The following is a 72,089-nucleotide window of genomic DNA, read 5'->3' as shown; positions in this document are numbered from 1 at the left end:
AAGAAGGTTTTAATTACCTAAATTAGTCAACTAAACCAATCGAAATATTTTTTTTTATTTGTGGATTCTACATTTGATTTCTCTCATATAGATCAATTGCCCCATAAATACTTAAGTTAACCATTAAGTTAAACATCGTTTTTGAGGTATATCTTGTGATGCATCTAACAAACTATGAATTCGGAGCTACTTTTTCAAAACTTAAAGCTGTCCACACAAAAAAAAATAATAATAAAAATTTTAAAAAAGGAAAAGAAAGAAATGTGATAAAACATATTAAAAGAAAGGCATAACAGTTTGGCAGTTTTATTATAGAGTGACGAATGATAAAATATCTTTTTTTTTTAAAGTTTGTTCGCTTCTTTATTAATTTCAAAAACTTTTATTCAAGACTATGCAATACGATACAAATAAAAAAGAAATATTTCATTGAACGAGTCACTTTCGAGTATCTAGATAAGTATAGAAATGAGACTGACAAATAAAGAAAAGAAACACACCAAAAAAAAAAAAAAAAAAAAACCGAAAAGTTAAGAATATTTAAATCTGAAATATAAATATTGAAGTTAGCAAGCAAGAGTGTCTGTTTTAAAACAAGTTAAATCAGTCATAAAATCTCAAAAGAGTAACTATAAGAAAAAATGATATAAATGTATACAAAAAAAAAGGGGTTCAAGGAATTTTTATAATAAAATATCTTCAACATTATGTAGTAAAAAAGAATAAGTTATTTAAACTTTTTGCTTTTTGAATTTCAACAAGGAATAAAATAAAGCATGCTTGCTAAAAGTGAAGCATTGGTAAATGGCAGGATGAAAAAGAAAATGGAAAAACAAGCGGATGTAAACTACATGAAACCAATCAATAAGGCTGAAGCAGAGAGGAAATGAAATATTAGCATCTACTGATATTATGTATGAAGTAGAAAACAAGAAACGAATCAAATATCAAGATGCAGGTAGACGCAAAATGATGGTTAAAGAGGATACTAAGAAAAACAACAAATAAAGGGTTGTCTCTGAATCAGGAAGAAAAGATCATTAAATCCAATAGGGCCATTTGTCAGTACTGCGCTTGCGTAGTGCAGACATAAAGCTTACCCGTCTTCGAATTGGCCACACCCGGTTGACACACCGTTATTTGCTGTTTGAAGAACCTCCCCTCCTCAATGCAATAACCAATCGTTTAGCGTGTTTCGGGAGTTCTATTTTATGGATACAAATTTTGTTGGATCGTAACATTTTTGCGTATTCACGTTCTGTTGGTATTCTTAACTGTATATGAAGCTTTTAATACATTCACAATTATATTCCTTTTTGAAAACACGCAACCTATCACCTTCATACCATTCTAGTTAAGTGGTGTATTTTATATTGTATTCATACATTTTATCTGATTTCATTCATAACTTTTATCTGATTCTATTCACCTACTTATGCCATTTTATCAGTTATAATGGTACGATAATTAAAGTGTTGTGTGCCCTTTGCCTTTTAAAATGTTTTACTGTATTGTTTGGTGCACCATGTCCAGTTTTGGATTTTGTGCCATTGAACCCTACATTCAATCAATCACGAGGAAGAGATAAGTAGAAATATAAGGTCAAACTTTAAGTGCTCTAGTCTCTAAAAGTATTAAGAAAGGTTTTAGTCTTCTAGATGTATAACGAAAAAATACGGTAACTAAAATATGAGGGACTAAAAAAATAGATGAAGAAGAAAAGCGTTAAAAAAAAGGATGATGGATAGAAAAAGTAGTCGGTATATATGAAGAGAAATTTGCGAATTTGAAACACTTACTTGAAAAGACACAGAAAACATTCTATGTCGGGGGCATTAACACCAAAGAAGCATGATAGTTTGGACGCTTAATGCCGAATTGTTATATAGACGAGATGTAAAATGAAATCTCTCTCTCTATAGACGTGGTTGGAAAATTTTGTCGCCTGAACCGGGGAAAAAAAATTATAATCTCGATGATTAATGGAGATGGAAAATGTAGATTAAGAAAATGGAATGCTAGAAGTACAAAAAAAGTGTAGAGAAAATTCTGGATTTAGAAATAATGAACTCATATACAAGGCATGAAATTTGAAAATTAAAGTTCACAAACGTTAATAACAACAAAATTATTTACCAAAATTTCTAGTGAAGGACGAAATTAAAAGTAAAAAATTAGAATTACAATAAAATATTACAAAATAAATTTATTTTGCTAAGATGTTTAACTTATATGCTAATGAAGTACCAGATTACATAAGTAAGAAATTTTATTTCTATATAGTTCTATGATGGTATAAAAGTTGAGTTATTTATTTGTGTATAAATTTTAAAAAAGTATGATTATACATTATGTTATTTTGTATATAGTTATAATTTGTACATATATTAATTTCATGAGATTCGTGTGATGTTATTAATGTCCGCTGGCAATAACTCAAATTATAGCATGAGATTCTTAACTTTTAAATGGCGTAAACGAACTCTTCAATGGAGAAAGATTTGCCAGAAAAGATGCGTATCTTTTGCTTTTCGGTGGCTATTGGTATTCGTAGGCTATTACTAAATTTAAAGCAAAGAGTGGACAATGTCAGCAGGAAAGAAGGAAAGGAAAGTTAGCAGATCTAAAAAGCATACATATTTGATGGAAAATGGAGGATAAGTTTTAGAACCGAGAAAGATGGAACATGCGTAGAAATATCTTTATGATGGTGGTAGAGGACAAAAAACAAGAACGTTAGTTTTTTTTGAAAATATGTATTATATTAAATGCTGTGTTAAAATCTTTATAATGCTATTTTTTTGTTTTGCTTTAATAAATTTTGAAGTTTACATCAAGTTAAATTGATTTATCCGCGCCATCAAATTCAGGAACTAATTTTCCTTATCAGTTGCCGTGACAACTCCTAGTTAACACAAAAATGGCGTTAAAATTTAAATTAATTTTATCTAATACACTGCTAAAAATTTCTTTCCAAAATTACGGTAAAAGGAACGGCAGCAGTCTGTCCATCCGATTAACCGTAAAGTTTACGGTTGAGAAAAGTTATTTACCTTTTACGGATTTAATACTGTTTACAACAAACACGGTTAAAAAACAATGTTAACAAAACTGAACGGTTGTACTACTGTATACACCTAATACAGTTAATTAACCAGATCTAAAGAATTTAATTGCTTTATAACCGTATAGTTTAGTATTGTTTAATAACAGTAAATATAAAAGTCTATGGTTTAGAAACTATTTACAACATCTCGGGGCTAAAGAGATAACTATCATTTATAACAATAAAATAGAATAATTGTTTCATATGGAATGTCACTGAATTTCATTTATTTTCTCATATGGAATGTCATTGGAATGTCATTTATATGGAATGTCATTTATTTTCTAATTGGAACTAATACAGGTAAAAAAATTAACATTAAGCCGTTTATAAATTTATGAGACTAAAACATTGAATTACGATCAGAAGATGCAAACAGCTTATTAAAACTGTTTAGTAAATTGTTAACTCTATAATATTAGTGACCAAGATTTCAGAAAACAGATCAGGTGCTGAAATAGTTTAATTTTTTCTAAGAAATATGAAAATAGTTCGCAGCTGTAAAATTACACTGGCGGAGAAACTTAATAAATTTAATGGTAACCTAAGGCCTGTCGGGTGACCATTTTCTTAACATAGCTTGTCTACCTGAATAGGAACTATACAACAACAGGGTCCTTATTGCTTGTTTGGCATAAGGCCAGTAAGAATTAAATTTTCAACAGGTTAGATACTGAACTTCAAGATATATCATTTAATGTATACGAAAACAGAATATAAATGATAATTAGAACAATTTATACCACAATTTTTGAAAGTTAAGTTATTCTCAAAACTAAACTAGGTAATTCTAACATCAACTGTTTCAACTTTCTAAGTAAAATAAAGTTTTTTATTAAAACTTCATAAACATGTTGATAAATTGCAGATAATGAAAAGAAAACAATTACAAATAACAAAAATGACTTTATTAATTTCTACAGATCATTTCATATAAGCAAAATAAACACCTTTAAACACTTTTTTAAAATGTTACGCACCCTGTGAATGAAGGACAGAATAAAAAATTGATGAATTTATTAATGTCGACAATCTTTAACCCAAGTGTCATAGATAGAAAGCTTAAAATCTTGGGTGAATTTCTGATGAACAGTCTTTTCCCTTTCTACTTTGGAGCCAGACACTGGATTTATTCTAACAAAGCACCTGAAAAATATGTTACAATTAGTAAAAAATAATTTCATGTACATCAATTTTCTTGGTCTTCAGAAACAACTATAATTATGATAAAATTCAATATAATAGCAAACTGACTCTTTCTATTGAAAATTTTGCAAGACAAACATTATTGATATCAATATTCCAAATACTGATTTTTAAGAAACAAATTTAGCCAAAATAGAAAACCTTGCCACACCATATCTCAAATCTCATATTGTGGAAAATGACAAAAAAAAAAAAAAAAAAACTCCACGAAGTCAAAAATATTTTTAATACTATTTTAATACCAAGTTTTCATGGAGAATCCTTTTATTTAGAAACGCTCAACATACACATATGTGAGAAAATAAAAGCAAAAAGCTAAAAAAATGGCTATCAACAAAAGCAACTGAAAGGCAAATTAGAATAAACATTTATACAAATTGACAAGTTTATTATTAGTTATAGACTGTTAATTATTACAGAAACCAGTTAGTTGTTAATAAACTCAGCACAGAAAGGTTGATCAAGCCAAATGCAACTTGATGCAAAAGTTAATGAACTAATTTATTTTATTACCTCAGAACTAGATTAAAAAAATGCGTAAATATGTGTTATCTGAAGCAAAAAGAATCTATTCTCAATCAGTATGAACACTCAATGAATAAAATTGATGCATAGCATATATTCAGCAGCTTTTTAAGCTCTTAAAACATAATACAACACTACTGTTTTAGTGACAGCCTCATTTTGTTTAAAATATTTTACTAACATAGGAATTGTAACTTTCAGTTATTTCTAACATTTTAGATATGACATTTTCACATGAGAAAGTAAACAATTATAGAATATTGGAAAGTCACATACATTTGTTTAACAGACTTAATCTGCAAACATTTTTAAATTAATTTAATCTATTAAGAGTAGAGCATATTAAAAATAAAAAAAGGCGAAGGCACGTCCAAGCAGAATCTACTGTTAATTTGTATAACAAAATATTTAAAATTTCTCATAATTGGGTATAATATTAAAAAAACACAACTACTTCCACTTAGTAGGAATGACACTTACCATGACGCAATGCTAAATTCTATACCACTATCCACATAAATGCCACTATCCACATGAATCAATTATTAATCAAAAATCGAATATCAATTACTTTTCTTTATAATGCAATAAAATCTGGCGAGCAGCTATTTAAGCGATCAAACACTTCGTTTGCTTATTTGTGGCTTGAAGTTAGTCTCGCAGAAAATGCCGTGCATGGGTTAAATTTAGTAGGAATAACACAACCTGTGACGTAGGCTATAGTATACCCAATTAAACTTATTTGTCATAATATTTGTTTTATTAGTGATTTGATTTCAGTAAAAAAAAAAAAAAAAAATCGTGAGTTAAATCAGAGCTTCTAATCTTTAATCAGGGGTCTGTCCAGACATTTTGCGAGAGGTCCGTTTTTGTAAAATTGTGAAAAAATTACTCGTAATTTGTGAATATAAAATAAACGTTAAGTCACATTCTTTCAACCTGGGTCCGCTTTTGTGAATTTGTGCAAATAGGGTCCGTTATTGCAAAAAAACTTTTTCAAGGAGTTTTTAAATTGTAAAGACATACAAGATTATGCTTAACACTGTAAAATTATAATAAATTAAAAAAAATTAAATTTTCAAAAATAAACAGCAATTGCTGCAACTAAATGAGAGGGGCAACATACAAATATTTCGTATTTAGCTGCTGAAAGCAGAATATTTATTTCGGACGAATAAAGGAAGAAGCGTCTGCCGAAGACAAAATTTAGTTTGTTTACATCTGTCTTTCTCCCCCCCCCTGGGAAGGTTTTATTCGATTAGCAAAACAATAATGAAGATAAACAAATTTGTGAAGGGTCCGATTAAAAGATAAATTATTTTGTGAAGGGTCCGTTTTTAAGTTAAAATATTTTGTGAAGGGTCTGTTGTTATGAAAAGATATTTTGTGAAGGGTTCGTTAACGAACCCAAATTTCTTCTAAACAGACCCCAGTTAATTTAAGTTGTTTACATTATGATAAAAAGCACAAAATAACTAATGGATCATCCCTTAACTGAATTGAGATTCATTTGTAATTAGTTAGAACTATTTGAATTAATAATTAAATTTTAATCATAAATAGAAATTCTGATAAGATATTGTTCCAATCATAGGTTTATTTAAAATATAATTGGTTTTAATGAATAATATACTGAAACACACATCAGGTAAATTTTTGTGCAACAATTGGAAGAATGGTATAAAAAGTCATGTTTATAGGTCTTGTGGCATTCTAACTAAAACTTTTTTTTTTTTTGCTCAAGAACTTTAGAGCTTAGGGGAGGGAGGGGGGAGCAGAAGAAAAATACAAGAAAAATCAATAAAATTTTTAGTACCTCTAATATGTAATAAGACACAAACCAAGTTGCTACAGCTACTGCATCTTTAATTTTGGGTGTTTACGGCTATGCCATCCATAGTTCCTCACATCTCAACATTGATGTCCCTAAAATTAAAAAAAAAATAATAATAATAATGAGTGATATGAGAATAAAAAAATACATTATCTTATAAATTAATTTATAATTTTCACAAAATTTTAAATTTAAACATTTCTGAAAACATTCAAATGCTAAGACAACAAAAATTAGATATAGATTATTTCAAACGTGTGGAGATACATCTCCCAGCAGTGAGAAATTTTATAAAATTCTAATTAATTTTCTCAATTATTAATAAAAATATCTTACAGCATTTATTCTCATGAAATTCAATATGCAAGTTTAAATAGGGAGAGAAATATCCCAGATGAATTATTTTAATTCTTTTAATCATTTTTCTCTTTTTAAACAATAGCTAAAATTAAACTAAAAATATATTGACATTTTTAGTCACTGGCAAATTGAAACTCTATGTTTGTGGATCACACAATTACCTAAGACATGGATGCTTTGGTAACGATTGCAGATCGTTTGAAGACCTGAAAGAAAATTAACTATTTAGATGTACCTACACTAAGTACATACTTAATAAGTTTGAAATACATTTATATTTAAATAAACTTATTAATAGTAAAACAGCAAATCAATTTATTTGCAACTAAGGAGTTACACTTAAACTTAACACGGAACTCATGTCTATGAGTTGACATGTGGAGATAGTACACTCTAGATGAGTAACTTACATAATTACATATATTGCAATGATACATTATAAATTTTGCTTTTAAATTATTATTCATCACATTTTCAATTTAGCCTACATTTCACTTTTGCAAACTGTAAAAACATATAGCACCTTGCCTCATTACATTAAAATAACTTAAAGTGAGTTTAAGTAATAAAAATGAACACACTAGATATGTTGTAACAGCAATTAATGGGATAAAAGCTAGAAAATAAAGACTAAATCATGAATATGAGAATTTTAAAAAGGAATTAATTGTGTAAAATTACTAAATACACTACTACACTTTACAAAAACAAATAAAAACTAGAATTTTTTTTTTGATTTGACTCTTTTTTCAATACTTAGGTATGTTCAGGATTAGTAGTCGGCCTGAAAAAAAAGCACAATAAATAAATAAAGACATTTTTTGGACATAATGGATGTACCAGACTAACTATAACTGAAATAAAAGGCTGGGATAGCTTGGTCGATGGGGCCCAGGGCACATGTCCAAGAGTTCGTGGGTTCGATCCATGCCAGCCGAAGACTCCATGTGTAGTAAATGGTGACTGATGAACATTAAATCTGTCGAGTCTCTAAGTCCCTCATGATTTTGTAACAAATCAATACTTCTGGGAGTACTGATCCAGGAGTTTTCTTGTCTTCTGGATAGGTTCAAAATTACAAGGCTACGGAGTTGAACATTTGTTGACATAAACCCAAAAATTAGGTTGGCTGTTCAACAACGGATATAAAATAAAATATAACTGAAGTATAATTTGCTCCACTAAAGTGCAAGAAAAGCAATTTCAACATAAAAGAAAGAAAAAACTATTTTTAAATTCAAAACCTACTATTTTTAATTATTATTTTGTTTAGAAGAGAACACTTTTACAATTTCCAGTATAATCTTGTCAATCTTGTACAGTATTGTGCAAAATTAACAGTCACCACATACTTTAAGGCACTAAACATAACAAATGGCAATTCGCTAGCTAGTTGTCACACTGGTACTTTTTTCATAAAAAATATGCCTTTTACTACTATTTTAATAAATTGGAATCATTAAGAAGACTTTATAATATTCTGAACATTATTTTACGGTTAATTCGCAAACTGTCAACCAAGGTAGCATTAACCTCTTTTGCTGTTTCAATCAGATAAACATTTAATATTAATTATTACCAGTCAGTTTTTTTTCTCGATAAATTTATTAAAGCAATGAGTTTTTGAGTTGGTTCATACTATCAAAAGTAACCAGAATGTCATCAAGTTCATTTTAATATTTAGTATAGAACAGAACTAATCAAAACTTTTAATTTATCACAAGGTCAAATGTTAATTATATATATATTGAGGTAAAAAAGACTTCTTAAAATAATTTAGGGAATAAGTCCATACAAGGATCTGTGCTGCCACTATCACCAATGTGCCAAATGAATTTCAAACTACCAAATTTAGGAAAACAAAATAAGAATCAGAAAAAAATACGACTTACAAATATACTACAAAAATACAATAATGAATTCTTAAATAATTGCAGTCGATAAATATTATGTGACTTAAGGATTTTTAAGGCGACAAACCTGAAATGAAGTATCTGTTTACAGTCGATGGTAAAGCATTTGTGAGTTATTCAGCCAATATCTTTGAAAAACCGAATATATTAAATAAGAAACTTCAAGGAACCAATAAAACTCTTGTTGATGCAGAAACGAAGATATTTGGCTTCATTACCCTTATTGAGTTATGTCAGAAATATATTGACAACAAAAACTTTGAACAGTTTCATTGACTCCAAAAATGTGAAGTAAATGATATCGCTTTACTTGTCATTGTCTATCATCTGAAAATTCTATCGGCTGATTTAAGAGAAAGATATTCTGATTTAAAACAAATTTATTTTCCAACATGGATGTTGCAGTCCATGTTAGTGGATTTGTCTGATATATCAAGAACTTGCAGAAATGGAAAATGATTAGTCAGTTGAAACTTTATTTAATATGAAATGAGTGATGTCATGGCTTCGTGAGGAAACAAAAAACAAATACCTAAATTCAATCAAATGTGCAAGAAAACTATTGTTACCGATTCCATCTTCATATTTAGATGAATGTGGTTTTAGTGCTGTAAATGATTTCATTGGCAAAAAAAAGAAATCGTCTGGGAAAATCACAATGGGGAGACTTGAGACTGAAGCTAACCAAATTGGAACCTAAGATAAAATCTATGTGCAGCAAGCATCAAGGGCAAGAATCTCACTAAATTAAAATATTAAATTATTATAGAAAAATCTTTATTAAAATTATTTCGAATTTGAATTTTTCATTATATGTTCTGAAAATTTACTTATTTTGTTTCGCTAACAATTTCCTAAGTTTCTTAAATGAACAATTCGATTTTCTTATATTAAAATTATGTATATGTTACATAGGGGAGGCATAAGAATTTTGGAAAAGCTTAGGTGGGGCATGGTACAAAAAAGGTTGGGAAACACTGTATTAGACTTTCACGAATAATATTTCTTATGCAATGAATAAACTTTAATAGTAATAATATATTTAATTAAGAATTGTGTTTTGATTCGAAAATCAAAGTTCGTTGCTAGTAGAATATTGAAGTGCAATGGCGTTAAATTAAGCACATTATGAAAATATTACAGCATTATCGATTTACATTTTAAGTTTTTTAGTAATAATATAACGATAAAAACAAATAAGTTGCTGAATACAAAAAGTAACTATCATTTTTCTTCAGAAAAAAATTACTTATCACTTGACACTGCATAAGAACACATGTACTCAAAATTACATTTTTACGAAGGATTCAAACTTAAATACAATATATAATAACATGAAATAATTGATGATGAAATACTTACTTTTTGTATCTTATTAGTCTTGCTCGATGGAGATCCCATGCATCCCATCAAAGCTCACGCGATATGGAATAATATTTATATTTCCATTATCGCATGAGCTTCTCTATGGCGAAAGACCTAGAATGGCGCGAATAAATGTTTTAACGTATTTGGTTAAAATGATCAATCGACGGGGTTTTTCTCAATGTTAACTGTTTGAACATATTTTTTACGTTTATTCTACTGTTTTGGAAACTATTTTTCTCAGAAATTTCTAACAGTGTAGGTTGGCTTAGTTGGTACGATAAAATTTTGGTTGTTTGACCATATTATGTGAAAGCAGTCAATTAACGATTTTTTTCACAGTTAACAGTTTGATTACCATATTATTTATGGTGATTTGACTGTTTTGTTTGAATATGGTGAAATAACAATGAAATAAATTGTTATTTAACCATCTTTTCCGAGGAATTTCTAACAGTGTTGAGTTATAGTTTAATATCAGTTTCGGAGCTCTATAGGCTCCTTGCGCTTTTCTAAGAATATTATCAATATGGGAATTCCAGTTTAAAGTACTAGTAAGAGTGACGCCTAGGTATAGCTCTCAAATAGGTGGAAGGACAGCTTATATAGATTTTCATCCTATAGTCCTATGTCCTTTGTGTGTGAATGTGACCCGCCCTATAAACAGGTTGTGGTAGTGTGACGTGGGTGACGCTGCCCCACCGCCGTGGCTCTGCCACAGGTGCCCACTGGGTAACGAAAAGAGAGTTAGCAATTCGGGCACTTTCTGTGACCAATGGACAACTCCAATTTAAAAAAAGGAAAAGTTCCCTCTGGAATAGAACTACAATACTGTTACTCAAGGTAGCAGTGTTTTTTGTTTAATCAAATTTTGCATATGTAATTACATGAATAATATATTGAGTATATGTAATTTGCATGAATAATAAGGCAAAATATAAAGACATGATGTTTTCTTACATTAAATTGCATTACTATTTAATTTTTAAAAATGCCTATTTAGAATATTTGAGAGTTCCTCCGTAATTGTTATGTAAATATAAGTTTATGAGAAAATTACTCAACTAGGAGTTCTACTTTATTAATAACTAAGTTTTCGAAGGAGTGATTTGTTTTTCATCCAGTCACAATGACCCTGCCCAACTTAGAATATTTTTTTTTTGTATGGTTATTGCTCTTCCAGCTCTAATGTGCTGACCACAAAGGATGTTTATTAACACGGACTATTCTATTTTGACCATCGTTTGTAGAGCAAAATCCGGCCTTCTTATGCAACAGGAATCTACGAACTTAAAATATTGCAATTGTGCAGAAAATATTTGTATTGCAAATATTACACCAACATAAATGTTTTGATCTCTTACCATCTGTTAAAAAGATATTAAGCAATAGATGTTGGAGAGGACAAATATTCTTTTTCCTCAGTTCGTTTTAAAATGTTGTTCCAAAAGGTAGTGTTTGTATTGTTCTTGTTCGTCATTAAAATGCGTTGACCATAATTTTGGGATTTTAGTATTGAATTTTTAGTACCCATTTGTTGGTGTTAGTTAGCGGGATATTAGCTAGCACGGAAATTTTTGGTTGTCAGATTGATGCTTAAATGTTGAGTTCCAGAACGAGGTTGATACTATGTTCTTGATACTAATGCCGATAGTTCCAGAGCGAAGGTTGGTGCAACTTATTAAAATGTCAGAAATTGAAAAATTCAAGGATAGGCGTAAAGTTTGAAATAAGGTCACCAAATTAATTGCTAAAATTGAAACGCATCTCAAGGAGTGTAATGATTTGCCTGATATAAATAAAACTAATGCTTTGAAAGAGTTTCGAGAACAATTAATTCACAAAGAAAGCGAACTTATAAGTTTAAATAGCAAGGTTGAAGACATTAGTGAAATCGCAAATGATGTTTCGATTTCAGATGAATATAAAGAGAAAATTGTTCTAGGTAAACAAAATATTCTAAATGCAATTAATAATTTGAGGGCAAAAGAAAAAGGAAATATTTCAGTTGATTTAAGTATGAGAGAAAGTAGAGAAAATACCTTTGGCTAGTTCGAGTAGTTATGCGCAGGTAATAAAAACTATTAAACTTCCATAGTTATAAATAAATAAATATTATGGAAACCCCGTGCATTGGTTAGAATTTTTTAATTAATTCGAAAGTGCTATACATAACAGTTTAAGCAAAGTAGATAAATTTAACTATTTAAAGTCTTATTTAGGAAAAATATGCAGCAAGTTGTATTAACGGTTTTGCTTTAACGGATGAAAACTACGATATTGCTCTAAATCTTTTAAAGAATGGATTTGGTAATAAAACTCGTTAATCCAAGCACATCTCAATCAGTTGTACCTTTTATTAGTAATGTAAATGATTTATTTGACTTTATTTGATTGTGCTGAGTCACAAAAGAGAGAGTCGTAAGGAATAGGGACCGAATCACTTATGGTAATTTATTAAGTCCCATTCTAATGGAAAGAATTCCGAGGGAAATGGTTCTAGAATTCAATTGAAATTATCCTGAAAATAATTGTGTATTCAAAGATTTGTTTTCATTCATGGAGAAGGAAACAAGTTCTAGAGAGAGGACACTTTCGATTTATAAATCTGATTCACGTGAGCATAGCAATAGTTATAGTAACGAAAATAAGAATTTTCGTAAGAAATCTGATTTTATTAAAAAGAGTTATTTTAATAGAAATGCCCCAAGTGTATATCACGCAACGGTCGATAGAAAAAAGTGCATTCTTTGCGACAGTAGTGAACACGAAGTTTGCGAATATCAAAGCGTAATAGAAAGAAAAAATAAATTGAAAGAAGAAAATCATTGTTTCCGTTGTTTCTCAAAGAGTCATATTGCTAGACTCTGCAAATCGAAATTGGAGCCGTGCATAAAATGTAACAGGCGAACTCATCATTATTTATTATGCGAGAAAGAGGAGAATGAAATGTTAAATAACAATTCGTCTTAAAATGCGGTTGCTCGATGCCACTCCTCCATAAAGAGAAATAGCGTCTTATTGCAAACTTGCAGCGTAGTCGCATGTTTTGAAAAAAATAATAAATTAGTAAGAATTCTCTGTGACCTGGATGACGCGAAGTTTAGCAAATGAACTGCGAGTGAAAGTAATAAGAAAAGAAAATTATCTGCTCATTCTTTTGGGTCCGTAATAGCAAAACAAAAAAGCTACGGTGTAGCTCGTGTAAAATTAAAGAATAGAAATGATCCTAAAATGTTTTTTGAAATATAGGCATCAATTCAAGATGAACGAATTCAGAATGATTTAATAGCGAAAAGTTTCGTTTTAGCGGATGTATGTTTGAATTTCAATCAGGGTTTGGATGTTTTAATTGGGGCTAATTTCTTTTGGGAGATTGTTGATAATTCTAAAGCAGAGAAAATAAATAAATCTTTATATTGTATTCCCACCACATTCGATTATACGTTACAGGGAATTCAAGAGGAAAATAAAGAGATGTCGAACCGTATTACTTCTACAAATTTAAGTTCAATTACGGATGTTCAGGTACTATGGGATTTAGAATTGTTAGGCATTCGAAATGAAAATGAGATAGCTACTATTGAGGATAAGCATCTAATAAACAAATTCGAAAATAATCTTAAGTTTGTTAATGGCAGGTTCGAAACTTCATTATTATGGAAAAGGTTACCTTAAAATCTTGTAAATAATTTCTGGTTAGCAAAAAAGAGATTTGATAATTGAAAAACTAAATTTGAGAAGAATGACTGGGTTACGAGGGAATATTAACTAACTATACAAGAGCAACAAAACAAAGGAATAGTCGAGGAATGAGATAATGAGGAATATCACAGAGCAGTTGTGGGAAATGATAAAGATATTACTAAAATGCGAGTCGTTTTAAACTGTAGCTCAAAAACTAAGCAAAATTTATTTTTAAACGATTATTTAGACATTGGGCCAAATTTAAATCCCAATGTGTTAGATATTATTCTTAAATTCAGAAAATTTAAAGTAGCGTTCAGTGCAGATATTGAAAAGGCTTTCCTCATGATAGGCATCACTGAAAAGGAAGGGAAATATTTTAAGTTTTTATGGCTTTCAATTCAAGTAATAGCTTTAAAATTTTGTGAATGAATCGCCTTCTTTCCGGTTGTACATCATCTCCGTTTATTCTTCGTGCAACAATTAAAAAGCACATTTTACAGTATCTTGAAAATGCAGCTAAATGTGTTGGACACTTCACTTTATGTGGACGATTTTTATTTTGGTGCCGATGATGTTGAGGAGGCGTTTGATTTATCGACTGAAGCTGTTCATATTTTGGGAGAAGCTGAAATGAATTTAAGGAAGCTGAATTCGGAATAATTGAAGACTTTGTATATAGAAAAGAATTTTAGTGGTGTTAGTGAGAGTTCTAGTGGTAGTTTGAAAGTTTTAGGTTTGAATTGGAACCCTATAGGAGATAATCTGTGGTTGGAAATTTCCCCGTTATTGAAAAGTTTAAATAATTCGGCAAATATCAAAAGATTTGTGTTGCACGCTGCTGCAATGGTGTTCGATCCGGTTGGTATTGTTGATCCTGATTTGTTCTTAAGATCAAGTGTCTGTTGCAGGAGATATGGAAAAGAGGTTTTGATTGGGACGAAGAGTTGACGATGGATTTGAAAAAAAAATGGACTGAATGGTGTTCAGAAGTTAAGTATTTAAAGGACATAGTTCTGCCAAGGTATTGTTTTGTGTCATGTGGAAACCCAGGAAGTCGAAGAGTAGAGATCCATATATTCTGTGATGCGTCACTCGTTGCATATGGGACGGTTTCTTATGTTCGGTATGTCAGTGATGAGGGAAAAACCGTAGTGGCGTTCTTAATGTCTAAGAGTCGTGTTTCCCTCTTAAAGAAGTTAACTTCGCCTAGTTTAGAGTTGATGGCGGCAGTTATAGGAGTTCGAGTAGGAAATTATCTTAATGGTATTTTTAGAGATATGATTGCTGAATATGTATGTTGGATGAACTCTTCCATTGTATTGCATTGGATCAGGAGAAGCGATGAACGTTGGAAGCAATTTGTTTGTAATAGGGTCAGGGAAGTGCAGGAGAAATTGAATCCCCAGTCTTGGCATCATTGTAAAGGTAATGAGAATCCTGCAGATTTAATTAGTAGAGGATTTCAGTGCAAAATTTGATGAAAAATGGTCTTTGGTGGGAAGGTGCGAGTTGCTTGAGTTTAGACGGGCAGCGTTTGTCTAAACAAGAGAAATATGAGATTGCTGAGGAAAACTGCTTACGATTCAAACATAATGTGAGAACCTCAGTGAAAATGAAAGGTCCCTTGCGCTCAATGAAACGCATTATTTGATTTTGAGCCTTTCTCTTCCCCCTTGTCGTGGTTGCCACATTAACTGGTGAGGGCTTTTTGTCTGTGTTCGATTGCCACCCTGTTGTATCAGACCCAGATGGGAAAAGCGTGGAGACCAGTGTCCCTGGAAAAGGGGATCCTGGCAGTTGAGGGGCATCCTGGTACCCCAATACACTGCTTCGGCCCGTGCTTCAGGTAAACGGGAGGTGCATATTGGCCTGTATGCATCAACCGGCTAGTCACGACCGTCATCAGTTGGCTAGGGTCAAGTCCGGGGTCACTTAATGGGCATCTCGTTAAGGGTGGAGGCTGCTTCAGGGGTGACTCGCGGACGTATAGCTATTGGTTAGCATCGGTGTCAAGTGACGGATTATGTTACTTGCATCCCCTTAGTAGGACTCTGGTAGTAGGACTCCGCTGGTAGTAGAACTGTTTCTTATTTTCTATGGCTGGTGTATAGTATGGTGTTGAGTTCCGCACACCAATGCAAAAACAGCGGAACAACTCCTACACCGCATGTATACGCTCGTTATTTCATCATAACATTGACGAATCCTGTTATATCAAACACTTCATTTTCTAAGGTTTCACCATTCCTAATACACAAGGCTCTCCTCTCCGTACTGGGAGAAGTAGCCTCTGTGAGAAAACTGCGCTCCGGCGACCTTTTAGTGCAGACGACATCCGAAAAGCAAGACACTGCCCTATCTAAGTGCACAAACATATGCACCTTTAATGTAACTGTCACTCCTCACAAATCTCTGAATACTTGTCGTGGAGTAATATCTCAAACTGAATTCATAGACGACGAAGAGAGTATGATCTTAGAAAACCTGCAAGACCAGCATGTTGTCGAGGTCCGTAGGATTAAGATTCGAAGGAATGGACAATTCATTCCAACGAAACATCTTATCCTTACGTTTGCCTCTCCAACATTAATAGCTGCTGTTAAACTTGCATGGTATAATTGTCCAGTCAAGACCTTATGTCCCAAACCCTTTAAAGTGCTTTCAGTGCCAAAGGTTTGGACATTCAAAACCATCTTGCCGTGGTACATCTGTTTTCGTGGTACATCTGTTCTACTCCTGGCCATTCAGACACTTCCTGTGAGTTACAACCCCTTTGCGTTAACTGCAAGGGAGCTCATGAAGCTTACTCAAGGAGTTGTCCCAGATGGTCAGAAGAGAAAGAAATTCAATCAGTTAAAGTATTGCAAAACCTAACCTTTAATGAAGCCCTTCGAATCGTTACCGCCCGTACACCCCGTCCGGGCGTGTCGTATTCCACGGTTGCAAAGACTTCGCATTGTTCTGTTAGCACGCAAACTGATTTCACAGCACAAAAATCTACTGCCAACAAAGAGATTAAACCACCAACTGAAAAACCTAACTTTAAACTTTACCGCACCATCAACATCCAATCGGACAACCTCACCTCCACCTAGCAAAACATCTAAAATAGACAATTCTGAAAAGGCCCGACCTTTTCCAAAACAAATCCCTTTAAGAAAATTTCCCCCAAGTCTAAAGCCTGGCTATTCCAGGAAGAAAAAAGATGCAAAGTACGTTCAATATACCAATCAATCCACTTCTTCTGCGTCACAGAAGATGGATCTGGAAGTTGAATTGTCTTTGCATCCTTCTGACGACGAGTGCCTACTTGACTGACCTCTTAATAATGACGTTACCTTTAAATCATCCTTTTATACTTCATAAAGTCCATATGTTTCATATCATGGAACTGTCGCGGTTTGCGAAACAAACTTTCTGATGCTAAGGACATTGTTTCAAAATTTCAACCTGCATGCATTGCCTTGCAGGAAACACATTTAACGTCATCCAATGATTTTAAACTGCTCAATTATTCTTGCTATCGACAGGATTTTAATAATGGAAATCAACCGCATGGCGGTGTTTCAATTTTAACTTCTAATGCATTACCATCTACTCATCTTCCATTATCCACCTCATTACAGGCTTGCGCTGTTCAAATTCATATCAATATCCCACTTACAGTATGCACTGTCTACTTACCACCACATGCACCTGTTACTCAATCAGATTTAAACTCTCTGATAGTTCAGTTAACTTCACCTTTTATTTTACTCGGAGATTTTAATGGTCACAGTGAATTGTTGGATAGTTCCACCTCCAATGACCGGGGGCGTAAAATTGAACAACTCATTCATGACCATAATCTCTGTTTGCTTAATCAAGGCGAAGAAACTTACTTTCATACCCCGACAAGAACCTTTCATTCCATTGATTTAGCTTTATGTTCACCATTTCTTGTACCTTTTGTAAACTTTTCTGTAAGTGACGATCTTCACAACAGTGATCATTTTCCTGTCATTGTTTCATATTTTGCTTCTGTTCCCATGAGTTCACGACCATCAACTTTCATATTTCATCGCGCTAACTGGCCTCTATTCACCCAGCTTGCTCATATTACGTAGGTTATGATAACCCGCAATATTATAGGTGATGCAGTTAATAATGTAACATCTGTAATTCTCCAAGCGGCAGAAGAAAGTATTCCTAAGTCGTCAAGTTCGCTTCCTCGCCACCGCAAACCATGGTGAAATGAGGAATGCGCAGCTGCCTACAAAGAGCAGAGACGCTTGTGGAACATCTATCGCCGTTATCCTAATACTCTTAACCTTTTGGCCTTTAAACGGGCAAAAGCTATAGCACGAAAGATCAGACGCAAAAGTCAAAGAGAATCTTGGTCCCGTTATGTCTCCTCCATAACATCTTCAACATCTTCCAGACAAATCTGGTCGAAAGTTAGGAGAGCTAATGGCATATATCGCGAATTTCGACTTCCGATATTTAAGAAAAACGGTACCATTTGCTCTTCTCCTGCAGACATTTGCAATATGCTTGGTGATGCATTTGCTGCTGTCTCTTGTCCAGAGAGTTACAGCCCAGCATTTCAACACCATAAGCAGCAGGAATAATATAAACTTTGCGTCGCGTCGTATATAACAGTGATTTCAGTTTTGTCGAATTGCAGAAAGTACTATATAGAAGTAAAAACACAAGCCCTGGTCTTGATGGTACATATCACATGCTCCGCCACTTAGATCAGTCGTCTTTGTCAAATGTCCTTGTTCTGTTTAACAGAATATGGACGGAACAAACGTACCCGTCTAACTGGCGTGAAGCAATTGTGATACCTATTTTAAAACCAGGTAAAGACGCTAACGACCCCGTTAATTATCGCCCGATAGCTTTGACCAGCTGCCTTGGTAAAACATTTGAGCGAATGATTAACTCTCGACTTGGGTATTACATCGAAAAAAAGCATGTCATACCAGATTTTCAAAGTGGCTTCCGTAAAGGCCGGTCAACTGTAGACAATATTATTGAACTGGAATCCAGAATTCGTAATGCCTTTGTCAGGCGAAATCATCTTGTCTCTGTCTTCTTTGATATCGAGAAAGCATATGATCGGACTTGGCGTTATGGAATTCTCAAGACACTGTTTGACATTGGACTCCGGGGTCATTTACCGATTTTCATTAAAAATTTCTTGCTGAGGCGCTATTTTTGTGTTAAACTTGGATGTACATTTTCTGATCTTTACATTCAGACAGAAGGCGTCCAACAAGGTAGTGTTTTAAGCGTCACATTATTCATCATCCATATTTCACTAGTTTTAAACATATTGCCGTCTCTGGCTCTCTCTATGTCGATGATCTACACATCTCGTGTTCAGGATCCGACATGAGAGTCATCGAGCGACAAGTGCAATTAGCTGTGAACAAGAGTTTAGACTGGAGTGATCAGAATGGTCACACTCTTTCGCCATCTAAAAGTTGCTGCATACATTTCTGTCGTAAACGCGCGCTTCATAATGACCCTGACATCTCTATTCATAACATTCGTATATCAGTTGTACCACACACGAAGTTTTTAGGTGTCATTTTCGACAATAAGCTAACTTTCATACCTCATATAACGCAGTTACGAAAACAATGAGAACGGAAACTGAATATGTTGCGTGTACTGTCAAATACATTTTGGGGAGCGGATCGCTTAGCCCTGCTACGCATATATCAAGCGCTGATACTTTCGCGAGTTGACTATGCATGTGTAGTTTATGGCTCTGCTACCTCCTCCAATCTACGTATCTTAGATACAGTACAGCATTCTGCACTCCGCATTTGTTCCGGTGCTTTTCGTACATCCCCAGTTGAAAGTTTATATATTATATGCAATCAGCTACCATTAGATTTACTGCGCTTGAAGCTGTCACTCAGTTATTACTTTCGTATCATGTCCTCTAGATATCATCCATTAAAGCACTATGTAATTTCATCAAGCTTGGAGAGATTATATGCAGCTAGATCTTCTCACGTCCGTCCATTTCATACTCGCATGCGATTACTCATTCAAACTTTTAACATCTGCGAATCACCATCGCAATCAATAGATCATTTTCTCATACCTCCGTGGAACATCACACCACATAAATTTCATTCCCCTTTTATGATGTATAATAAATCTAATGTTGCACCCATTATCTACCAGCAACTATTCATTTCTCATCGTCACCAATATTCAGAGTATGTCCCTATGTTTACTGACGGATCAAAATCTGCGGGATATGTAGGCTGTGGTGTCATCATCGCTGATGATGCCTATAGCTACAAAATCCCTGATATTTGCTCCGTCTTCACTGCTGAAGCAGTTTCCATTCTCTTGGCATTGCGACTGATTTCTACGCGCCCTACAAGGAAATATTGCATATACTCAGATAGTATGAGCGTTTTGCGCCAGTTGGAAAATTTTAACAGTGAAAATCATCCAATTTTATGTTTTATTAATCACTTGTTGATAACCCTTCAAAATAGATTTCATATTTTATTCTGTTGGGTACCGAGTCACGTCGGTATTCCAGGGAACGACTTGGCTGATTCGGCTGCACGATCTGTTACCTCAGTTTTAACTTTATCTGTACCTTTCTTGGACACAAAAACTTATATTCAACAATTCATCACATCTGTTTGGCAACAACAATGGGATCTAAAAATTTATAACAAGTTGCACTCAATAGAAACAGATTTTAACCCTTATCCTGTATTGAGTCTGCGGCATGCAGATGTAAAGTTAAACCGTCTCAGAATCGGCCGCACTATGCTGACCCACCTACATTTGTTATTTGGGGAACCTCCTCCCCAATGCAACACCTGTAAAGATTTACTCACTATTCATCATTTTTTAATCATCTGCTCATGTTTTAATCGTCATCGTCTGACCTTTTTTGGTAGTTCTATTTTAACTCTGCAGGATTTGTTAGGTGAATCGCATCATCCTAACATTTTTGCGTTTCTACGCGCAATTGGTCTTTTATACTGTATATAACTGTTTTATCCTATTCACCATTTTATCTGATTTTATTCAGCTTTGAATGCAACTGTTTTATAATACTTTACTACATTTACATTTTATCTGATTTTACTTACCTTTGAATACCTCTGTCACGTTGTATCTAGTTTTATAAATTCCGTGTGACTTTTAATGAGGAAAATGTGTAATATACATTTACCTTTATTTTAAAACCGTTTGTTTGGCGCAGCATGTCCTTCTTTGGACCTTGTGCCATTAAACACTACATTCAATCAATCAACCGTCTACCACTGCGGATATTTCACGTCAGCACTGTGGTCGGTGCAAGCCTGATGCGGAATTCGTATCCAGCCATCACCGGGATCGAATCAAGTTAATAAGCTTCAGGGGAATACCGAATTCCTCCATTGATTCATGCAACTTATTTCTCTTGATACTGCCTTAAAGTCAATAAAAAGAGGGAAAGTCTCAATAATATACAAAATATATAAATATTTTTTTCTTGATATGTCGCCACAATAGAAAATATGAATATTTTAAAATATAAATATCTTTTACTTCATATTTCGCTTCCATTGTTATTCAATAGATGTCGCCACAAATGAAAACATTAATAAAACTAAATATTTTTTTCTTGATATTTCGCTTTATTAGATTAATAGATGTATTAATATTACTAAATAATAAATATTATATTTTTTCCTTGATATTTTGCTTCTTTTCTTATTCAATAGATGTCTCCACAATAGAAAATGTTATTATTACTAAATAATAAATATTATATTTTTTTCTTGATATTTTGCTTCATTAGTTTTTCAATAGTGTCGCCACAATAGAAAATATTAATATTACTTATTAATAAATATTATATTTTTTAAAGATATTTTGCTTCATTTGTTATTGCTATGTTGCTATAATAGAAAATATTAATGTTAATTATTAATAAATATTACATTTTCTCATGATATTTTACTTCATTTGTTATTCAATAGATGTCGCCACAATAGAAAATATTCATATTACTTATTAATAAATATTATATTTTTTTCTTGATATTTTGCTTTATTAGTTATTCAATAGATGTCGCCACAATAGAAAATATTAATATTACTAAATAATAAATAATATATTTTTCATTGATATTTTGCTTCATTTGTTATTCTGCAGATGTCGCCACAATAGAAAATGTTATTATTACTAAATAATAAACGTTATATTTTTTCATGATATTTTGCTTCATTAGTTATTCAATAGATGTCGCCACAATAGAAAATAATAATATTACTAAATAATAAATATTATATTTTTTCATAGATATTTTGCTTCATTTGTTATTGCTATGTCGCTATAATAGAAAATATTAATGTTAATTATTAATAAATATTATATTTTTTTATGATATTTTACTTCATTTGTTATTCAATAGATGTCGCCACAATAGAAAATATTTATATTACTAAATATTATATTTTGTCATTTATATTTTGCTTAGTTTTTATTTTATAGATGTCGCCACAATAGAAAATAATAATATTACTAAATAATAAATATTATATTTTTTCATTGATATTTTGCTTCATTTGTTATTCAATAGATGTCGCCACAATGAAGAGTAATATTATTACTAAATCATAGATATTTTTTTTTGCTTGATCTTTAGTTTAATTTGTTATTCAATAGATGTCGCCACAATAGAAAAATAATATTACTAAATAATAAATATTATGTTTTTCCATTGATATTTTGCTTCATTAGTTATTCAATAGATGTCGCCTCAATAGAAAATATTGATATTACTTATTAATAAATATTATATTTTTTCATAATATTTTGCTTCATTTGTTATTCAATAGATGTCGCCACAATAGAAAATATTATATTACAGAACAGAAATTCTTCTTCTGAGGCGCTACAGTCAATGACAGGCCAAGGCTGTCCCAATAAGTTTTTGCCATTTTGATCTATTCTGTGCCATTACCTGCCCTGTTAGTTATTCCTATTATCTTAATGTCCCTCTCAACTGCGTCCAGCCAGCTAGTCAGGGGACGACTGCTTTTTCTTGTACCTTCTGGTTTAAAAAAAGCTACTTTTCAAATCTTCCGATCCATAAAGGTGTCCCAGCCATCGAATGTGATTAGCCCTAATAACATGAATTATGTCTGGTTCTTTATACTTTTTATATAACTCATGATTGTAAAGGGAGCGTCATTTGTTATTCTCATTGACTGCACAAAATTCATCTAAGTATCCCTGCCAAAAATCAGCAATTTGTTCTCTTTTTCATTAAGAGTCCAACACTGTCCTGATTTGAATATGTTAATTTTCGTCTTTTGTTTAAGAAATTTACTTTTGAGTTTGCTTTTTAAACCAAAGTAGCACTTCTTTGCCATTACTGATCAGCTATGGTTTTCGGTACTTGCGTCATTTTGGCAGGTTACAGTAGTCCTATCATATTTAAGTTCATCAACATCCTCAAATTCATAAGTATTCGCAAGCAAGGGCACTGCCTTAGAGAGCCTTCTGTTTATCTGTTCATAATAAGTTTTGTCAGCATTAACGGTTGGTCCCATTTCACTAGCTGCTACTTCAAGAGCTTTGAAGTTCTCTACTGATCGTCTAGATTAAAAGAAAAAAAATTATGAAATATTCTAATTCAGATTTGTGCTGTATATGTATGTAATTTTGTCGTGTAATATGTGACTAAAATTAGTAAAATAGATTTTCTTATATCTAAATATTTGGATGTACTCAATCGATATATACTTAGTAGAAATTCCATGAAAATAATAAACAGTTTTAATATTTTCTTTAACTCTGTATTTTATCTAGTCAGTATTGCTTCGTTTTAGAAATCTACTGTTGGTTGTAACAATTTAATATTATTGTCCGGCATTTTTTTTTTTCATATGCTAAAATAGTTATTTGTTTTCCAGGTACTACATTGCAGTGAAGAGGTGATACTAACAGTGGGGTGGAAGAAGTTATGAGTAGATATGTTTCAGATCTGTGGCGATGTGTTATAATTGTAAATTTATATATTGTAAATATATTGTATGATAGTTGTAAAATAAATAAAACTTAATAAATCTTATTTGATTTTCTGTTTTTAAAATTATCAAGTTAACTGCTCTTCTGGATTAAAAATTGTAATTTTACGAACATACGACTTAGAAAATTTGTAATTTTTGTAAGTAAACAAATCAAATGGTAAATTTGGTTAATATTTTTTTTTACTTCGTGTGTGTGTTAAAGTAAATTTTAGTTAAAATTTAGTTAAAGTAAATTTTAGTTAGATTAAAATTAAAATCTAACATAAGCATAGAACAATGAGATTAGTACAACAATTATTTTTAAATGCATGGCATTTGATGCAAAAAAACTATTTTTTATTGCCATTTTGTAATTTCAAAACACATTTCAAGACAATTTTGCAACCTACTCGCTGATTTCAGCGATATTGGTTGCCATACTGGCGTTAATCCTAGTCATGGATATTATTTAAAATTTTGTTCCATACACTAGACAACATAAAGGCATTTATTTAATAGAACTATAGAAAATAAATCATACCTGTGTAATGAGCTCTTATATTTTTAAATTAGCTTTTAATACACATTCTCAAGTGCTAATATTTATAGCTGCTCAAGGTTAAAATTAAATAGGCCTCTTTGTAATTGGACTGTACACTGTCTACTTTTATAACTATATTTTTATAATTTTGATAGAATGGAAATAAACTAAATAATACAAAAATATTTTAATCCACAAGCCTCTTTAGTATTGTATACAATGTATTTTGATAATATTTATCATAATAATATCAAAACAAAATTCATCTTGTGTTTTTCATATAATACAAGAGTAAAATATTGTGGCTTTTTGTTATACAAATCATATACACTTATTCTAACCTGATTTATACACTACGGAATTATATTAGATTCAGAAATATTTAGCAAATACCTCAAGTTTTTTTATTAAATCTTTGGTAACAAGTTTTTGAAAATTTCACAGGAGCAACTATAGTCAGTGAGGAAAAAAATATGCACATACTACTAGCTGCTCGTAATTTATTAGCTTTTATTTAAAAAAATACTTACTACAAATTCATGTGAGACTGCAAATTATTTATTTTGATTTTAGCTGCATCATACAAATAGGAAGGGAAAAAAATCACAAAAATATATATATTCTGCTTTCATTTTGATATTGAAATTTCAATTTTATTTCATGCCCTACGAAACTCAGCTGTCTGACCTAGAGAAAGGTCAGATGATGGCACTTTAGAGTATATGTAAAGGATATATGTACATTCTAAAACATTTAATAGGTGCAATTTACATTTTAACTAAAGAGTATATCTAAGAGTTAAATAAATATACAGGACATCCTCAAAAGCTTTTTCATTGGGAAGAAAAAAAATTATTCAAACAGTGTCAAATAAGTCAATGTTTGAAGTATGAACAAAATTCAACCTAGATGTTTTAAAGGATTCAGTTCTCTGAGCAATAAAGGGAAAGTCAGAAACCTCATCATAAAGTCACAAGATTAAATTTTTGAAAGAAAAAAAACATGAATAATAATTAGTCACTAATAAATATTAAACTAACAATTTTCGTTGCGATGAAACCACTATTCTCAAAATTAGTAATTTTAATTATAGGTTATTTTTAGTGACCAAAAATTTCATTTATAAAATGCCCAGATGGATACTCATATTATTGGAGGGATTTGTCGAAAGAAAAAATTCTCCTGGGAAGCCTACAGTAAACAAGGTAAACTAAATTTAGCCTTTACTTTACATAAAATGGATAACAAGGACTACTGCCAAAAAGTTCTACAGGACAAACTTAATAAGTTTTTGAAGAATAGGAAATCTAAACTTGTTTTGCAACATGACAACACATCCATACACTCTAGTGCAAGCACTAGCAGCTAGCTCTACCTAAAAATATAATTAAATTATGGATCCATCAGCTTGAATCCAATTGTGAAATTTCAGATTAGTTTGATAAAAAAGAATTAAGTGAACTGTTATCAATACAACAAGAATTAAATAAAACTAACAATACTTTGCTTGAAATTAAATAAATTTAGAAACTTTAAAAGGACTTTCTAACTATTTGCTAAATAGATAAATCAATCGATAAAATGGTTAATCATGTGACCATTAAATGTTTTAGGTGAAAATAACAAAATTAAAACTCTTGTTCATGTTGCAATAATTTTTCAATTCAAAACTTATTTAATTTACATTTTAATAGTTTTTTTGAAGCACATAAAGAATTAAACTTAACAGAAATTGTAGGGCATGCATAATTTTGTAGCACACAAAATGAAAAAATATATACAAACAAAGTAAATATATATCAAGAAATTTTTCTTAAACAGTTACATTACAATAGTTGAGTGTTCAATTTCATATAAGATTTTATTGATACTGTAGCCGAAATTTCAACACAAAGTTTCTAAAAAACGATATTGCATTTTTATGTGAAAGGTCAAACAAATAACAAAGAAATGCTCAAATAAAGTATAAACATATGTAATGATTTTAAACAAATGAAAACAAAATTCACAAACACCACAAAAGCTAACTACATAAGATATAGGAAGAAATTAAAAAATAATTTAGCAAATATGTTAATATAATTTAAGAGACATAATTTATAACCATATGATCGTATACAATCCTATGAATAAACCATATTGAAAGGTTTAAACTCATTTTAAGCGATAAATATAAAATTTAAAAAAAAAAAAAAACAATTTTCAAAAATGTAAATTTTACTGCTCTTATTGGAGTTTTTAGCAAATCAAAGTATGTTATGTATTAAAAGCTATGATTTAAAAAAATTAGTTATTTTATAAAAAAAAAAGCATAAATTTTTCTTAACAGTATTCATTAATTTTCGACCTGGACCAATAGGTAAGCCCATGTTCTTCAAATATTCATCTGATAAAAAAAACTAAAATATAGATAAAGAACTTAAAAATTTGGTTGAAGCTAAATACACCACCTATGAATAACATGAATTATTTTTTATATTAAAGAGGAAAACTTTTCAGTCAACCCTCACCAGTGTTGATAAACTAATTTCGTCCTCATTAAAAGTATCTAAATATTCTGCCAAATTCAAAGTTCTTAAAAGATGTTCAATATCTACAAAGATTTCTAACTCTTGCTGGTTACTTTCAAAGCTTTCAAGAACTTCAGGTTTTGCTCTTTCTTTGCTGCAATCATTAAAGTTTTGGTTTGGAAGAATATCAAAAAGAATCAAAGAACCTAAAAATATTAATATTGAATGAATATTTATAAATACGAGTACATATTATATATATGCATACATTTTGATACTTTATTATCAAGTACATTTAATTAACAATGGAAAGTCCCATGTTCGGAATCATCAAGATTTCGACACGTCAGGAAAATAAGTTTTTCCAGATATAGGTCTTTAAGTAAGATAAACAAATTTTTAAAAAAAACAGCAGGGCTCGAAAAAACTCAGAAATTTTACCCGTCCCCGAGGACGACTTGTCCAACAATGTACCCGTCCTCCTTTGAAACTAACCCGTCGCTTCTAAATAAATAAAAATATAATTTTCTCTTATTTATTACAAACATTTACATAAATTGCACAATGAATTAGTAGTTACTAGGATTACATTATACAGTAATAAAAGAAATACTAGGTTACTAATAGTAAAACCTGGTATATCTATTATGAAATAATTTATTTCTTTGATGAAATAATTTAAATAACAAAGGTTAATTTATCTGTCAATTATCATGTCAATTTATCCGATGGTACTGCGTTTTTTAAATAAATCAAATACATTTGCCAGTTTCACAATCAAGCCACAGGTTTACAGAGGTTTCTGCACAGAAATCTGAAAGAGCTTTTCCATTTAGGTAGATGTTCATAAATGCGCTTAACGCTTCTTGTTTAAGACCAGTAAGTAATGTGTATTTTTGTAAGTTCATTGCTGAAAAGCCCCTTTCAACCGCTGCAGTACTCCCAGACAGAGAAAACATCAATTCCACCATGCGCAGTATGCTGCTGTATTTCGAGATTGGAGGGTCATTTTAGAAGTGAGGCGCTAGACTCTTGTAAGATAACCAAAATTGAAAATGTATCACGAACATTAACGGGGAAATGGCCGTCCGCGCGGACGCTGGATTCGAGAAATTTGTTGTTCGCGGGGAGTTCTTGACCTTCAAGGACGGGCGGTTTTTCGAGCCCTGAAAAACAGGCATAATGTAATATTTGAAGTTCGTTGAAAATGGACTTCTTGAATAAACTCCAAAATTAAACTTAATAACATTTGTTAAAAATTTGGAAAACAAAACAAATAGTCTTAAGCCAGACAACCTTTTGGGAGTAACTCCTTTTAGGAAGGAGGTTACTCCCAAAAGCAATGCGAAGGCAGCGCCATCTCTGAATTAACACAAATAATAGACAAATTGATAAATTCTGATATTACATCTTTTCCCCAAGTTATAGGTTTTAAATAAAATTCGAACACAAAACTAACACTGAAGATTAGAATTTAGAAAATAAGACACATATTTTTCACAATAATAACGATGTAAATATATAAAACACTTAACCGCATAAAAAACACTATGAATTATCCTAAACACATTAGCTGGAATAATTTTAAGTCAAAATTTAACAAATGCTTCAAAATTGAATCCCTTGATCTAAACTATTAAAATTTTCCAAACAAAATTAAGAAATATTAAAGAATTAAAATTCACCAAAATTATTAGAATTGACCGTTAATCATTTATCGATAATTTATCATTTACCCTTATTTAAATGATAAACAACCGAAAACCTTTAAAATAATTTTTAAAAATTAAGATATAAAAAATGAACTAATAATGTAGTTTTGAATAAAATTAAAGCAGAAAATGATCGCAAATGCATTATTTCTTTTATAATAATTTTTGTAATATCCCAGTTATAAATAAATCTAATGATTAAACAGTTAAAAATTGTTAAAATAAATGTTAAATATATAAAACTTAGTATGAGATAAGCTAGACAGAAATTAAAAGAAAACCCTATATTGTTTGAAGAAAGTGAAAAAAAAAGAGCAAGAAACTTTAAAATTTGTATCAGAAAAAGATTTAACAGAAAAATCGTTATTAAATGTACTTAAATTTCTAGAAATTGATAGAGCTAGCCGTTTGTGCCCAGGGTAAAAAGAAACAATAACAAGAAGAAAGGAGAAAAAACAAAAACGTTATTTGGATGACAGTATGTTTAACTTGCATAAAATGGTCACAAAAGAGTACCCTCAACACTCAACTTTCATGTGGAGTCTGAATTTTGAGTTCAATATTCTTTACATTTTAATTTATTAATATTCAGTAAGAGTTACTTAAGAAATTGTACACCTAGGTAAAAAATGGATGTTTCCTTTCATAGCAGCATGATTAATTGGAAGTAGCTCTATCTCTAATAATAAAATATTTTATTATTTACTTATTAATGTGAAACTCATATCAGTTGTGCCCAATAATTAATGAATTAGTCTTCATTGACATTTTATATTTTATAACATAAAATGTCTCCTCCGTTGACTATTACATCTCCTCCGTGGACAAGGCAGAATTTAAAATATTTTAAATCTTGTAAAAAATAAAATAGAAAACTTGACCATTATTATAAGGACATATAACAAAAATAAATAAAGGCATTTATGTAATTTTTATCACTTTTTTAATAATTTTAATTTAAGAAATTTTTTTAGTCTATACCTTTTCAGTGAGAATGACCCATAACTTATAGCAACTAATATTGAAATACAAATTTTACAGTATCTAATCTGCTGTATTGTACTTTACAGATATGACTTAAAATTCTATTAAAGTTAAGCTAGTTGATAAATATGCATTTTACGGTGCTGACACCTTATTCATAACAATGCTGATAGTACTTTTCTTATTTTTGTGATAAGAAATAGACTAGAAGAATTTAACGCTAAGTAAAATTAATAATAGGATAATTTTAAACTTTTAACAAGCAATAATTGATCAATATGTAACTATACCAATTGAAAAGTGTTTACATAATAGGATGTTAAAAATATAAAAGGTAATGTAAGGTAGTTAAAGGTAAGTAGTAAATGAAACATTTAGGTAGCAAAACTGAAAACCAGCACCATAGTTACATTTAGCAGGTCTATTATGTTACAAAAATAAATTAATAAATGACCCACATGTTAAAAATTCCTATTGTAGAAACATGAAACATTCTTTATCACTTAATAAATTTAAACTTTGATTTCAGTAGTTATTATAAATTTTAAGCCAATAATTTCCTTTCTTGTGTGTTTTAAGTTATTTCTTAATTATGTAAATACTTTGCAATGTAAATGCCTTTAACTACCTACTGTAAATTCTAGGGAGTGGTTTTTTCTAAGCATTTTCCTCAAGAAGGAAAAAAACGTAGTAAATTTGAAAAATGACTTCAAAAAAAGAGCAAAAAATATTTCACATTTTTTTAAAAATAACTTCACAGAGAAATGACTCAAAATTATGTTATTTTATGCTGAATAACAAAAAAAGTAACATTACTCCTCTGTGTCCATACATAAGAGTATAGTCATCTAATATATTTCATTCTATTAAAATGAAAAAAGTTCAAAAAATTTCGAAATCACACTAATAATGTCAGTATAGTAGTTTACTTGCCTTCAGTTACTATCTATGGTGTCTCACAATATTAAAAAAAATTATTAGTAAGTTATTTTAAAAACTGAATTAATAAAAATAAAATGTTAATCCTTAAAGTGCATTTTTTCTTATACTGATCATAAATGCTACAATGTAAAGTAGAAAGGTAGAGATAATATATGATTACACCATTTTATTTTCTACGAATAAACATGCATTTTCATCCATGCACCTTGTAAAGAATTTTATTAAAAATGGAGGCTAAGGGATGAACATTTAGCATTACTTTCTGAAATTTGAACAATGCAGTTCAAATTTCTTTTAAAATAACCTTTGAAATCACAATTGCAGTTTAATGCAACCTATTGCTATTTTTGCTATAATATTTTTAAGCTTTTTGAAATTTTAAATTATTATCCTCTAATTTTCAAAGAAATTTGCTTGACACTGTATAAAGATAAACTAAACTATATTATGATAAACTAAATTTATTTATGTTTTTAAAGTTAAAAATTTCCGGTCTTATGAACATTTTAGGGAAAAACAATTATGGTCCCTAAAATTTAAGTTGTAATGTTCTATAATCAGTTAAGCTGTAAGTTAAAAAATTAAGTTTCTATATTCAGGGTTGTCTGTCTCCTAACAACTCTGATGACAAATTTCTTTGATGTCTCGAAGATTTTCAACTAATTCTTTGACTGATACAAAAATTATTCTTCTTTTATAAATAATATACCATACAAATTTATAAGGAAATCATTCACGATAATTTATATATTTGTTCAAAATATTTAATTTTTACATAATTAAAACTAAAGAAATAAATCTGTTTGTTATTTAAGTTATTGAAAAAGACATTAAAAATACTTACTCTGATCTCTAACACAAGTATTTGGTTGAGTCGGCTGTCGTACAAGTTCTTGAACAACTTCAATTACAGCTTTGTTTTGAGCTGCAACCATGTCTGCATCATCACCAGGATAATGTTTACAGTAAGTAGTGAGCATCGTTTGTAAATTATTTCTAAACAAATAAAAATGTGGGAAAAAATTAATGAAGTAAAATCATTTCGTTTCTTTTTAAATTGTTTGTAAATAATTAAGGGAAAAAAAAGGATTTTCATGAGAACTAATAAAAAAGCATATAACATGCAGTATTTTTGACATATTGGTTAACTTTTTCAACCTATCAAGTACAATAAAAAATAGGAAATATTGATGTGTCATGATATCCATTGAGTAAGCTAGTTGTCATTTTCTTTTAGCGAATGCAAAGTCTTACATTTTGAAAAGCTTCGGATTGATATTTTACACATTAAACAGATTTATTTTTAACCTAAGAAAGTAAAAGTATTATATTAAAAAAATATTCACAATTTCTTCTGTTTTCAAGTTTATTTAACTCAAGGCAATGCATACATATAAAAAGAAGAAATATTTGGTTTTTCTTGAAATCATTGTTTCAGAATGAAAAATCTGAAAAACTAGTTTGAAAGTATAACTAAAAAACATATAAGCTTGATTTATGAATACGCTGCACAGAAGTCAAAGTAAAAATAACATTATGATAATTCATGCTCAAATTAAAAAGTAATGTAACAATGGTATAAACTATACTAATAAAAAACTACAGTGGTAAATATATACAAAAACAATATTGATTGGAGAATCAGGATAAATCTAAACAAAGTATTAATAAGGAAACTAATACATCAGATATTACTTGATTAAGTAAATAACTTTGAAATATACATTATAAAATTATTTTATACTCATAAATAAAACTTATATTTTTATGTCTCAAAAAAATTAATTTGTCTATTTTACTTAGCAAGATCAACAGCACCACTTGAAATTTCACCAGTAAAATCCATCATTGCAAAAAGTAATGCTTTGAGAAAACAATGCATGCGGACATAAACCCATTTCTTATGACATTTTTCAAACAAGGTCTTTAATGCTATGCATCTGTAAAATACAATAAAGAAATATTAAGAAAATGGCATTATATTTCCCCTAAAACAAATATTCATATTTAAGTCCCAAACAGCATTAATAAAGGTTAAATTTGTATTTATTAATTTATTGATGAAAAAAAGCTAAAGAAAGAATTATGAAAAAAAAAAAAAAACACAGATCATAATATCAGGGATAATTTTCAAAATTGTTAAAAAAAAAAATTAAGCCAGGGGTCTGTCCAGACATTTTGTGAAAGGTCCATTTTTGTAAAATAGTGAAAAAATTACTCATAATTTGTGAGTATAAAATAAACGTTAAGCCATATTCTTTCAACCAGGGTTGAAACAGGGTTATGAACTTGTGCAAATAGGGTCCGGTTATTGCAAAAAAACTTTTTCAAGGAGTTTTTAAATTGCAAAGACATACAAGATTATGCTCAACAAATTATAATTAAAAAAATCAAATTTTAAAAAATAAACAGCAATTGCAGCTACTAAATTAGCGATGCAACATATAAATATTGCAACATATAAATATACTATACTGCTGAACGCAGAATATTCATTTCGGACGAATAAAGGAAAAAGCGTCTGCCGAAGACAAAATTTAGTTAATTTACATCTGTCTTTCTTCCCCCCTTCTCCTGGGAAGGGTTTATTCGATTAACAAAACAATTATGAAGATAAACAAATTTGTGAAGGGTTCCATTAAAAGATAAATTATTTTGTGAAGGGTCCGTTTTTAAATTAAAATATTTTGTGAAGGGTCCATTGTTATGAAAAGATATTTTGTGAAGGGTCCGTTAACGGACCCCAATTTCTTCTAAACAGACCCCTGGAAGCTGTTCCATAATGAAAAACTTATCAACAATACTTTATGTATGATTATTCTTCTTAAAAATGTATTTGAAAGAAACAGAGTCCCATTTCAACCAGAAGGAAATTAATCTTTAAAAAAAAACAGAATTTGGACGAAATGGAGTGGTGGGAAAATGGAAAGTGTCGTAAGTTTTAAAAAAATAGTATTCTTAGCTTACACCTCAAATACTTTTATTCTAAACATTTAAAAATATTGTCTTTTTATTCTCTAATTTTTTTCAAATGAATTTCCTTTTGATGATAGAAGGCATTGAAATCAAACATAATCTCTCTGATCTCAACACTTCCAAAGAGTTTTTGAGAACAAAAATTCAAAATTAGTAAAAATTTTATTCTAGTTTTTTTTTATTTACCTATTATCATTATTATTATTTTTTTTTTGAACACTCATGCCTTACAGAAAATCATCCCATTCTATTGGCGATCGAAATGGGCTACAGGTGGCGTAGAGCAGAACTCTCTACCTATGGCAACACTTCGCATGCTTTCACCATTACCGTGTGGAGAGTCATAGAAGAAGGAAAGAAGTTAGATTCCGTCTTGATTTTCAATTAGATTAAAATCTTTTAAGTTAGGAAACTATATGGAACTGAAAACTATATTAAACATAGGACTGAAAGAGTCATGGAAATTCATAAAACTATTTTGAACAATTAAATACGAAAAATATTAAGAAAATACATTCCTATACAAATGAAAAGAGGAGGAGAGGGAAATGAGCCAAAGGCATGGAATTGGCATAGAAAAAAAAATCTAACAATTTATTAACCCACCCTATTGATGATGTATGATAATTTTTGTTCATGAAATACATTTAAATTAAAAATATTAGTTTGAAACTAAGAAAAAGTTTTTTTTCTTTTTCAATTATTGTTAGCTTCTTTATTAATTTATTAGATTGCAGCTAATAAATGTTTATGGATTTTCCTTAACAACCTTTTTTTATTCATATTTTTTTTAAATCTCTTTACATGTTGTTGTTCCTCAAAGAAGTATAATTTTCATCAAACATGTTAGCAAAAGCAACAAAAAAAAGTGTTGCAAATTAATATTTAACCCAGGAAAATAGATAAAACACCATTCATATTCGACCAATTACAGCGGAGATAAGTAGAGTGAATAAACAGCAAAACAGGTCTAGTTGGAGGTTGAAACCAGAAGGTTGTTCCAATAATCGTCTTTAACCACTTTGCTTCCTTCTCCAACCAAAAAAACCTCCTGAATTTTTGAAGAGGGTTTAAAAAATTGGTGGTTTTTAGGAAACATTATGCATACTGTATAAAATAATAATAATAAAAATATGCCAGAAAATTTAATTTTGCTTTTGTATGATTTCAGCAATAAATTTAGCCGTTTTAACTTTTTTTTTTTTTTTTAAGTAGCACAAAAAATCATTCAGTAAATATATATACATATATAAGTTCAAAATGTAGAGAAAACAAGGGTGAGTATAAAATGTTACACAAAGAGTAAGATGCAAAGTAAAGAAAAAAGTAAAGTATGGTAAAGGTAAAGTACGGTAGGAAAAAAATGCTAAACAATTTTAGCCACGGATTGGCCCGAAGTGGATTTGCACATGGAAAAAATTAACAAAGAAATTTTTTAGTAAATAATTATGGCCACGGATTCGGGCAAATCCATGGCTAAAATTATGTGGAAAACAGGCAATTCATGTTTCGTTCTCTTGTCTATTTTATATATTTTTTTCTTAAATAAATATTTATTTTCTAAAATTATTTATTGTCAACTTCCTTAAATTATCCAGTATAATATTACCTTGCGCATCTCAATTTTTGGGTCCAGCCTTGGTAACTAACAAATCAAACGCACTTCAGTGATGCAGCAAAAACGCACTTTAATACAAAACTCCCCTAGTTACGCTTTTAGCTCAATTTACGCTTTTGTTTTCATTTTTTGCAATCTGGCAATCTCGTTACGAAAACAATTTAAATCATGCTTGAAAAATTTCCCGTTCATGTAAGTTCATTTGAATTTGCTATTCGCTTTACAGTTTTCATTTCATGTTTTATTGTTTTTTCTTTATATTATATTTTCTGTTTTTACGTGATATTTTTACTTATTGTGTTCTATTTTATTTGTTGTAATTTTTTTGTAAAATTTTTTTAGTGCATCTCACACTATTGTATTGATATATTTTGCTTTGGCTATATTGATGCAATATTAGAAAGCACTCTTTTTTGCGGATATAATCGCGTGAGCTGATGAAAAGCTATCTTTTATTTTCTGGATTTTTTAAAAATTTTTGTTCTCTCTCCCCTCCCGGTTTTTTGTTATTTTTAATTTTATTATTATTTTTCTTTTTTTCCATTGTTCTGTAATTTTTCCCTTGTTTTCTCTACATTTTGAACTTATTTCATGAGTTCTATTTACCTGCAGCTTATGTCTATAAATTAAACTTATTGTTTTTCTTAACATTCTTCATATTTTTTTGTTTTTATTTATTATGCTATATATATATACTTTTTCTTTCACTGTTTTTTAAAACTATTTTCTCTTCTTTTTACTTTACAGCTTCTTTTAAAAAAAATAATCTAGTAAATAAATTTTAAAAAAATAGCCAAATTTACTTGAACCGGTGAAATGAAAAAGTACCAAAAAATATAATAATAATAACAATAATAATAAAATTAAAATAAATAAAAGCACATAAGTAATAAGACAAGATAATAAGTAAGAATGAGGTTATTCTATGAGCAGAACTATTGATGGTCTAAATGTTATGGGAGAAAAATTAATTTAAAATAAGAGCAGCATTCAAATTGACACAATACTTACATCATTGGTCACTGCTGAACAGCTTGTCCAGGAGTAGGGACTGTTAACTTATAAATATCCAAAGTTCGTTGGGCATACTTGATCAATCTAATAGGTTTCTTTAGGTTGGTACTGCTTACTTGGATTAGTGTTTGAATCTGAAACAATTTAAATAAAGGAACAAAATTAAATGTATAATTTGACAGGGAACACCTATTAAAAAAATAGTGATGGTTAGTCAAATATTCAGGCAAAAATAGTATTTAATTTGTAAAGAAATAGCATGAAACACAAAAAATAATGCAGTTTTTTTTTTTTTTTTAAATTTTTATAATGATAAAAGAAGAAATAACTCAAATTTTATGAGGATAGCATGATAGAAGAAATACGAACAACATTCACTTTTTCTTTAAGAAGAATGTAATCTTAGAAACTCTTTTATAATTTTGAAAACTACATAATTTTTACCAGAGGAATATCTTACTATCAAATTTTATACTTACAGCCTATGGTGACTGCAGAAGCATTGCAACATAGCACAAAAAAAGTTGCAAAAAGATTAAGAAAGTATGCCACTAGTTATATGCTGCATTTTTTAGGGCTACAACAGCGAACAGCAAAAATAAAGGGGGAAAAAACTAGTCAAAGAGAGATTTTGATAAAATCATAGAGACATGCAATTTTAATGGTATTAATATAGAAAAAGGGATGATTCTGACCATATTTTTTTCAGTGTAATTAACAAAAATTAAAAAACTACTTTTTTAAAATAATTTGTTTAAAAAGTTTTGATAAACTATGCTTTAATGCAATTCCAATAAAGCATGTACTTTGAGGAATATGTCAAACAGTTTGAAATACTATAGTATTAATATTATAGCATAGTATTAAAATTAATATTAATCTTCTAAAGCATTAAAATAAGCCAAATATAGCCTAAAAATATAAAGAAAATTACATGTAAAGGTTTATACTCATCAATGAGAATAATTTTGTTTCTTAAATATTAAAAATCAACTTGAAATTTAAAAAAAAAATTATAAGAAATTAAGAAACAATTCTGTTAAACATAACATGCATTTCATGATAAACAGAACCATAAAATTAAAAAAAAAGCCATAAAAATCACTTGAAAAAAATATTTAATTTAAAAAAAAAATCTATTTTAAGCACTGTTTCTGATATTAAATTAATTCACATCACACGGAATATAAGCTAGCTTAAAATTTCACCAAAAAATATTTCTCTGAAATCGTATATAAAATGGAAAGTTTAAATATGCCTATAAATTAAGATATAAATAAATTACTGCTTATGAAAATGCCATGCAATTTGAAAGTTTAATACGTATTTTATGTATTGATAATAAAATTAATAGGAAAATTAAGAAAAAAATTCATCAACACTTATTTGTTGTTTCAAAAAGTCAAATAATTCATAAAAATTTGTGATGTAATGCAAAATGTTAAATATCTGAATCTAAAATTATGCTTAACTTTAAAAAGAAGGCATCCCAAGAAAAGTTACAATTGTATTTACTTTATTAAAATATTCTCTGAATAAATTTAATAAATTTAACAGCTTAATAACTTCTGGACACAAGAAGAAAAGAAATTTAAGTCAAACTTACAGGGGTGTTTGTGGGACCCCAAAAAATCCCCTGAAACTTTTGCAGACTTACTACCCACATTTTGGAGCTTCGAGAAGGGGGGGGGAGAAATGAAAAATTACAATTATGAAGTATTGAATGACCTAATTATAAAAGTTCAATGAATTACTTTTTTTGCAAAATTATTAACCATAAATTTTCAAACATATAAACTACTACATTTTATATAAATATTTTAAATTACCTGAATGAATTAATTCAGGTAAAAAATTATCTAATTTCTGCTGCTTTTTTTTATTTTCTGATGTTTGTGGGCTTGTCTTTCTTTTGTGGTGAACTTCATAATTGCAGGAAGGTTGACTTTTATTTTCCTCATTTAGAGTTGAAGCAATTTCCTCGAGAACTGCACATGCAGAGGTAGAAGCAGTTTGCTTTTCTGCTAATGTAGAAGGTTTTTCAGAGACTTTTATAGGTGACTCATCTGAAATACATGTTTTTAAGTCCTCTTGATATGTTTTCCAACTTCTGTTCATATTCAGTAAGAGATTTTTGTGAATTGGATAAGTCATTGGATCTTTTGAGCCATATTTTTCACATGAGGTTTCTTTAGAAGCCATTAAATCATATTTAATAGTCTGCACTGCATCTAGGGAATCAATCTTAAGAGAGGTTCTATAGTCAGTGACAAGTGAATCCATTAAGTTGAATGCACTTTCCACTAATGGGCCATGGAAGCAGCTAAGGCAGGCTTTGACCAATTTAGCCAATGTAGGATACTTATAATCATTTGTGAAATCATCTTTTAAATTAAAAACTTTAGACCAATATTTATCAATTGTACACTTGACTTGATTTCCACTTTCATCAGATGTGTAGAGCATTTCTTTGGTGATATCAATATCACTCTGGTATAACCTTATTTCAGCTTCTACTTTTGACTTTTCATTATCACTAAAAATATGGGACATAAAAGATGATAATTTTTCAAAAGCTAATATTGTACGGGTTTTACCTCTTAGCTCTGGATCTAATGCTGTAAAACTAATTAGATATGAATTTTTAAGGGGTAATTTCTGTTTCATATGCTGTGCTGTATTAGTATAAGCTTTCATCAGAAAAATTTAGAATTCTTTTGCTATTGGATGATTTTTTGATAATTTCTTCAGGAGAGTGGAAGCTTCTGCACCAGTAAATATTACTTTGCTAGGTAGATGGAATTCTGGATTTGTGACATCAACCTTTAATAAATCATTATAAGATGTGCACTCTATTTTTCTGGCTTCATAAAAAAAGAGAAACATTTTGTCATCAATTTATAAATACTGGAATGTATTAAATGAAGCATTGGTTTTTTTGTTTCAAATAATTTAATATATGTGTTGAACTCTGGTAATACTGCTGAATATAATGCCATATGCAATAAAGTTTTGTTTTGCATAACAAATAACCCATTTAGTATTCTTTTTTTTCCGAGCTAAAGTATCCTTTGTGAGTTGTTGGGAATGCAAGCAAGAATACACCCCTTCAACAATTTTTTTCTGAGCTGCAGAAATATTTCTTTTATTGTATAGAGTTTCAACATAAGAAAAATAATCCCCTTTATCAAGGCCATATCACACATTCAATTCAACCTTCAACTCCACCCCAACTTCAACTCTGAAGACAACCCCGTCCGAAAACATAGGTGTGCTATACTTATCCGAGTTGGATCAAATGCTGTTCAACTCTTTCACATCTGTTCGAAAGTGTTGAAGCAACTTCACAATTCAACCAATCAGGTGGCAGCAACCGCATGGGGCTATGGGATAGCACAAGTCAAAACAATATGGCGGCAAAGTTTATGTAACGAAGCAGCGTATCTAATTTGTTATATATTAATTCAGGTGAGTTTTTAAATGAGTATTGATTTTAAAGTTATTTTATAAGAAGTATAAATCTGTTTCTATCCATTAAAGAAGTTTATGTTATAAATGTGTTATGTTTTTAACCGTGAATTAAAAGTATGATTTTCAATGCCAAATTCGCCAATCTGAAGTAAATTTTGCAAGTACATAAAAGTAGTTTTGTTTTATATTTTGACATTACTTTAAATGATAAACAAATTTTATGAATTGCATTTAATCTTTTTCGTACATAACTGTATATTTGTTAGCATTCGCCGAATTAAAATATAGTTTTTTTTTTTCAATTACTTTGCTCTTTCTATAGTTCCGATAAGATTATACCAGCAATTATTCTAGAATTGGTACTGAATTCAGTGATTTTGAATATTTTTTTACAAAGGAAAAAATTGCGTTACAAAAAGAAACTTTTCTGAAAACTTACTCATACCTAAAAAATATGCTGACAGAATTAATTTCTTTGTATTATTTTATTTTTAAACTGTATATTTGTCAGTATTCGCGGAATAAAATTTTTTTTTTTTTTTTTTCAATTACTTTGCACTTTCTATCAGGGTTCAACAAGTGGGTTCAACAAGGGTTCAACACCTAGAAAAAAACCCACTTGGGATGCTAAGTGGGTTTTATTAAAAAAAAAATTTTTTTTATTAAAACTTATTGATTCACGTTTAATTTTATGTAATTTATTTTGTAGCGTAAGTTTGTCAAATAGATTTGCATGCTTTATATGATTAAGTTTTTAATATTTATAAAGTTGAAGAAACTTGAATCGGTAATTTTATATTGCTATTAAAAACTTTAAGCGGGTTTTTTCAAAAAGTAATATTTAATGAAATTAAATTAGATGGAAATTTAAATAACATAGTCTGTAACGATCTATTTTTCAAATGCAGTTGCATGCTTTATATTATTAATAAGCTGGTTTTGAATAAATTATGAAGGAAGTTGAAAATATTTTCTTACCCGTTAAAGTACTTAAAAGGTTTTTTCAATGTAATATTTTTAATAAAAAAATATTAACACACGTTTAACTTTAAATATACAAATATGTAGGTACTTTTTATATCTGCTTTTTTCATAATTTAATAGATTAATTTATTTTTTGAAATTAAAGATAAAGTTAAAATTATTTATCTAAAAATGAAGTCTTTTTCTTAAGGTTAAATATTTGAAAAAATGGGACAAGTAACTGATACTCCTTGTAATTATACATAATTTTAAATTCACTTTCTATTAATCTTATTATAAAAACATGGAAGACCATTAAAAATTTATTTCAGCTTTTACTGATAATAAAAAACTTACTTATACCGTAACAATATGCTGACAGAATTAATTGGTTGGTATTATTTTATTTTTAAAGACTGTTCCTTATTGTCTGTTGCCTTAAATAGACTTGCTTCACCTTTCTTAATAAAATTGTTTACTCGTATTGCAGCAAAGATGAGTCAAAATTTTGAACAAGCTCCCATTGGGGAAACTTTTAAATGGAGCATCGAAATGGAGAGCACATCTATTGAACTCTTGAAGAAAACATTTGGAATGTAACATCCGCCACCGCAGGAAATATTATTTAAGAGCTCATAAAAAATTAATCGAAGCTGCTTTTACATTTCTTTCGGAATAAATTGATCACTTTTATCAGTTCTTGTTTTTCCTAATTTTTAAATAGTTTGTGTTTATTCATGATGAATCTTTAACAAGTTAACACCGTTTAATAGCTTTCTTTTTTTTAAAATTCAGTTTCACATAAACTTTTAATTTTCTATAAATAGCACAATTTTTTTCAAACTAGAGTATTTCACTAAACATATACACTCCTCAAAAGTGAAATTGCAACACCAAGAAATAATGCACGTAGCGTCATGCAAATTTCAGGAGCGATAGTAGTGAGATGGATATGCAAATGATTAAATTTGCGCACGCATCTGATCACGTGGTACGCATATTCGGGCTATAAAGGCCAGCAACTTTCCCTTCTCATAAACGGCATCTGAGGTTTTGCGTAGCATTTGCGACTTTCGAAAAAGCGTAGAAAATGCCTTTGAGACATCGGCGAGCTCAATACCATCAGTTAACGACCGGGTAACGTGACCGTATAATCGAACTCCGTGAACTTGGTTTGTCACTGCGCGCAATAGCAACTCGTGTTGGGCACAACGTGAGTACCATCCAACGTTGTGTCACACGATGGATTCAGGAAGGTCTACGTGCACGCCGAAGAGGAAGTGGTGCGCACAGGTGCACGTCAGAGCGCACAGACCGGCGTATTCGCCAGTTCACTATTCGAGACCCTTTCTCCACGGCACGTGCCATCCGAAGCCGGTTGCCTTCAGGAGCAGGCGGATCTGTGTCCACCCAAACCATGCGCAACAGATTGCATGAAGTACAGTTACGTGCACGGGTACTAGCAACAGGGATACCGTTGACCGTTTTTCACAGGGCTAGACGCCCGGCGTGGTGTCATCGTCATCGTACCTGGACCATCCAATGGCATCGGGTATTGCTCACGGATGAATCTCGTTTCTGTTTGTGGAGATATGACGGCTGTCGACGGGTATGGCGGCGACCCAGAGAACGCTACGAACCAGCTCATTACGCTGAGAGTCACAACGGTCCTACACCGAGCATCATGGTATGGGGTGGCATAATGTTTGATCGCAGAACGCCCCTGGTACACATTCACGGCAGTTTGACAGCGGACCGCTACGTCACACAAGTTGTGTAGCCTGATGTTCTGCCCTTGTTGCAGGGCGCAACCAACACGGTATTCCAGCAAGACAATGCCATGCCACATGTCGCACGACGAACTCTTAACAGCCTGACTGGATTTGACATCCTTCCCTGGCCGGCAGCCTCTCCAGATCTGAATCCCATAGAACACCTATGGGATCTCATTGGACGTGGCATGAACAGGGGACCAATGGCGCTAACCATCGATGATCTATGCACAGCAGTGGATGTGGCTTGGCAAAGGTTACCTCAGGCAACCATTAATGGAGTCATTGATAGCATGCCTCGCCGGATTGAGGCCTGTATAGCTGCCCGAGGTGGCCACATTAGATATTGAATAAATTGCTTTATAATGATTTTATTAGTCTGTTTTTTTAATCATTTGCATATCCATTTCACTACTATCGCTCCTGAAATTTGCATGACGCTACGTGCATTATTTCTTGGTGTTGCAATTTCACTTTTGAGGAGTGTATATAATAATACTTATCGAACTCTTAAAAAACTATTTTAATAATTTTTCAAAAACTTAAAAGTCAACATTAAAAAAATTAATTGCATTAATTTGGTGCAAAAAATTATCAAACTCCTAAATTTTGTCCTTACTGTTTATTTTTACTTTTATATTAGATTTTGTTTTCTCCGTTGTAAAATATACATAGTAAATGTAAGTTACAAAAAGCTATATTATGTTATTAAATATATGAAAAACTTAAAGGTAATTTATTTGAATAATTTGAAACAAGCACTATATGAATAAAGGTAAAGAATAATCTAAAAATATATTTTAAAAATATATTATGTATAAAGCGCTAAATCGCCTAAAAAGAAAGAAATCATTCGTTTATCAATGATCAACTCTTTTCAACCGTATGGCAACCATAGTTCAACTGTTTCAGATGGTTGTTGAACAGAAAGTCGAAGTTGGGGTTGAGTTGATGGTTGAATTGAACGAATTTTCGCTATGTGTGATATGGCCTTCAGTTTTATCCAAGTAGTGAAAATAAAATGCAAAAAGAGCATCCCACAGATCTTTGATTCTTTCTAAAACACATAAAATGTACACCCACCTATGGTCTGGTCTCTTCAAGGGCTTAAGTTTTTTAATGGCAAGGGATTCATAGATTTTGAAAAAAATTTCTCTTTTACTGCAGCTTTTCATATCAAAATAGATGTCATCAAACATATCTTCTTAGTATCTATCAAAACACGAAGAAAATTTTTTTGCACAGTTATTAGCTGTGTGACATGTGTCACCATCAATATCTAATAAGTGGGGTGCTTGGTTTGATCGTAGTCTGGTTTCAACACCCTTTTTTTCCACGCATGGTGTTACATGAGTCCATTAATACACTAATTAAGTTTGCCCATGGAATATTATTATCTTCAATAGTATTAACAACTGCTTTAAAAACAGCTTCTGAATTGCAAGATTCTATCTTTAGAGATGCAAAATGATGAACTACAACTTCATTTTGATAGTTGTCATAAAACTGCACCAATATTGCCAGTATACTTTCTTGAGCATTGCTAGTACTTTCATCCAAATTGAGAGAAAATGGAGTCTCCTTTAAAGTTTTAATGAAATTTTCCTTAATAGTTTTTGCGAGCCCATATTTCATCTTATAACATGCAGTAGTCCTGGACATACCCAACGAGTTTAGTGCCGTCTGATCGCGGCTCAACTGTTTGCAGAGTTCAATTAAATTGGGAGCTACATTGAAAGAAAGAGAATTCTCGGCGATAAACGAAGTTATTAATACCTCTTGGCGTGTTTTACTTGTCACTATATCCAATGGCCGAGCATCAGTCTCCAGTAAGTCATCAGTATCTTTTAAATTAGCATAATTACTTAAAGTCATTGAATGTCTAATGCACTTTGAATATTTTATGTGCGTCACAGTTTTAGAATGATTTGTGAAAGCCTTGAATCCTTCCCCACCTTACTTCAGCAGTGAGTTACAAAAAACACAATATGTTTGTCCAGCAACATTTATTTTCTTGCACCATGTGCTGATGGTATCCCCATTACCATCTCTCCGTTCAATCCAATTCCACCTAAATGCATTCCGGACACCTTCTTCTAATTGTATAATATCACTATTTATATCGAGAAATTTCGTAGTGAAATTCTCTTGCGTACATAAATAAAAAAATATTTCAATAAACGAAACGAAAAATTTACACCTGCATCAATAAATGAAACGAAAATTTTACACAACGGAGAAAAAAAAGTTGAGAAGTGATCAATGACAAATAGCTAATACGGCGAAAAATCCCCCTTCTCTACCTTTTGGCGCCACGCCAGGAGAGATAAGACCTTTGAACCCAGAGTCACGTGATCGCACATCTGGTCAAACGAAGTCTCTCCCTTTTTTTCTGCCCTGCCTACTTGCCGAAAAGAATCCAGAAGAGAATGTCCGAGAACCGAGGGAATGAGTCATAACTCGAAATAGGGAAAGAACAAAAAAGAAGTTTTCTCCCCCTTTTCACGCATTATCACTGCCTTTGGAGAAAGAAAGGAAAAGTTTTCACCACACACACTGACCTTGCGTTTTCTGCTTTCAAAGCAAACAAAATTACCCAGATCAAAATAAATAATTCATTATTATTCCTACTTCCTTTTGAACGACGATCCCCGGAATTTCCGGGTATCGAAGTTCAAAATCCCTGCAATTCTGGGGTTTCCCCGGAGCACAGACACCCCTGAACTTAAAAACATAAAAAGGCTATATGCCACATACCTTTAAAGGTATATATGCATATATACCTTAAAATGTGATACTTAAAAATAATTTATATCTATTTAATTGCTAAAAAAAAACTATCTCTGAGTTTCCGAAACACTTTAAGAACTGTACCAAAAACAGATAGGGAAACAAGTGGACTAAGCGCAGAGAAATTTATAGTTATTAGCATCACCACATTTTAAATTCTGTTTATTTTTACTATCTAAGAGATAAGTAGGAAAAAATAACATTCCAGGCAGTACCTTATTCGGGTCATTTTCACATAGGAAAAGAATACTTTCTTTATTGTTAAATAAAGGATAATTATTTTGAACACAATTTCCCCATTTATTAAATAACTAAAAAATATTTTGGTATAATTTTTGCTTAATTTTATTTAATTGTAGCAAAAACTGACTTGCTACTGAAGGTAATTATATTCAACAGAACCTTAATTACTTTCACCTTAACTAATTTGATCATAATTATTTTTTTAATGAATAATAAAAAAGATATTCCAAAATATTGATCTGATATTTAATATAAATACAGAAATTACATTTATATAATTCTCTGACGTTTACATGAAATCCTTTTTCTGTCTGACAAAGACCTTTAACACTAGAAGACTGACCTTGAGTTCATTGATTGCGGTCATCATTTTTGTATTATAATTAATTTAAAACTCAATACAGTGTGGGGATAAGCTACTGACAGTGTCAACTGTTATCTATCTAAAGGTACCTCCAGATAGAATCAAGTTAACATGTCTTATATACAAGTGAATTGGAATTGAATAACTCTAGTGGTAGCTACGCTACACCAGATAATAAAACTTGCAAGAAAAGAAATAATTAAAATATTTATGATAAAAATCTAGGTACTTTGAATAAATATTTTTTCATGACTATGGTTAATGTTTTTAAACCTCAATACATACCTTTGAACTACTATAAAATCTCTATAGTTTTAGAATACATTTCTCCTAGTGGTGTTAAAGGTAATGAGTTTAATAAATTAGAATTCCAAGAATTTTTCACCATTTCATATAAATAATTTAAATTGATAGATTAAAGCTCATATAAAGAAATAGTAGTGCTCTAAAGTAATGGTAAAAGTTTTATAAAAATTTTATTTGCTTTAAATTTTTTTATTTAGTTCACTACCATTGATAAATATATTTCGTACAATATTTAAATGTTAAAGGATATGTCATTATAACAGAAAAATCAAATATAATATAGATACTTTGCAAGTAAAAAAAAATCGCATTTTACAACATTTAATTTAGGTTATGGATATGTCTATAGTCATACTAAAACAAAATTTTTTAGGAAGGTGTAAATAAAGCGTACCGCCAGAAAACTTGCAAGCCGTTATTCCCCAAGTAACTGTTTTCACTGCGCATACTAAAGTTTTGACTAAGCTTCTACATTCTGCAATGTTACAAATAGCTGCCTGAGAAGCAGGAACACCAAATTTCGTCTAAAATTAAAGAAAACTATTAGAAAATATATACATTTAAAGCAATGAAACATTTCACTAATATTAAAAAAATTATTAACAAGATAACAATTTTTTTAATAGTTAATAAATAATGATTTAATGAAATGTACAGAAGCATTAATATGTTTGTGTGACTACAGCACTTTTAACACCTTAATGATAGACTTTTTTTGCATACATGTTTCCTTATTTCGAAGAATGAATAAAAATATAAGTTTCTAGATGCATTATTTAAATCTATTGCAACATTTTTCAACAAACTATTAAGAAATTACTCTTATAGAAAGTATACTTTGCTTCATTTTATTTTAACTTATACTTATGAACCTGAAACCTATGAGCTCTGTCAAGACATATATGGATGAGTACACATACAATTAATGTCAAGGAACAAAAATTAATAAAATATTCTTAAAGTTGATTATAAAATTATTATGGATGGTATAAAATGTTTTACACACAATGTATAAAATATTATATGTTAAAAATTAGGAAGAAAAAGATACTAAAAATATTTGAGCCTGCTTTTTAAATACTGTTGTTTCCAAATTCTAGCGTAGAAACGTTTGTTTGAATGCAGAGTGAAAAATTATTGATTCTGCTGTTAATGTAAAAAATAATACAAAGACACAGAAATGGAGATTTTATACTTAAAATATATTCAAGGTTCTTATTCAGTTATAGAATTAAAATTCCCTAACTGGTTTTCGAGAAAATTTCAAGATTATATTATTGCTATACAAAACAATATTTCTTTAGAAATATTATATTTTTTTTATTCAAACTCACTTTTAAATAGCAAATATGTCTAATATTAAATTTTGTAAAATCTATTTTATTTCCCTAGGTAAAGGGTTTGACACAAATATAAATTATATATAAAATCAATATCTAACGAGGACCCATACCGCACACCCTCGGTCCCTACACAGACTGATCCAAGTAGTCACCCACCCGCACACTGACCGCAGCCAATGATGCTTCTGAGTTTTAACGATAAGTCCACTGCGGGACTATTATAAAATGCAGATCTGATTTTCCCTCATTAATTTTTTTGCGACAGAAAGAATCATAAAAACATAACACAAATCAGTACTCTAATTTCAATAAATTCAAAAATTCAACAATGTTACTACAGAATTTTAAAAACAAAAAAATAAAAACAGATGTTGAACTTATTTACTTTGAACCTTATTGGCTATTTAGTGCTATAGTCCAATTTGAAATAGGTTGTTTAGTTTCTAGGTTTGCTGAAAGATTTTTCCAGGTTCCAACCTAACTTTGTATTTTTCCATCTCTTATTTTTCTTTAAATAAAATTCCAAGACAATTAAAAGGTTTTTCTTAGGCTATAAGATTTTTGATATTTTAAAGAATAAAAACATAAAAGCATATGGAAGTAAAATTGGACCCTTGAATAGTAAACTGTTTAAGAACCCAGTCTACTATAAAACAGAAGTTCACTATATCCAAATTCTTCGAAAAATTATTTCTTAGCATATGACAGTAGTATTGTTGGAAATCGTGATTATGATAGTAAATTATTTATTTGTAAATTAAATCCTTAAATATGTAATAAATTAAATATCTAAAAAAAAATATAAATAATTTTTATATTCTATGGAAGATGGATATTCAATTTGATGTTAAGTAGAGTTTACCACTTTTCCTAACAATTATTAAAGAACCTAGTATTTTCTAATCCTCATTTTCTGCCGGAAAAAAATTCAGAACACTTAATTCAGACAGGTAAGAAGAGGAACGTGCTGCTTAACAACTTGTTTCTTCTTCTTCTTGAGCCTTACAGCCTATGACAAGCCAAGTTTTTGCCATCTTGATTTATTCCGTGTCATAGCCTTCTAGTTAGTTATTCCTATTATTAACAAATTGTTAGCCTAGTTTTAAAACAAAAAGCATACAAGAGTAAGATTTGACACAAAAAATGCAGTCACTTGCAATCATAATTCCTGCCCTGCAAATTTAAAGTCAGAGAAATAAAAAAGAAAAATGGGAAATTAGAACACACTATAAACAAATTACAAATATTTCAGCTGTCCACTATAAACATATAAAATAATGTTAAATGGGAGTTCACTACAACTGAATGTTCACCATATTTCGGGTTCATCTTAGCAGGGTTCAACTGTATTAATTATACGAAAATGCAATTCGGATTTTTTTTTCCTTCTAAAAAGTAACAGTAATGATAAAAACCTTAAAATGCGTAAACACGACTGCTTTCTCAAATCTTACTTATTCATCTGGTCGGTCTAATAGACCACCTGAATGGAAGTCTTTACCGGGAGGACTCCAGGAGCATAACTAAGTGGATTAACATGATATCCTGAGCTGCAGATACAAAAGATGTCACATTTGAAAGGGAGGCAACTATGGGAGGAGCAGAGTGTGAGTCAGAAATAGCCAAGATTTGATGTTTCAAAGGCTGAGCACTAAAATTCAGAAGAATATAATAAAATTAAAAATTTTCATACTTTCAAAAATTTCATGTATTAACTTCAAAAATTCTTCAATGTTTTTATAATAATTTTAATTTATATAGATGTAACTTTAAACATGTAGTAAATGAGTTTAAAATCCTATAAAGAAAACGAAGGATATAAAAATAAAAAATTTTCAAAGAAGTTTTTTCTATTTAGAATTAAAAATGTTTGTGTTTTCTTTTAGTATTTAAAATTCTATGACAAAATATAGGGCAGGTATTTACTAAATATCTAATTCATCTGAGTTAGAATTATAAATCTAGAAAAAAGACCATTTTAATATAGCACAGCATATTTGTGCGTTGAAAATATGCAAAATACCCTAGAAGAGTTTTTAAGTAAAAACAGTATAGATATGTACTAACAGAGATAGTTCTCCCATTCACAAAACTTGATGAGATAATGAGAGAGGAATAAAAGGAACAGTTTTTGAGAATCTTCAGTTTGAACTAACTAATAGTGACTATAAAAAAATTTAAAAAATTTTACCGACGGTTAAGGTAGTTGTAAGGTATGAAAATTCTTTAAGGGGATAATAATAAATGAAAATAGATATTCGTACACCACTTATTTTTTTAAATCTTACTAAATAAATTCAAAAATTTGTCCAGAATTTAAAGATTGATATGTATAAAATTCATTTCTAGAACGAAAAAAAAAAGCTTGGTGAGTAGGTGTTTAACATTGAAATTGCTCGTTATGTTCGCACTTTGTCTGTTGGCAATAATATAGATAGAAATTTATTTGCATTAAAAAATTAAAAAATAAAGTGGATGCCTCTTAATAAAATAAGTTTCATTCTTGTGTTTTAATTATAAATATGTGTGACAAGAATGATTTCTAAAATGCATTTGCAGTTATTAGCACTGAACAGATACAAATTCTTTAAGACAATATTTATATAATATATATTAGACAATATATATTATATCGACAATATTAAAATTAGTATTATTTAAGACAATATTAGACAGTTGAAAATATCCTTCAAGTTTTTTTTTCTACTCTAAATGACTAATACTGGTCAAAAGATGTTAAAAACAGTGGATATTATTTTTTTTCAAGGAGTTATTACATTTTCAAATTTTATTGTGAATACAAGCGCTATAAGCAACTATATAAATTTAACAGAAAGTAAATGTTTACTTACGCTTTTTTCTGCAGAACAGGCAGTTGCAGCTTTTCAATAGTTTTAAAACCAAAACTTCAAGCATCCTCATTAACAACTCACGGCTATAAATAAAGCATAAATTTTTTTCAAAATATAATAAACATCATAGATGACTTTTTACTGCTTCATACATATTATGCCAGAGCTAATGTTGCTACAAATATTATTCTTATGGAAATTACTAATTTGCAAAAGAAAAAAACCTTTAATATTTCTACAATAGACTTAATAGTTAGCAGAGCACAATTTTCATTGCCAGATCAACAAAACTAGTTATACTATCATGAATTATAAACTAGTTATAATACCATGAAATAATCTGAACTGAAATACACTTTAAGAATAGTTAAGGTATAAAAATGGTTGAAATTCGTAGCTAGAAGAATATAATGTGAAAAATACAATGCATTTCATGGTTGAAAGTATAAGGCTTTGATATGCTGCCAGATTCTCATGGTTATTGACATCATATTTTTATAGACATAAAAAGTGTAACAAAATAAATTTAACTGCACAAGTAACTCTCATGATTTTATTAAAATGCAACTATTATTCACACAATAAAAATTCTTCATAATTTAAAAGCATTATTGCCTTGCATTATAATAAATTTAATCAGTGGCCTAAAATTTATATTTTATTAATAAGAAAAAAAGAACTTACATTGACATTTTCTTGATCAGATCATATTCTAATGCATTCAATTAAATTCAGAATAAGCATACAAGACATTGTTTGAATTGTAGTTACTAAAGATTCATCATGAAAATTTTTTGAGAACACATTTACAGCCTTAGCCAGAACCTTCAACTATAAATGTTGTCCTACATGATGCATAAGATCAGCTAAAGTACTATAAGCAAAAGGCCTAAAAATATACAAGATTCTTACATTAAAATAAGTAATACTACAGTCAGAAAAGGCAATTAAAGCACTGTGAAACATAATACATTTAACGAAAATTATAATTTAGAATATATTTTCCAAGCCTCATAATAAATCAAAGAAAAAATCAGAACAATTTTCAAGAAAAAAAAATAAAGATATACTTTGGAACAGTACACATTGTTAAACTAATTTTAAAAAAAAAGCAAATGACAAAGTAAAAAAGTATATTTTGTTCTACTAAAACAAACATCATTAAATGTTACAAAATGTTGGTTGTTAAAAATTTAAATAAAGTTAGAGTAGAATCAATTAATGCATAGGCAAAATTACTATGATACTGAGATACGAAATACACTATTTTGCAAAAAGAAAGGAGAGAAAAAAAACTTATATTACAATACAAAAATTGTCATTCTATAAACCTTTTCTTTTTCCAGGTAGTTTATTATTATTTTAAACAAAATGAGATAATTCAAAGAGCAACTAAAATCTAAGTGCTTCTATTAGCCCACAGACCACACAATAAAAGATCTCTAATATATGTAGTTGATAGACGGTCCCTAAGTTGAAACTGTTAAATTCTGAAATTTTTACTAGCATCATCAATCTATATTAAAATATATTAAATCTATATTAAAATAATAAATAAATTCTATCTATATTAAAATAATAAATAAATTCTATCTATATTAAAATAATAAATAACAATTCCATCTATGTTAAAATAATAAATAACAAAAAAATTTTGAAAACCAAAATCACTTTATTCTATAAATCAAATCTTTTAAAGTTCATGCTTGTAGAAAATGGGATGATCAGAAAATACACGAAAATCGGGAATATTAGATCAAAAAGTTAAAAACAAGATCACATTTTTTTTATCACGTCAATCTGGAATATCAGGACAACTGTGAACTCTAAGGTTTTTCAGGACAAGAAACATTGATGATGTTTTTGTGTCTCACTGAATCATCTCATTCAGTTTAAAACAATTTGATAAGAAAATAAAAAAAATTTGTACAAATAAATTTATTGCAAATAACTTGAAATACAAAATTTAAAGCAGAGGCTTAGAAGATTATAAAACTAGATGCCAAGTAAGCATAACAGAACACTTAATTAGGAACAATATATTTGACAAATTAGCATTTGGAGGATACTTTGAGAATTGCAATAAAACACAATTCATTAAATATTGGCATGTTAAGTAAAGCAAAAACAGAGTTTAAAAAGTCACATAATCTCTTTAATTAAACTTTTATGTAATTTTTTCATGCTGTTATATTGTAGATATTTTTAGCATCTCTGCATATTATGATTCATTCATTTCAAAGAGCAGTAAATAGATAAAATAAACTGATTATATCTTAATTTAATCTAAATTTTTAACAAAACACAAATATGTTAGAATTAGAAACTTAAGAACCTATATTAAAATCAATTATCTCCCTCTTGCAATTGAATTTCTAACTATATAGAAAACTGTAACTTCTCTTGAAAGAAGGGTTAAAATAAATTAAAAATAAATTTTCTTTGCAATCCCCCCCCCCCCTCTATTAAAATATAGATACTGTGCTGGACATGACAGAAACAAACCTGTTAATTGATATATGATTTAAAAAGTGCTTGATAAAATAACTAGAGGAAATGAGTTTAGAGTTTTTGGAAAGAGCATACAACCCTTTTTTTGCCTTTTAAAAAACTTATGAACATTTCTAGTTAGAATTCAAGTTTTTCTCAAAATAAACAGAAGTTTTATATAGATTTTTATTACAATAAACCAAACATTAAAAAAAATTCCAGATAACATATGGGAATTCGTTAAATTAAGGTTAGCAATCTTTTTCAAAAACTCTAAGAACTAACTGCAACAACTGTATATTTTCAACAGTAAAACAGGATAATAAACAAGACTCAATATTCTAAAATAAATCTCATTTGTCATCCTAAACTCTTTCAGAGAATGATTCTCTTTAAAACAATAGTAATTTGTGTTGAAATTATGTTTAAAGTGAAACTTAAGAATTGGAGAAATCTGTGAGTTTGATAAGCTCAGCTCCAAGGAAATGAGATGCTCTAAATAGCAACTAGCAGTTCATGAAGACCCCTAATTTTCAAGTAAAATACATAAATTTAAAAAAAGAATTCCTGAATAGCTCTTCTGGAATTGTTTGTTTTTAAACACCAGTGATCTTCAAAGCACCTTTGAGCATTAGTCTGTTTTTGAATTGTAAGCTGAAAATAATAAAATCATCATAAAATCATTTTCCCCCTTTGTTATTTAATAGAAAAGTGGGTAGTAAGGAAATTTTGGAATATTTATCTCAGAGGCTCAACCCTTGGAGGGCTAATAACATTCTTGAAACTAAAAACCAATTAAATATTAAAACTATTATAAATTAATGCTAATAATACATACAGCCCCCCTTTTTGTGGTAAACATAGTTGATCTATAACTACTAATAATTAAATATTTGAATTCCAACTTCCACAAACTTAAATAAACTAAAAGCAAAAATAAAAAAAAAAAAGCTTCAAATTTTTTTAATAATACATATTTAATCGAGTATTCTTTATAGGATATTTAAGGCTTATTAACTTGACTCACTTAAAAAATGAATTTTTATTTACTGTTCGAATTAGACATGTAAGACTTTTTTGGAGGAAAACATAATTCACATTGAATAAATATATAAAGAAATAGTTATTAATGTTGAAAATTTTTTAAGACTTTTACATTATTGAATTTTTGTAATATCGTAAGAACTATACAAGGATATTTTTTCAAATGAAACATTTTTTATATTATATTTTTTAATTTAAATATTGATAGCAACTATGCCATTGAGTTCATAGTTATGAAAAGTATTTTACTCTCTCTTAGCAAATAATAGATATATAACAACATAGTTTATTTTTAAAATAACAGTATTTAAATTATAGATTATTTTAGACTGAGAAAGACTTTTAAAATATAATTTTGCTATTCTTGTTTCAAAAAATGCTGCTATTACAAAAACTTCTACAAATTTCCTTTTCTTAGAGTCATTAATTTTTAGATATAATTAGTAAGATATGTACAATTCTGAAAATGACGCAAAAATTAAAGAATTTCTCAAAAATAAGGAAAACTCGTACACACAGAGAACATTTTAAACAGAAATATTTTTCAAATGGTATCTAAAGTAAACATTTTTTTAAAAAAATGAGTCATTTATAAAAAAAACATGTTTTAGAATAAAGGAAAAAACAAGACATATTTAAGTAATAAAAAAAAGCATTTACTATCTCAGTTCTGTGGCTAAAATATGATGGGCTGCTACAAGCAATTCTTTGCACAAGTGGGCAACTTCTTGAGGACATAGATACAACAATCCTATCATTCCTTTAGCACACTGTGAGGAATGTTCATTCACAACATACTACAAAAAAATAATCAAATTAAAATCACAGCTGGGTTAAATTATTATCATAATTTGAATTAAAATTAAATTAGCAACTAATTTGGGTTAATATTACTCAGATAAACATAAATACAGTGCATGCTGCCTATTAAAATCACATCCATTTTGAGAACACTTGATTTTAAAAAGCAGCAAATTTTAAAAACCAAAATGCAGGAAAAAGTAATTTCAAAGTTGAATTTCAAACTAAACTAAATTGATTAAAAACTAAATTGATTACTACATTTATGTTTTATTTTTACAAAACCTACATTTGACATTAACATTAGCTACATTTTTTAACTTAGAGGAGGATTATAAAATATTATATTTGATAAGCAAAATTTCAAATTAAAAATTCACCATAGTTTGAAAGCATATAAGAGTTTCTAAAACATTAAATATCCTTTTCTTTTCTGTAAAGTTCATTTTAAGAAATCAAGAGCTTTTTTGAAATCCATTGAAGTTAGATTTATCTCATTGAATGATTGAGGATCCTTGACATTGAATGATAGGCATTTTAAAATTTTTCTTAGTACGTAAATAGTTTTCTTTTGGATTCCTTTAGACTCTCTTTTTCCTAATTTTTTTAACTTTTGCCCTTCAATTTCAACACAAAATGCAATCAACACCAGAAACTTTGTTCATAGAGAACAGACAAAAAAATTATTATTTATATGTATTCAAAACTTGAGAATATAGAAAATTCTAATCATTCAAACAAAAAACTGCAAAGTTTTTCATTGTTATAAACAAAAGCCTTACAAAATGTTGTCTTTACATAATGGTAATAATAATTTTATTAGAAGATGGTTTTCACATAGTTTGATATTAAAATGACTCCGTTCTTGCAGATTTAATAGTAAAAAGCAGCTAATTTTACAATTCAGTGATTTTATAATTGGAGGTTCCAGTATTAATGATACAGTTAAATCACAGTAGTAAAAAATAAAATAAAATGGGCAGAATTTTTTTTTATGTTCACAACATAATAAAATGATTTTAATAATCAGAAAATATTCCAGTAGTCAGAATAGTTCTAAAAAAAATAAATTTCCTCCTTCATTTTGAACCAATAAACAAGTAAGCAAGGAAATACAGGGGGGAATTAATCAAATATATCATATCAAGTTAACTTTATTTTTATTAGCATGACTTTTCAATTTATTTTCCCTTTTAATGAGTTCTAGATAATATATTTTGTAATATACTTTGCACATTACCTCCATTTAATGTCTAAAGAGCAAATAGTTCAGCATCAGGGCCATTTAATTTATAAAGTCAAAAATTTGATTCCTAATGCATTGTGCAGAATTTTTTTATCATATTCCATGTTTCATTATATAATTACCAAAAAAAATTCTAACTAGCAATTAATATGTTAAACGCAAAATGTATTGAAAAAATGAGCCTGGAAAATTAATTTTTCAACTAACATTATTAAGTACTCAATGTAAAGATAGCTCATAAATTTGCTTGAAAGTAATCCCCCTGTTGACAACAAATCATATATTCTGAAATCATTAAAGTGTACTAAATCACTCTCACAACAGCCTGTTGTAGGTCAGGAGGGTCATAAAAGCTAAAATTCTACAATTCCTAACCAATGGCATGATTTTGTCAATGTTAAGCACAAGTTGTTTTTTCTTCCTAAAACAGCTCACACTTAAGGATCTAAAACCTCATGCCAAGATTGAGAATCCATCCCCACTCCAGCACATGGATAGCTTGGTGCCTTTGACCTCTGAGTCGATTTTGAAATCATATCTGTGAGTATTAAAGTGTATTTTAACATGTTGAGGTTCACATCAGCCATCAGTGACTGACACTGAATCTTTTGTTTTGGTCGTGTCAGTCACCGGTGAGTGACAATGTTTGATATAAAACAGAAAAAATTAACATTGTTTTAAGTAATTACAGAAAACTTATTCAAAATTTGCTTAACTTTTATTTATTACAGATCACATTATTATTTATTTAAAATTTCTTAGTATTGTGCTCAACATTGTTATACCACATTAGAGTACTTCTCAGCAGCAAAGGGATTTCCTTAAAAACACAGGATAAAAAATATTTATTCAAAAAATAATGAATAATTCTTAGTATATTAGTCATTAACCTACTCACTTGATATATTTTAACTAGGTAAGCTAGAAAGGATAATGTTTTTATCTATGCAGCCATAAAGTTAACATAAACTTCTTTGTTGAAAGATGGATTGCTCCTAAAATAAAACAAAACAAAAAATAAAATTTCTGCAAACATTCTGCATTTTGTCTGCTTTTTCTCCCCAAGAACAAATTAAATGCACAAAATTTAATGTTTAACTTTGTCCCACCTAGTCATTGAACATAAAATTCTTTCACAGAATACAATTGAATGAGTAAAAACAATAATGTAGAGTTTTACTGTATAAAACCACTCTGACTTGATCATTTGGTATAAAATATAAAATAAGTAAAAAAGAAAGACATTAAGGTATATCCTGCATGCAAATAGTTAATTTATAAAGTTTTTCTCTATATTTTCTGCAATATTTTGGCTGTAAACATTATGAAAATAAAATTAAAATGACAAGCGAGCCAAGGATAAAAACAACAATCAAGATAAAAATCAAAATCAATAAAATAGATTTTACAGCGAAAATCACGCAAGTTGACCATTTGTAATGTACCAATTTGATGGCCTAGTTTGAGAAGTGGTCAGTATATTAAGAGGTGATGCAAGAGTGGTGTTAATTATAGCCTTGGTATACCTAGTGGGCTGATCACTTAATAGGTTATATTGAACTCCATAGTAAAATGTTTGTTTCAATTAAGAAAGTTTTATTTTTAATAAGTGTAACAATGTAATAAAATACATTATACACAATATCGTCAATATTCTTTAGACTATTTTTTGAGTTAAATATATGACATTGTTTTAAGATATTTGGAAAAAAACTTACTCACATTATGCAATATTTTTGCTGCAAGCCTTTTCAAAGAAAAAAAAAAAAAAGACATTCCAGCTTTAATCAAGTATAAGAATAATGAGACCAATAAAATAAATCTGATTTCATTTGGATACAAGATTTGCTTTAATTAAAAAAGATTAACAAGCTTTTATTTTTTAAAAAGATTTAAAAATATAAAATTTTTTGTAATATTGATAAATATTTCTCAGATTAACTATTTCTTAATTAAATTATGAGCTGGTTGTAAGATATTTAAAAAAATATTATATTCCAAGTTTAGGTGATTTGATCCAAACAGAATAAGAATTAGAAAATTATATATCCAAATTCAGATGTATTTTATCAAAGAGAATACATTATCGTTATCTTATATAGGACATGCTGTGAATTAATTGAAACTTTATTGGAAGTATGAGTTTTTCTATAAAATTAGAAAATTATTTTTTAATGACTGTTCTGAAATTAATCAAAATTATATATTTTAGTGATATTTCACAAATCAAAACTTAAATTAGTTTTTATTTAGAAACAGGAAAATTTTAATAAAACAAATACTTAATAGCAAATATGAGAATCAATGCCAGATTAATCAAAAGCTATGTAAATATTGACAATGATCATTATCAACTGAAAACTGCTTCCAATTTCTGGAATTTAAAGCAAGTGCAACATTTTTAATACTTCCAGAGATTTCTTAGTTATCTTATATAGATAAATTATCATCTAAGAGTAATTTGGCAAACAAAGAGACAATTATTCAATTATTTATCACTTCATAGACTATTTCAACATTGAAGCATAGTCACTAATATTAAACTTTCTATTATCAAAAAATATGTAAGTAATATTAAAATTAAGTCACCTCTGTTGAGTTGTGGGTTGTAAAGTAATAGTTGTCATTATCAATAGTATAAATTCTTAGACATCTTTATGAACACTCATTTTATATAGCTGGTACATCAAGACAAAAATTATAGGTAGCTCTGCCAGTGCTATTAAGGACATAGCTTTTGGGAGTAAAATGACCTGCAAATTAAATCAAACATATAAACAATATAAAAAAAAAAAGAAAAATCACAAAGTAACAATTCTTAGTGTAAGAAAGTATAGAAGAAAGTAATTTTTTAATTTTTAGTTTAAAATTTTTTTTAAACACACATAAAACTGGAGAACCATGTTATTTAATTTGAATAAGAGAACTACCAGTTAAACTTTATTGATACAATAGATTGTTATGCCTTCATTATGGATTCAAACCAACAAAGTATGACTTTTATAAAAGTATGGGTGAGTTCAGGGAAAGGGAGCTTGCTCAAAGTCCCTTCGGTTTCTGAAAAGCAAACAATCATTTGAAAGTTGACTTTTTGAATGATCAAGCTCATATTTTTCCCGTGACATTTTTCTTAATTTAATAATTCTTTTAACAATATTTTAAATAATTCTATTAAGAAAAACAAACGGCAAGAAAAAAATTCAAATTTTTCAAAAATAATAAATACAATTCACGAGCTTTGGAAACCTAAGGAATATTCTTACTGATTCTGGCTTGATCCTTCTGTTTAAAATGCATCAATCAAATTTTCAATTTCTAAATTTCATATGAATTTTTATTTTTTTGAAAAGGATAAATTAAAAAATTGTCTGTGTATCATAGAAAATACTTGTATAAAAATTAAAGTTTATTTTCAAAATATTTTAATTCAAAACAAAATTGTTTGTTAATAAAAAAAATTTAACAACTCTAATCTTTATCTCAAGATTTAAAAAAAAAAAAAAAACAGGTTTTGAATTATATAGCTAGAATATCTAAGAGCAAGTTCCAAAATCTCCAAGGCAGAGAGCTAACCCAATGTAAAAGGACACAGATAAAGAAATAATTACATTAAAACAGTGTCTTGTCAATGACTTAACAAGGTTATTTTTCAATTTTTGTAAGCCATTCAAATTGAAACACAATAAAAACTTAGCTTGTAAAGTAAATTTCCAAATTCTAAATTTAAATTCTTTTTTTAAGCTTGAATATATAATTAAAGACAGTTAAGTCAGCAGCATGTTTTAAAAAAAAATTATAAAACATAAATGTAAAAAAAAAATTTTATGCAATCTGTAGTCAAAAGAAATTGTATGTAAATCTTTCATATTTATTTCATTTAATGTTTATACAGTGAAAGATTAACAATGCTTGACTTTCTAAACAATATTTTAATTTTCATGAAAATTAACATATTGTTATCATTAAAATTAAAATATCTTCAGCTTAATTTAGAACAAGTTTACTCTTAAAAACTTTGTATAAAAAATGCAACAAAAAAGTTAAATAAGTAGAGGAAATTCAAAACTGTGGGATAAGACATCGAACAAAGGATTAAAATTCTTAAATAAAAATTTTAAAAAGTTAAATTTTTTAAGGTTTGTACTGTATCTAATTATTCCAAAATAGTATAATTAAAATTTAAAATCGTAGGTAGCTCCGTAAGTTCTTGTAATTAAGTTGATAAATCCATAGATTAAATTGATACTATTTAATAATAATTAAAAAATAGATTCTTAAGATCAAAATTAATATTTTCTGTTTCTTTTCTCTTCCAGCCTCTTCTCTTGTAATTTATTTAAAATTAATGTTTTAAAGTTGGAGTATATTCCCTACTAAATGCTGAATCTTATTTCCCACTGAAAGGGTCTTGTTTTAATTATAATCATTTTTAACCCTACAAACTTTCTATAAACAAAAGAATTTAACTTGCATTTATTTCATTAACTAGAATACTTTTTTTTTCTTTTTTAAATTTAATTCTATGAACGTTAAAAATTTTTAATGTTAAAATGTATGTTTAAATGGATTTCTGCATTATGTAATGTGATAAAAAAAATTATGAATTTTCCTATTATTTTTATTTATTTCTATTTATCTGTTTTTTTTTCTTTCTCATAAATTGATTCTGGTTTTCTGATTGTATTTTGTTTCCTTGGGTAATCAGTTTTTAATTTTAAACATTTAAAAGCATTTAATTTTATACAAATATATTGCAAGGTTAACTGATAAAAAGAATTTAGTGCCTAGAACAATGATGTTTATAAAAAATTTACTACCTATAATTGCTGTCAACATGCCTGTCTAAATTCTTGGGCATGCAACTCTTCATAGGTCAATCTGCTGTGCATGTGGCCCTTCACTTCAAAAGGTAGTGCACCCCTATTATAATAATAGTAAAATTTTTCCTTAACTTTGAAGGCTTATACAGATTGAAAGCATGCATACTTGATTTTTTTAGATCATGTATGCATGCTTTTGAGATGTTAAAGTAAATACTACCAAAAATTGACCCGAAGTTCGAATTAATTAAGCAAGAAAAAAGATTTTAAGCATGTTTTAAAATTAAATTAGAAAAAAAAATGCTCCTCACATTAAATTTTTTAATGAAGTTACTTCATAACTTTTTTAATTTTACTTGAATATCACTTTTGAAATTTAATAGCATTAAGAATAATAATGAAAACAATTATAAAATGCAATTGAAGTCATTAAAATTAAAATATGAATGAGCTTTAAGAAGGTTTAGAAAGAAAAACAGACCTTTTTATGGGCTCCTAAAACCATATTTAAATTTAAGGCTTTTTAGGAATAGAAACCTTTTTATACTTGTGAATAAGCAAATTTTTAAATATTACCACAGCTACGACAAATAGCTTAAATTTTATAATGGTTTAGCCTAATAACTACTTTTATTGCTTACTCAGGAAATGAAAGTGAAAAAAAAATTGAATAATGTAATCTACATGCATTTAAAAAGGTTTTAAACACAAGACTTGAAATTTTCATATTATATGAACTAATGATTATTTTAATAACTAATAAAACTGATTCACAGACGTTAAAATTATTTTTACTCACCATCTGGGTAGTTGAATTCGGGATTCTTTTTCCACTTTTCTCAATTTGAATCTGTGTTATGGTAAATGTTTCTTTCAATAAAAGTTCCAACGTAGTTGCCGATAAATCTTTTACATTTGGAGTAGGCCGTAGTTCAAATATAAGATGCAAGTGATTAGGCAGTTCTTTGTAAATATTCTTTACATAAAGCAGAAACATCTGTATCTAAAAATAATAGAAAAATCACAAAAGCTTAATATTTTTTGCAATTTAGAATATATTTTCTTCTTTCAATCGGTATGTAGCATGATAATGTAACCAACTGATTTCATGATTCTGTTAAGAATCATACTATTAATAATCATACATTATATTAATGCTCTTTCAAATATTTTGCCTTTTTTAATACAGTAGGGAACCGATTATCCGGAACGATCGGGACCATCGCTATTCCGGATAACTGATTTTTCCGGTTTTCTGAATCGCTACAAAAAGCCGTTTTTTTATTGTTAAATCCAACTAAAAAAAAATAATATTTGGAAATAATCTTAAAAAGAAGAAAAAACGATGGTTAATGATTATTTCCAAAATGATGGTAAGGTAAACATCTTTTAAAAAAGAAAGAAAAATCCTAAAATCTTATCAGGAAAAAAAATTATTTTTTTTGAAAATGGCGGGAAAATTTATCGAATTTCGTTCCGGTTTTTTGGTCTTCCGGTTTTCTGATTTCCGGATAACGGGTACTGTACTGTATAATCATAATTAATATCATGATGTTATATATGATAATTATACGATATGGTAAATACATCATATAATTATTATAATTTCATATGTTATCACAATAAAGGTGGAGCATGTTTATATATCACAAAACTGTATTCATATTGAACAATGCAGAGTATTAAATATTTATACACAATATTTTTTCTTCTTCAATAGAGAGTTTGTCATAAACCAATTCTGATTAAATAAGCAACAGACACTACAAAAGAAAGCGCCTGTAGTCAATCATTTTTAATTAAAATTTTAAAAGAAGAAAAAAAACACATAAACGTTTCATAAAATTTCAACAAGAAATTAAAAAGAATATAGTTTTTTTTTAAAAGAAACTACTGCAGAAAATTGCATTGAGTTAAAATATTTACAAGTGATTAAATTTATGATGAAATCTACTTTATTTTAATACACAGATTTTAATTTGTTGAACCCTATTTTTAAGCGATACAACCATATCATAATTAATATTTTACATGTTTTCTTTTGTTTTGAAGTCACATGTTGATTATACTATTCTTCATAATTTTTTTTTTTTTTTTTGTAAGTTGAAGAGGTGTTAGTAATAGCTAAATTTTTTAAATATATCATTATTTTCACATCACTGTATGCAACCTTTAGATTTCCCACATTTTAATATGCTTGATGTTTTGGTATGGTATATTGTGGTTTAACAGGCCACGCAGGTGAAGAGTACCAGAACAAACAATATAAAATAAGTGAATAAAAAAAGGATTTAAACCATAGAAATAAAAATAAGAGGTTTTAATTACATTAAAAAGATTTATTTAGAACAAATTACCAATGAATGGAGAAACTTATAAACACTGAATGGAGAGAATTTCTATATTTCTCCATAATTCTTTTTTTAATTTATTTTTCTCTACTTAATAAATCATGAAAATTTTAAAGATTTATTTCACACTGGACTTTATACACATAATCAAAAAAGTATAAATAATTCAAAGTACTAATAAAATCTTTCTGTTGTGTTGTGGGGGAATCATTGATATTTCATATCCCCTAATATTTTGAGTCAATCATTCTAAAATTAAAAAGAACCCACAATATATTCATTTTTTTTTCATTAAGACTTTCATTTTATTTAAGTGCAAAAATAACATTTTATAATATTTAAAAAATAAATTTATGATTAAGACTCGTTATAATTATAATTATCGTTATAATTATAATAAGACTCGTTATTATTTTAAAATTTTTTTAAGGATCATAGCAATTTGGATTGGGAAAACAATACTCATTGATATTCCTCAGAATTTTTCATTACATGAAAGCAATATGGAATTCTTTTAACCAATATCTATTAAAAACCTTGAGAAATTTAAACAAGAACATTTTAGGAACAATTTGTCAAGAAATTTCTGTTAAGAGAATTTAAAATGAGTTAACTTTGTGTGATCATTGACATTTATATCGCAAATTACAGGCTTATAAACTTTATTTATAAATTGATTCAAAGCAGAACTATTATCGTCCTCTCTTTCCTCTATTCTTTCCTTCTTTCATTTTATGAAGAATTATTCATAGAAGCATTTATCATTGTAATGGAAGGCTATATTTAAACTTTTAAGTGCAAAATAACTAATTAAACAAACAAGTGAAAAATCTAAAAAAAAAAAATCTCTTATAAGATATATAATTAAAAAAATCAGTAGCTGGAGTAATGTAAAATGATAAATAACTAGTAGTATTATGTATCCTATTAAATGACATCCACTCAAGTCAATATTCTTTTCCCCGTGCAAATGTAAGTTAATAAACCTACAGAAACACATTCCAATCAATGTAATGCAAAAATTTACAAAAGTTGATTAATAAAATAGTTTTCCATGAATCTGTTCATTTGTGAAATATATTAATACAAAAGTGAATTCATTGAAAAAGATAAATCATATAAATAACACATTCTTACTTCGAAGCTGCATGGTGGCCTGAAGGTCTTAAGAAATTCTATGATTATTCTTAAAACTACTGATATGTTTTCCTCATTTTCCACCTAAAATATGAATATTTGAATAAAAATAAAACATCAATAAAATCAGTATAGGAGAAGTCATAAAATTCCAACATTAAACATACAGAGGAAATATATGCTGAGAAAAATATCCGCATAATTTCTCTAAGTTTTTATGAAAGCAACAAAATTCTAAGTTAATAAATAGCAACATTTTATTAGCTAATCTGTTCAGATGTAAATATCAATCTAATGTAGTTAAGCAATTTCTGAAAAAATAAAAAATTTAAAAATTAGTCAAGTATTTAAAATTAAAAATTCGGTTTTGATATGTCAAATTTTATTTTCACTTTAAACTCTGTAACAAAAAGTGCCATTATTTTCCCACAATATGAAGGAAATACAAACTCTTAATCTTTTATTTATTATTATAAAATGTAGAGCTAGAGAAGAAAATTTTCAGTTTTCAAAAAATATTTTCAGCTATTCAAAACTTTTACCAAATAAACTTTACTTTGCATAATTTTTGTAATAACCTCGGAGAAATAAATTTAATTTTAATTAGAATATTATTTATAATTACGGGCTTACAAATCCTGGGCACACGGTTGCCTAAAGACTTACAGTCCAATATTTCAGTAAAATTTAGCACTTTTTTTTAATCAAACAGCATGGCTCATAAAAATGAAATCATAGAAGTTTAAATTTTTCTAGATCCATGCTCTTGATTTTTATGTATTCCAATTATACTCAACAAATAACAATGCATGCAGAACAAAAACATACTGTAAGTTCTTGTTCTGCCTAAAATGTTAGGGAAATTTAATTGATCAATAATTGTTACTATTTGGAAATATACATACTTGCTGGTTGATTTACACACAACTTATTAATTAAAGTTTTTTTTTTAAAATAATATATATTATACATATAATTGAGTCACTTATTAAGAAGATAGTTGTTACTTCCTTCCAATGATTTGAACATTAAAGACAAGATTGGTTTGCTATGAGGTAGCAAATGATTATTTGTAGGGAGCCTGTGAATTATTTCTAAAATTGTCTTACGAAGTTGCCGAAAAAAATAATACAGTTCAGTGGAAATATTTTTTTAAGGAAATCGTAATAAAAAAGCAAATTAAAATATATAATTAAATAATAATTTTAAACAAATATTTTCAAAACCACAACAAGAATCATATTAGTTACTAGGGTTGAGCAACAAAACATTCATTCTTAACCATTATGATAACAATATTTGATTTATATTGAGTAAATTTGAATACATATTGAGTATATGATAATTTTCAATAATGATAAATATCAAAAACACAATTATCAATTACAGTTCTTGAACATCAAAAAATTGCACTCTTCATTGAAAATGATAAATATCGAATGTGATAATTTTAGGAGTATTATTGACATTGATAATTATAGATTATAATATTACGCTGAATTTTATATTTTGCTTGGTTAACAAAAACTTGACCAAAGTCAAAAGTTAAATTTTAAAAATATTGTAATACACTGTGAAATATGTATGTTTCGTGACAATATATCATAATATTAAAATTATAATTAGGTTCGATTAGTTACCTTTTAAAAAAATTGTCAATAAAATATTAGACAACAGACAGAATTTCATGGTTAAAATATTATGTAACAAAAAGTAGAGTTCTCAAATTTAATTTTGAAATTATATAATGAAAATATTAAATATCCTATTTGCCAGTAAATTTAAAAACATTTAATAAATCTCTAAAAACTTGAACAGACAAAAAACTTCAAATACAGTGCAGAACCTCTTATCCGGAAATCAGAAAACCGGTAAACCAGATAACCGAAATGAAATTAGGAACCGGAAATTAATTTTCTTCCTTTAAAAATATTTTTTTTTCCTACAAGATTTTGAGCCTATTTTGTTATTTAGAGCGTACGGCGTATCGAGTTGACGAAAGAACTAATTTAGAGGACGGATCAAAAGCCGTTTGTAGACGAATCTCACATAAGAACAAATAGCTTATATATGTTATTAATGTTAATAATAACATTAGTAACATATATAAGCCTGCATATAATTTTTATTTCATAATTTCTTTCCTTATTTAAACTTAAGTGTATAATTATTTATCATTTCTTATTATTTCTAAAACTATTTCAAAATAATTTCTTAGTTTCGTTTTATAAACATTAAAAAAATGGCATTTTGTAGCGATTCAGAAAACCAGAAAAATCAGTTATCCGGAATCGCGATGGTCCCGATCGTTCCGGATAATCGGTTCTCTACTGTATATTTAAATTTAAAAAAAGGTTATGCACATTATTATTAAATAAAATGCCGAAGATGAAGGCATTAAGTAAGCTTTGTAGCAGGGCAAAGAACAAATCAAGATAGCAATTTAAAAATAAATAAAACTGGACAAAATTAGAACACATTTGGAACAGCAGAGCATTTTTTGGAACAGTAAGTTAAAGAGTACAATTTACTCTACTTAATAGTAACAAAATAAAATTTCACAGCAAAAAATTACTTGTTCATAGCAAAAAGTTTTAACAGTTTCCAGAACAATTTTATCAATACAGAACAAATAATAGTTCCAAATCCAAACATGGAAAAATTTGATGGGACTGTTGCATCAAAAAAATGAACAATATCAATTCGTCAATATTTTACTCATACAAATATATAATTCAAATGTGTAATTAAGTTGAAGATTTCTTTAATCTCTTTAAAGTAGGGTTTCAATGATCTCAAAACAAAAATGCAATGAATATGTCACTTAACATTTATGTAGAACACTAATTTTAGCAAGCAATCCCCTAATTCATCATTTAAAAGTTTTATAACTGCTTGTTGACTGAAATCACATGAAAGAAAACAATCAATATTTGTGCAACTGGGAAATCTTAAAATTTTTTTTATTGTATTTGGTAAAAATAATAAGTAAGCATATCACCCTTGAAATCGACATCATAAAAATTTGATGTTGCAAAATTGCTTATCAATTTTCCTTTCCATTGAATGACTTAATTCCCAAAGAGGTTGAAACAATGATTCCTCTGGGTAAGACTTTAAATATCTAAACCATGTAAATAATCAATAGACAGTCCCTATATTGGAACTATCAAATATTGCGATTATGACAAGCATTTAAAAAAGAAAGAAAAAGGATATTGAATCAAAATTTTTCAATTCTTTAAATCTACTTTCTCAAAAATCTGCATTTTCATTACTGGAAAATCGAATATTCAATACACACAAAAAATTCAGGACAAATACGAATAAAATACTTTATATCAGGATCATCAGGACAATTACTAACCCTGATTTAATCTAATTTTTAAAAACAGCAGTCCTGAATATAAAAACAAAGTGAGATCAAGCGTAAATAGAGAAAACCTGATTATTCTGCCAAGACATTAAAATGAGGTTGATTTCATAAACACAACATAACCTACAGACATTAGCAACAATGGGGTTATTTTTTTAAATACTGTTCAAATTTTGTTACCTTAAACCCATATCAATGACTATTAACTGTGTTCATTAAGTTCATCAGTTATGTAAACTAAATAATTGACAACGTATGAATAAAAAAAACATAAAAGAGTAAAGGAAAAAAATTTAGATTGGCTACCTTCATAAAAAATAATACAGGATATATATAAAAATATGTACATCAAAATATACAAAATGATCCATTGGCATGACATGAAAATACATACAGAAAATACATACATGGGTGGTTTTTTCAGCAATGAACTGTGGTTCTTCATCTTCTAGAACTCTGATGAAAATTTTTATAGCCTGATCCAAAAATGAAGGATATTGTGGATCACTAACAATAGTCTGAAAAAATAAAAGGATACTTTTATTACAAAATTATAACACAAATGTTTCATTAAAATATTCTTTTTATTATTGTTAGTTAAACATCTATTGAAATTCTTTTATTTTTATTTATTATTTAAAAAAATATTTTTATAAACATAGTACATTTGATTTCAATGGTGTGCCTCTAGTCTTTAGGTATCAAACTGTAATGTATCAAAACAAATATTTTTTTTTCTTCATTAGAGTAATAAAACTAATAACATGTGCTTATCATTAATAGTCTATTAATACTAATATAGGAGGGAGGATAAATAGTGTTTTTATGTCTCAGCTTGCTTAAACAGTTTTTAAAAAGCTTTTGAGCCAATCACTTGAATGCTCCTTAATTCTTAGAATTTAAATTCTTATTTGCCATTCAATTAAATTCAATGATCTTCATACAATTGGTGCTAAGACATTAATTTCCAAATAAATAAATTTATCGATATATGGGAAACTAAACTGCTAATTGCATTTAACGTAAAAGAAAAAAAAATTGGTAAAAAAGTGAAAAATGAAACCAAAAAATAGGAGGCAAATTTAAATATCTAGAAAAATGGGGAGGGGTTAAAAAAGGTTCCTGTAATTCGGTAGTCAAAATGGAATTGAATGCTGGGCTTAACGGCACAATGACTTTAATTGTGGCATACATAATCTGCGAAATTATGAAAAATGAACTGTCATTTCTGAAACTGAAAAAATAAATTTCGAATTCCCCATACAATGACATTCTAAATATAGCATTTTACTATATTAAATTTAAACCTTACTTCAAGCTCTCCACTCAATTCTGGCAAAGCTTTCAATTTACTTTCATCCTCTATAAAACAAAAGAAAAGAGGCATAAAGAAAAGAAAAGCATAAATCGTAAGGACTGCAATTATTCATAGGCAAAATTAGTAAACATGCATTAGAAATTTTAAAAAAAACAGAGATTATTCTGTTTTATAAGAACAAGAAATGTTATATTAGAGTTTTCACTTAACGCCACTTAAAGCTTCAGTCTCTAGCTGAGTTATATTCCATAAAATAATATAAATACAGTTGACGCTCAATATAATGACTCCTCTGGTCCAGACAAAAGCGAATGAGATAACATGAGTTTGCTTTATCGTGTTTATTTATATTGCACATATTTACTTAGATTTTATACTAGATACCTTTTTAAAAAGTAGAGTTTCAGTTATTTTGAGATTTATAATCCAAAATCAAAACAATATAGAACTACAAACTCATATTGCTTTAGGAACTGTGGATTTAATGTTTGCCTCTTACATGCTCGCACTTTCAGATCTGGTCAATATTTATTAGGTCTTTAGTACATATTCTCACAAACACATAATAATAACTAAGACAAACACATGCATACATTTTTAGTAACTATTCGCTTGCGCCCAGTGAAGCGAAAAGTACTTGAATACCCTTGATTAGTTTACCCTCACATAAGGTTTAACAATTGCGTAACATTTTCACACAAATTAACTAAGAAAGCAGAATTTTATTTACAATTATTAGTTAAGTTTCTATACAGTAATAATGAGGGGAATATTTCTGTATCCTGATCTGTCATGCCGACTATAAGGTAACAAAATTATTTTAAATTTGCAAACTAAAAAATATAAATAAAACAAGTAGAAATTTGTCTGCGGATGGCTATGAGTAATATCCTTTCAGTAGGCCCCCTTTTATGTTATTTTTTTAGTTTCTCAAGGGCCACTGCATGAAAGTTGCCAAAACTTGGCATTTATTCAGCTATAGATCATGATACAGAAATCTTCCCATAATGAGCTACTTGATACAACAAGGTAAAATAAACTTACTGCAATAAGTGATTAAGGTAATAAAATTTTAATAGGGTTGCAAAAACTACGGTTAACTAATTTTAAAGAGGGAGAAAAAAAGGAATTAAAAAGATTATAGAAAAACGGTCTTTACAGCAATTTAGACTCATTGAACTTGTATAATTATAAAGATAAAGCAACTGCATTTATACCGGCACTAGGTTTGACAAACTTCCACGGCCCAAATGTAAAAAAATGTTACACAAAATTTTCTTCGAAATGTATTAGTTGCATTTAAATGTGCAATGCAAAATTGCTAAGCTTTTATATGAATAATTCCTATGTTGAAAGATTAAGAACACGTTATTGCACTTATTACAATGAGAAATAAAAAAATAAAGAACTCACACCATTCTTAATTGACATTGACTAATGCTGATGCACATACTGGAATATTTCAAACTATTTTCATTAAATAATTAAGAGTATGCTTAAATGTTCATCACAGCCTTTTGTTTGTTTACGAACTGATTTCATAATTATGTAAAGGATCCGGTTGCCTATTTCTGTACATGTTACTAACCCGTTCAAATGGAAGAATTCAATTTGTAAAAAGCCATTGTCACTCAAGCCCGGATTTACGTATAAGCTAAATAAGCTTTAGCTTGGGGCCCCGAGATGTCAAGGGCCCCCAGATCCTACATTCCCCCCTCTTTTATTAAAGTTTTATTCGGGGCTAGAGCCCTCAGAAGCCAAAAATAAATTTTTTTTCCATTTTTTCAATGTCGGACATAATAAACATAAATAAATGACTGAATAAAACCAAGGCTAAACTCGATCTGCCGCTGACGCTTGCCGCAGCGCTAGCGTGTGACGGCAGATCGAGTTTAGCCTTGATAAAACAAAAAACTTCGTTGTCATTAATAGGGAATATATCATCCTTCAAGCAATTTAAGTATTAATAAATTATTTATAAATAAACAATTTTTTAGTTTAAAGGTAAAAAAAAAATTTTTTTTTTTGCCCCATCATTCAATCATCAGACTATTTAATACCCGGTAATATAATACCCGGTAATTAAAATATTATGGGTCAATATTAAGGTCTGAGTCCCGCAGTGGACTGATCGTTAAGGCACGGTTCCCAGCAGATCATCGAAGTCAAGCATCACTGGCTACGGTCAGTGTGCGGGTGGGTGACCACTTGGATCAGTCTGCGTAGGGACCGAGGGTGTGCGGTATTGGTCCTCGTTCAACTGTGCTACCGTAAAGTGCTCGACTTCACGCGCAGGTCGTCGGGCTAAAGAAGCGGGGGAGCCATCCCTTCCACAGAGTATCAAAATTGTGATGGCATGTCTTCGGATCATCCTCCGGGATGTTTCCCAGACCGTCGCCAATAGCCCATTGTGCAGATCTAGTGCGACGTAAAGTAACAACAACAACAACAATTAAGGTCTGATATCGGGCCTTGCGTTAATATTGAAAATTGACTTCGAATCGCCTCGTCCTAGGTTTTTAGAAAACGAATTTCCTCATTTTAAAACGATTGAACGCACTATTTTAGATATGCGTACATAGTAAACTACAGGGCCACATTGTGTACCCCCTATGAGGTCTATAATTATTTCCTCTGGTAGGGCACACTATTACAAGGCAATATATTACGTGATCCAATTAAAATATTATGGGTCAATATTAAGGTCTGATATCGGGCCTTGCGTTAGTTAATAATGAAGAATGACTTCGAATTTTTAAAGCTCTTTAGAAGACGAATTTCCTCATTTTAAAGCTTTACAGAAGACTATTTTAGATATACATACACAGTAAACTACAGGGCCACATTGTGTACCCTATGAGGTCTATAATTATTTCTTCAGGTAGGGTATTCTATTACCCGGTAATATAATACGTGGTCCTATTTGAATATTATAGGTTAATATTAGAGGGAGATATACGACCATATTTCTATACAGAATATAGACTTCGAATTTCTTCATTTAAACGCTTTTCAACACAATATTATATTTATACATTAATTCTTTTCATATAGAACACTTTATTCACTTAA

General features: G+C 29.1%; 2 protein-coding genes, 1 long non-coding RNA gene and 1 pseudogene across 8 annotated transcripts; 1 reads left to right on the top strand and 3 right to left on the bottom strand.

Moving 5' to 3' along the window:
• Positions 1-3,992: 3,992 nt before the first annotated feature.
• On the bottom strand, positions 3,993-8,372 carry LOC147817030 (uncharacterized). The gene is made up of 2 exons (XR_015429957.1): positions 6,654-8,372; positions 3,993-4,252 (listed from the first exon to the last, which is right to left on the bottom strand). It is a non-coding gene; the product is annotated as an uncharacterized LOC147817030 (long non-coding RNA).
• Positions 8,373-14,949: 6,577 nt separating this feature from the next.
• On the top strand, positions 14,950-15,477 carry LOC147817029 (uncharacterized). The gene has a single exon (XM_087157674.1). The coding sequence runs from the start codon at positions 14,950-14,952 to the stop codon at positions 15,475-15,477; it is 528 nt and encodes a 175-aa protein (XP_087013800.1).
• A 9,267-nt stretch (positions 15,478-24,744) lies between these two features.
• Positions 24,745-70,897, bottom strand: LOC147817028 (transcription-associated protein 1-like). 5 transcript variants are annotated; one of them, XM_087153977.1, is made up of 11 exons: positions 58,605-58,656; positions 56,914-57,010; positions 54,629-54,765; positions 51,119-51,323; positions 50,435-50,517; positions 49,037-49,233; positions 46,634-46,763; positions 36,328-36,464; positions 32,522-32,662; positions 31,567-31,718; positions 24,745-27,290 (listed from the first exon to the last, which is right to left on the bottom strand). In XM_087153977.1, the coding sequence occupies exons 8-11, from the start codon at positions 36,330-36,332 to the stop codon at positions 27,070-27,072; spliced, it is 519 nt and encodes a 172-aa protein (XP_087010103.1). In that variant the 5' UTR covers positions 36,333-36,464; positions 46,634-46,763; positions 49,037-49,233; positions 50,435-50,517; positions 51,119-51,323; positions 54,629-54,765; positions 56,914-57,010; positions 58,605-58,656; the 3' UTR covers positions 24,745-27,069. The 5 variants fall into 5 exon arrangements, with proteins under 5 accessions (XP_087010103.1, XP_087010108.1, XP_087010089.1 ...); XM_087153982.1 differs by lacking the exons at positions 24,745-27,290; positions 31,567-31,718; positions 32,522-32,662; ... (2 more) ...; positions 49,037-49,233; positions 50,435-50,517 and adding exons at positions 60,833-60,935; positions 61,635-61,838; positions 64,324-64,407; ... (1 more) ...; positions 69,012-69,061; positions 70,433-70,802 and having other exon boundaries at positions 51,240-51,323; positions 58,605-58,768; XM_087153963.1 differs by lacking the exons at positions 24,745-27,290; positions 31,567-31,718; positions 32,522-32,662; ... (2 more) ...; positions 49,037-49,233; positions 50,435-50,517 and adding exons at positions 61,635-61,838; positions 64,324-64,407; positions 68,107-68,217; positions 69,012-69,061; positions 70,433-70,809 and having other exon boundaries at positions 51,240-51,323; positions 58,605-58,768.
• Positions 36,486-41,282, bottom strand: LOC139425999 (uncharacterized; annotated as a pseudogene). The gene is made up of 2 exons (XR_015429956.1): positions 38,160-41,282; positions 36,486-38,058 (listed from the first exon to the last, which is right to left on the bottom strand). The product of XR_015429956.1 is annotated as an uncharacterized LOC139425999 (transcript).
• Positions 70,898-72,089: the final 1,192 nt, after the last annotated feature.

Source organism: Parasteatoda tepidariorum, chromosome 1 (genome assembly GCF_982258835.1).
Source record: "Parasteatoda tepidariorum strain Cologne lab strain chromosome 1, Ptep-v5.0, whole genome shotgun sequence".
In the NCBI taxonomy this organism is placed as follows: Eukaryota; Metazoa; Arthropoda; class Arachnida; order Araneae; family Theridiidae; genus Parasteatoda; species Parasteatoda tepidariorum.
Note: the sequence above shows the minus strand (reverse complement) of the source record. Positions and strands in the feature narration are given on the sequence as shown.

Bases quoted from the DNA above. Each gene is read 5' to 3' on its own strand.
- LOC147817029 (XM_087157674.1), top strand. From the start codon at position 14,950: ATGGATTTGAAAAAAAAATGGACTGAATGGTGTTCAGAAGTTAAGTAT.
- LOC147817028 (XM_087153972.1), bottom strand. The intron at 68,218-69,011 runs GTAAGGTTTAAA...TTATTTTTTCAG, and splicing joins AATTGAGTGGAGAGCTTGAA to ACTATTGTTAGTGATCCACA. The intron at 61,839-64,323 runs GTAAGAATGTGT...TATTATTTTTAG, and splicing joins GGCCACCATGCAGCTTCGAA to ATACAGATGTTTCTGCTTTA.